Source organism: Thunnus thynnus, chromosome 10 (assembly GCF_963924715.1).
Source record: "Thunnus thynnus chromosome 10, fThuThy2.1, whole genome shotgun sequence".
NCBI classification, from domain to species: Eukaryota; Metazoa; Chordata; class Actinopteri; order Scombriformes; family Scombridae; genus Thunnus; species Thunnus thynnus.
In genome coordinates, this window is record NC_089526.1 from 10991234 (window position 1) to 11050346 (window position 59113).

Consider the following 59113-nt stretch of genomic DNA (forward strand, 5'->3'; position numbering starts at 1 on the left):
AACAAGTTTTTGCTCACTGTAATCATTCCTCCTGTTCATACTGACCATTAGAAGATCTCCCAAATGCACTTACAAGTGATGGGGGACAAACTCTACAGTCCTCGTTTTGAGCAAAGCTGTATTTAAACATTTATCTGAAGATAATATGAGGCTTCATCCACTTTAGGTAGTCAAATGAAGTGGATATCTTCCACAGTTACAGTGTTTTTAGTAAAAAAAAATTCCCTCTTTGTATCTCAACAGACAGTGTTTTCCTGTTCAGCTGCAGTGGAAGGATATTAACAAAAAGAGGGAATTTGGCATCAGAAAGACAGTTACTTTATTTATATAACACTTTTCAAAAACAAGTTTACAAAGTGCTTCACAGACATAAAAATAGAAAATACACATTGCAATAATAAATTTGAATATTTCAATACAATCGAGAAATAGAAACATAGATCAAAGACAAAGAGTAAAAATCTTACAAATAAATAAATTAATAAAAGCAGAGCCCTTACGGCAAATGCCCTACCACCCAAGTCTCAAGTCTTGACCTGGGGACCGAGAGCAACAGCTGGACTGCAGATCGGAGAGTACGTGCAGGGGTGTAAGGGGTGAGAAGGTCGATAATGTAATATGGGACAAAGCCGTTCAGTGATTTAAAAACAAGCAATAAAATTTTAAAGTCAGTTCTGAACACCACGGGTAACCAGTGCAATGAAGCGAGAAAAGGGGAAATGTGCTCATATTTTCGAGTTCTTTTAAGAACCTTAGCTGTGGTAGTTTGTATAAGTTGGAGGCTGTTGATGGATTTCTGGGGCAGTTCGGCAAATAATGAGTTACAGTAATCTAGATGGCTGGAGACAAAAGCATGACAGAGAGTTTGTGCATCGCTGAATGAAAGAAATGATCTAATCTTGGCAATACTCCTGATTTGACCGATAGCCGATTTGGTGATATTGCTAAAATGTTTAGAGAAGTTCAGGTCCGAATCAAAGATTATTCCCAGATTTCTGGCCTCATGGGTGCACTGCAAACCCTGGGAAACTAAAGTCTGGCTTACACAATCCCTGTGTGCTTTGGGTCCAAATACCATCACTTCAGTTTTGTCATTTTGTTAAGAAGTTACTGGACATCCAGGACTTTATGTCTGCAAGACAGGCTGTGAGTTAGATAACTGGGGTGAGGTCTGACGGGTTTATGGACAAATAGATTTGTGTATCGTCAGCATAAAAATGGAAAGAAATATTGGAGTTGTGGATAACTTGACCCAGTGGTAACATATAGAACATATAGTAAAGGGCCAAGAATAGACCCTTGAGGAAGGCTGCAAGTGATATTAGTGTAGCTAGAGGAGACATTCCCAACTGATACAGAGAGGGCTCTGTCATTCAGGTATGACTTAGGGGTGTCAGTCACACCTACCCAGTTTTCTTGTCAATCAATATTCCATGATAAACTGTAACAAAAGAAGCAGGGAGGTCGAGCAACACCAAAACAGTATAATAGCCGGCATCTGAATTCATCCTGTCATTTAAAGCTTTTAGAAGTGCAGTTTCTGTGCTATGATGAATTTGAAAAACGGACTGAAACTTTTCAAAGAGTGAGTGGTCATTCATAAAAGATGTGACCTGAGAATATATCACTTTCTCCAGTACTTTGGCAAGAAAAGGTATTTTAGATATGGGTCTAAAATTATTAAGATTGTCGGTGTCAAGGTTTGATTTTTTTCAGTTGCCGAATTAAAAATTTGAGGAGTAACCCCTGAAAATAAAGACTTGTTAAATATTGTTAAATATCTAAAGATAAAAAGGCAGAAACCTCTTTTAAAAACCTTGTAGGTAAAACATCTCAAGGACAGGAGGAAGATTTCGTGCCATTAATCATCCTTGGGAAATCTGATTGGGAAACTAGATAAAATGAATTAAAAGTCTGACACATCTCATTGTGTGGTAGAATAAACTGAAATGGCATAATTTGGGCTGTAATACTGGAAACTTAAGCAACAAAAAAGGACAGAAATGTCTCACATCTCTCAGTAGAAGAGACTTCATTGGAATCGGGAGGGCGATAGGGAAAGTTAATGGTCCTAAATAGCAACTCGGGTTTGTGAGGATTTGCAGCAATAAGACGGGAGAAGTATTTTCAGCTTTCTTCATTTACAGTGTTGTTAAACTCTTTTAAAAGCTCTTTCATGGCATTAAAATATTACCTTAATTTGGAAGCTTTCCATTTCAGCATGTCTACACGCCCTCCTAATGCTCCAGACACGGTCATTAACCCACCGTGGTGGTTTTGTTAAAGCAGGACAGGCTTTAGACATTTTATGGCCAGTATGAACAGGAGGAATTCAAAACCTATTGGATTAACTGAAGTTGGATTGTCAAAAAGTTTATAAAACATGACTATTTTTCTTAGCTCGTGAAAAGTTTTGGATATACATGGTTTTCACTGGACAGCAACAATATTATGTCTCCATAATATAATAAAAATGATGAAATAAAAAGATTCTCTGGGTAAGCATATACATACACCTCATGCAAGTTCTGTATTCTGCTCACATTGCCACATGTTTTTGCTTGTGAAAAAAAAATGTCTAGAAATGTCATTGTTGTTATAAGTCACTGTTATTTATTGCTGTGATAGGTAGTTTGCTTTAAGACATACTGTAGGTAAACCTAAAAGTTGTAAATGATGGGAGGCACTGGATTGTTCTTCCCACAGTCTGTGAGCATATTTATAGGTGTTTGACATACATTTGACACTCACAGGAAAAGGAAAGATTGGAATTTTGATAGAAAAATATTCAACAAATCATTTTTGACAATATTTGCAAGACAGCAATAAAAGACTACACATGGTCAGCAGGTGTAAAAGGCATTTTTTGTTTTATGGGACTTTTAGACAAGGTGTAACATCAAGACTGTATATTAAAATACAACCAGTGGAGAAAGGAAACGAGGTATGCATGTTCCACAGATTCTCCAGTTCCACATTCCTGCAGTGCAAGGAGGTGTAGTTCACACATCCTATCTGCTCGCTCAATTTAAATATTTTGCTGTGTTTTAAGTGCTTCTTAATTTTTCATGGTCTCCAGCCTTTCCAGCTGATCCCTTCCAGATGTGGTTCAAATGGGAGGTGAGAGAGGAAGCAGGGACAAAGAAACCCCGCCCCATACACACATATACACATATGTACATGTTTTCTTTACCTAAACAACATCCTTCTTCTGTCTTTCTCTTACCTGTTGTCTCTAGATGCGCTCAAAGAAAAACATCTGTCTGCCTGCTCTTTTTATCTCTCACCACTTCAGGCCAGAAAGACAAATTTTTACACACACAGGGATACACACACCTCAGGTAACAGCCCCGAGGAGCTCAAATAAACATCAGACAATAATGTGTATGGCTTTGGTAAAAGATTCATGTCCATTGTTTTCCTCAGATTCTGTGGGAATCACAGATAGACTTGTTTAAAAAATGAAAAATAAATGGAAGAGAGAAAATGATCCCTGCAGCAATTGACTGACCACAAACTATGCCGCTGGGCCAATCACTGTCACATCGAATGCAGACATGCCATATCTTGATCAATTACGGAAAATCTCCAGGCACATTCGCAGCGGGGCTCAAAAACATTTTGTTTCAAAAGGTCCTGGAACGAAGTGATGGGGATGATCGACTCCAAAATGTTGTAGAGGAGCCACATTGTCAGAAACACAGGCAAATGTCCTTGCTTGCAAAAATATGCTGTTTTTTTGTTTAGATTTACTCTCAATCACAATGAGATTAGGCAACAATTGTTGTGACTAACAATCATTTTCATTATTGATTAATCTGTCAATTATTTTTTTGACTAATCAATTAGTTGTTTGTTCCACAAAATGTCAGAAAATGATGAAAAATTTCAACCACTGTTTCCCAAAGCCCAAGAGGATGTCCTTGAATGTCTTCTTTTACCCCAACCAGTCCACAACCCAAAGATATTCAGTTTACTAGATAGAAGACTAAATAAACCAGAAAATATTCACATTTGAGAAGCTGGAATCAGAGAATTTGGACTTAAATTTGGTCTTAAAAAGTACCTCCAAAAGATGACTTGATTATCAAAATAGGTGGTGATTAATTCAATAGTTGTCAACTAATCGATTAATCGATTAATTGTTGCAGCTCTTATCTAGTTTATTCTAGTATCAATTAGACTGAATGTCATATTTTATGAGACCATATTATTGCATTTACATTTTCAAACTAATTAATTTCCTACCTTCAAGACAGTCACTGGATTTGGTCTATTGCAGTTAAGTATGAAAATCTACAGAGATAGATAATTCATCCCAGTGAACATTTACACAGCTACAGTTTTTGTTAAATTGAACTTATTCTTCATTGCACGGTATGTTTTTTTAATCTTCCATTGTGACTCATTTTAAAACAGCAAAAGATTTATGAATCAGTTGCTGAACATTTATAATGCAAGACTTTCAATGCAATTATGCTTTTCTTAACTTTCATGTTTGCTTACTTTTGTCATCAAAATAAGATTTCCCAGCATCATAGATCACAACAGATCCTGCTTCCACATGTATTATCATGCGAGGAAGACTTTCACAAAAACATTTAAGTGACAATATTTTCACTGTGGTTTATTCCCAATATCAAGCAACTCTCTTGGTTTTCATATTGTATTGACTGTACTGAATTAAAACCAGAGCCTGCCTGGAAGGTAGGTAATCAATCAAATAATGTACAAAAACAAAGTGAGAGATGGTCGGCATGAGTCTAAAGTGTTTGTGAGTTGTAGGAATGGGCTGAAGCAAACCAGCAAAATGGTCATTTAAATCCCGTTAAATGCTGTAATCATAATTTTAAAAACTCCAAACTTCCAGAACCAGTAATCAACTCCATAATTATAACATCACAGCAATTGTCCTCAAGTTATAGAATTTCCTTATGTTAAAAGATTATAAAATGTTAAGCAGAATGAATTAATTTCATAAATTAGTTTCATATGCACATGAGGGTCTGATACTGGATAATACGGGGCTTCGGTGTTTATCTCTGCATATCAAAAAGAGGCCGGCACAAATTTGTTTGTTTACTGTTCAAAACAAAAGGCTAAATAACATAAGGATAAGTCTATCACAAGACAAGACAGACCTAAGCAAATGCATGAAGAATTGCATTTCATTTTCACCACTACATGACAATGTATAGGGTTGTAAAGCCTCTTTGGAGATTAAAGATATAATGGCACAGAATGTGATATTTATATAAACAGGCTTTTTTTTTTTTAACTATATCCTCCCTCCCTGCCAAAAACGTTATCGTTGTCCTGGTATACCCCCACCATGTGTTGTAGATGCAGTAGATAGACCACTAAATTGAGCACATGTTGTCATAAACGTCCTCATTACAGTTATTGTTGATCGTATGTTTGCCTGTACTCTATAACCGCAAAGAAGAAATGCAGTCACAAACGTGTCAAAATTGCATCCAAGATTGTGGAGACTGGAAAGAGTGATCTAAGGAATCTCACATCCATCTACACCAAACTTAATGGTGCACAAATGATGGAATGTTTTTGAAAGTAGGTGAGGCATGAAAGAGCCCATAAATAGGCTACCAGGCCCAGGATTTGGGAGAGTTTCAATGCAACATTACCCCAGTGCAAAACAACACAGGAGCTAGCTGAGTGTCTTCATCTCTCCTCATCCTCCAGACAGACAGAGTGAGAGGAAAGGCAGATCGACCTCAGTAACACCAAAACTCAGCGCAAAATTTATGGGGCCCTGCACAGCGAGACAGTCAGGGTGGTGCCAAATCCGCCGTTTTTGCCGTTTTGGGGCAGCTTGTCTAATTTACAGGTCCTCAGGCCCACCATGGAGAGTGTTGTGGTTGGCTGGGTATGCCTCAGCGCCAAAACCGCAGCCAATGGCGAATTGTTCCCTTCTCTTCAGGTCAGGTCAAACTGAAGCCATTAGAGAGGAAGTGCAAGGCAGTAAAAGAACTGAGGTCAAAAGTGTTTCTTAAGTGTTCTCATGAACACTGCCATGAAAATATGGCACTACCCAGCATCTGCAGGCCAATGTCATGGAAAGAGATTTTTTTTTTTACATTTTACCGACACATCAAACCACCAGTACAGATGCTGAGTCATGCAGTTAATGGACATGAATCTTTAAGGAGCAAAACCTAATTTTCTCAGCTCAGTGGACCCAGGGAGTAGAGTCAGGCACAAAGACGAGTGTGGAGAAGTAAAAGGGGGGTTTGGGGGGGCGTAAGGACTACATGGGAACTAATAATCCCTTCACAATAGCCTGTTCGTCTGGGTTCTGATCTGCACCACAGAAACTCTCTATGGTCTGGAACATTCCTTCAGACTCAGGTTTAGTTCCTCCTGGAGACAGACGCAGGTTGGCTCTTTATCCCAACTCCCCTTTTGAAGCCAATATTTCAGATCTCATATAGCTCATGGTAGGGGGGCGACAGACTAACTGCTTATCATTTTCAGAACATTTTTAGACAGCTCTTATAAGGATTTAAAGTGACTAAAGAAGTCACTTAAAATTCAAGCAAAGTTTTCTCTATAAGTAAGGCATAAATCAATCTACCCCTGAGGACTTTCTCTTAAAAGACGGTCTTGCTAATCTGTCTGGGTGCCAAAAAGTTCTTTCTGGACTCAGGTCCGGGGACCTTGGCTGTATAAATCATTGTTTTGCATATTTGTGGACAATACTCTGAGCTCCAGCCAAGCATGCCAAGAAATTGTTTATGATGTTTTAGATTGCATGTCAGTCATGACTTAGTTGTGGCCTCTGAAGACTGGACCAAATACAAGAAAAAAAAATACAAGCCCTGCAGCTCTTGTGCCACTTAGCATTCATACATACAAATTCCACTGTGGCAAAGAGTAAATTTCATTTACAACAATGATTCTTTTAACTGCATTCATTCCTGTTGGATTCACAAAGCACTACACTCACTAAACTCCTTGTCAGCATTTCCTCTTTCAGCATGCAATGCCATGCATTCTTGTTACTACTAAAAAATAAACTAATGTATCTTTTTTTACAGTACCATCCTGAGTGTATGCACAGATTACACTGCTTATTGACAGGCCTCAGTGTCAGTATCTTTTAGACTTTTTTATTCTGTCCAAATTTGGTTTTATACTGGTATGGTCTAGTCTCCCATACAGTGGTACACACTCAACATTGCAGATGTGGAAGAGTCAATGAAAGAAGGGTCACTTTAGTAGAATCACTGAAAAGCACTTTTCATAAAGTCTATGCAGCTTGGGGATCTTGTTTTTCATTATCACCTTTGCTAGGTTCATTAATTGAAGAACTGCACCCTGGTTTGCTGGACCATGATAGTACCATAGTGACACTGCTATTTGCCAAGGACACATTGTTGTGAAACAGCTTCATCTTAGCAACAACATAGGACACAGATCATTTAAGACCTGAGGTGGTGGAAACAAACATCCCCATGTCTTTTTCCACTGGTAATTCATGAGGATATTGGGTTCAGTAACACAAACACTAGTAACACTAGTTTGCTATCTACCACAGTGCCATGGATGGGTGCAATGGAAACAGAAACAAACAAAGCCATTAGTTCTGAGTAATCTCATGTTTTATCAAGAGTTGATATAGACTGACTTTTCTGGATTCAAGTGACTTAACATTTATAGAATAATGAACTTGCTACTACACTTTGATTGCCTTTGCTAAGAAGAAGTTCAGCACAATTGTCCTGCATTCATAACAACAGACCAAAAAAAGCAACAAACCACAATAAGATGCAATCAATGTGTTGTTAAACCGTTTTGTATGGCCTTAATAAAGCACACAAAATGGATTTTTCATGGTCATGTAAAGACTCTGTACACCACTGCCATGTGTTCAAAATATTGCCTGTATGCATGCAATATTAGTTTGCATGTAGACATATTTTCAGACCACTGGGAACACATTACTTTTTTCCCCAACATGCATCTTGTATGTAAAGAGTTGAACCCTTTTGCCATTTATACAGACCCACCCTGCAACTCAGCACATTTGGGTATGTTTGTCATAGGGCAGAAAGAGGGTTAATGTCTCCGCCAAACCACACTACTGGCCCATAGATAGGAATTTAGGAGCTAAATGGTCCAACATTTTACTTGCTCTTGTTACGTCCCTCTGTGATTTGCAGAATTTTTCCATATTTCTTCCCTTTCACAGGATTTAATACACTTAGGTGAAATTGCTTCATGTTGCAGAGAAATTGAAAATGCAATTATTCTTGAAAATGTGATTAGAAATTGAATGTACATTTTTGAATGTAAATGTTGTTGTCATCTGTGTAATGACCATGTATTAATATTGGCATTGCCTAATGTGGAAAATACTAAAAAATGAATGAAATATGAGTATGAAGCGTGAAATATAATTTAATATTTTACAATATATTTGGATTATTACATTAGCTATTTGTAAGCTTTGAGACTTAAGTTGGATATGTGGGTGCAATTTGTCACACTTTCTGATGCCCCTTTCTGTGCCAGGTCCTAACTAATTTATCTAGCTTTCATGGGGGTCCATGAAGACCCACCAGGATGCTAAGGCCAAAGAGACCAATTGCTTAAGTATGGCAGCCCATCCCATTTAGCCTGAGTCTGCTGAGATTGTGCCAGAGTAAGACTATGGATCAGTGAAGCCAAGCTTTCCATGCTGAGTTCTCTGAACTGTAGCCTCTTCCCAATCACTCATCTTCATATGTATTCGAATGTGACACTGAATGCTTAGAAAAATCACATTGGATGCAAAGGAGCTTCTTCAATCAAAGAGCCTGTGTTCTCACGAAGATCAGGATGAGAATGAGAGGCACAGTGCTTCTGCGCCTTTTCCCAGAGCCTCTCATCCCTCTACAGGCCATGTTTACTGCCAAGAGAAGTTCCAGGTGGTCTCCAGGCTGCCTTTGATCCTCACCAACCAGGGTCCCTTGGAAAGATCAGTCAGTGTAATCACTTCTGTTTCAGAGTGCTCAGGGGAAACAGTAGTGCTCCATTTCCCTTTCAAGGCATGACCTCAGCAATGGCAACCATAGCCTTGAGGTGACACAGACCTCTGTCCAAATAGGCTTCTCTGTTGTCCCTATCTAATTGAAAGGGCAGCAGATAAACACTAGAGACAAGCTGCCTTGGTGAGCCACAGAAAAACAAGCAGATAGAGGAGAGAGGGGTGGTGGTGCCCACCTCCGGTGAACACTATTTCAATTCAAATGGAGAAAATTGTTGGCAAGAAACACCATGGCACACAGCCCACCTGAAACTTGCCATGCAACGCTTATTTTTAGCTGACCCTTCAAGTTTATATCATGACTGAACCACAGTCCAATTACTGACACTCAAAGTATAGTAGAGGTCCAGACCGTGTTTGCACGAACACGCTGCGTTGGCAAGGTCAAGCTGGTGCTGCGGACCAGATGCACAGACATGGTGCAAAGAAGGGTCTGAACTCCATGACAGCTCATCTTTGGACTTTGGAGTGAGAGGAGTGTGTTTGTCTTGGATGAACTAGAGACAGACGTGCTGCCAGCTTCTTTGAGCAAGTGCTCAGGCAGCAACCAAACGGGTTTGGTACATCAAGATTGCGGGTGGGGGAGCATTCTTGCATTTCACTTAAGATTAGTATTAGGTTTCTGAGAAACTCTTGACACACATATTTTTCTTATCAGTAGGTAATTATTTTATTGTTCCATTAAACACCATGGGATAACTTGCATTCTTGCCTTTCGTGGTGCATTTTATTTGACATTTCAGGCCACAAGAAACAGACAAGATTGTTTTAGGCACAGGAAAATAGACAGGCTTCAACTTTTCCTTTTTCTCTCGTGAGTGTGTGAGAACTCTTCGTTGATGCCTGGTTGCCATGGAAACTGTAAGACACAAGCCTGTCTCTGTTAGGTCAGTCATGCGCTGTGGTTTACCGTTATAGAAGCCTGTAACGTACTTCCATTAAAATCCCTTCAAATCGTGGTTATTTAGACCTTTTAGGCCTATTTTCCTGTAATGGTTCCCACATGTTTCTGAAGAGATATCAATCTTATCAGGCAAAATAGTAACCAAAAGTGAAAAAACTGTTTCAGGTAACCAAACAACTTCTTGTAAAACCCCATATTTCTATAAACCACAATCATTTATTACCTTCACCTGGAGGATTGGCTGAGGGATTGCCAAGGCAAAATGTTTTCTTTTTACTAACATCAGAAGTGGTTTAGAGTTGCGTGTCAATATTTTGAAGGAAGAAACTGAGTGCTTAAAGGGATGTACTGTAAGTGATTATCCACAAAGTTCGATGAAGTTAGAAACGTATAATGTGAATGTTTTCTAACTCATTTTTATGTTAAGGTTCTCGTGACGTCAGAAAATAGTAGATATTATGGCTTCACACTTATACTACAACTCAAACTGAGGGTCGCTGATTACACAACTGCAAAGTGACCTTTAAGCCAAGTTCAGTGAGTGTACAGCCTGCACTGAACACACAGAAATACATTTTCACCTTATTGTGGCTTATCTCAACCAAAAACGGTGGTTTACATGCCACAGATTAGCACTCATAAACACCATTCATTAGAGGGCTCTGAGAACGCCTCCCAAAGGTCCTTGCCAACAGATTATGCTATGATTTATGTGGTGTGAAAATTGTGGCCGCGACAAGCTGTGAACAAAATAAGTGGAAGATTTAGGTTTGCTGAAAATAAACATAGAACATATTACGCATTCGTGAAACACATTCACTTGAAAAGCAACATATTCCATCACTTCATCTCCAGCTGGGTTTTTCCAACTTTGGTTTTTCATTTGTTTCATGATTCATGGTTCGCGTTTCTCATTATCCCCTCTTTTGCCTCTATGAAATTTCAAATCTGTCTAATCCCCTCTTGAAATTGGCAATAGTATGTCTATATATAAATGAGGTGCGGGTGCTATCTGAAGACAGGAGCTCCTGGCTACACTGGACTTTGTTCTCTTCAGAGCTTTGAAACGGGAGAAAATGCTGTCATGGACACAAGAGTCCAACAACGATCTTAAGAACTCCAAATGTCAGAAGCTAAAATTAGAGTTATGCATTAAATGTCAAGGAAATAACACTTGGATGCTGGAACATGGAGGGCTTTTAAGTCAACAAAAAGATTTATAAAGTATTCCATAGATACCGTTTGCCAGGATTTTGTTTTGTCCATATGTTTCTGCGGTAACACACCCTTATTGCAGTATGACCCTTGTATAAATACAACAAAACTTGGCTCATAACACGGCATGTGACCCCCACCACTTCAGTAGCACTCCAGTTAAGCCATGAAGTATTCTCAACAGAAATGTCGGCTTTTTTATTGCCAACACCCTCAACACTGAGGCTATAAGGAGGATCGACCTTCAGGCTTCCATCAATTTGTCTCTTTTTGTTTAGTCAGGCCTGCCAGAGGCTGTCCCCGTCATCTAGCTGGTGTTCCAATTTTGACTCAAAGCAGAGACTCGGCAAGTGAGCCAGGCTGAAATATTATCCACAAATGCACACATTCACATGCACAGTTATGGGGGGCTTCAATGCACTGCCACTGAGTTGTGAAGCAGCATCTGTCACACTAACCCCATTTTACTTACCCCCTGTCTCACTGTGTATTGTAGGCTAATTTTTTTTAAAAACTCGAGTACCTTTACCCACTGAAATCCTCTGCATCTGGTATTTCTCACCAAGTGGATGGGGGACGTTCAAAGCAAATGTTTATAATTCCTGCCACAGCGTATTATAGCCGCGCCGAGCAACAGCGAGGAAGTAATAGTTTAATTGTATTGTTTATGAAATTGTGTACTTTTGGGCTGCTGTGGTTTTACAACCCGCTGTAAATTTGTTACTGCTGTAGGCTTGTTAGATTTTCACTGTTTTCCATTAAGAGATTCCCTTTTAAACACAGTTTATTGTTTTTTGCATTTTATTCTCTTCTCATAATTCGTATGGAACATTTGCAAGAATTTCTTTATTTCAACTAAACAGAACAGGATCAAGGCAACAGGTATGATTAACACTTGTGTTTGTAGCGAGATCATTCAATAAATCTGAAATGTTCAAGGAGGTGTTGCGTGGGTCTATTGCCTGTGACAAAGTTAAAACATCTCCTTTCCTTTTGATGCTTTTTAAGGATCACTTCAAAAGAATGCGTCAGTTTTTCGACCAGCGGACATATCATCAGTTATTTCATTTTGGAATGAACCTATTTAGTTGAATACCTAAAATCTGTAAGACACATGCTAGGACTAAGGTATGAATCTGTGCAGGTTTCTGTCATAACTTTATTAAACACAGGTGCTCTAGTGCTAACTGCTGACGTCCTATTCCCTTCAACTCCAGAGTTGTCAGTCACATGTGGAGACTGAATATCTGCCTTAGAGATGGATGCTGTGACTTGAGTGGTTGGCTCCCCATGCACAGTAGTTAGACAGAAATAAACAAGCTCTACCTGCCATGCCCCACAGTTAGGAGACCAAAGAGTGGAGGCAATGGGGGAAATTTTCACATCATCTGTCAAATGTTCTCACTTCTGCACCTTGATGGGAGGCCAAAGACCAAGCTCCTCTGTTTCCAAGCTTTTTCCTGTTATATGGGTCTATAAAATATAGCATATAACAAAATTGTGAGTTGTAATATAAAATTGTTCCCTAAATCTGCTATTTATTGTAGCGGTTTAATTTAGACTTTTTTTATGCATTTTTGTGTCAGTATAAGAAAAGAGAGTAGCTGACTGATGCACTATGAATAAACCTACTTGAGTGTTACAGAGGCAATATTGTTCAAGTGGGGGATATAAAGCAGCTAAAATTACTTTTCCACTTTCTGACTAACAAATTTTTAAGTTTTTTTGTGTAGACTGCACATGTAGTCTCTCATGAGTTTTCCTTGTTTAAAAAAAGCTTACAAGCCTTGCAAGTCTGGTGTTTTTCCCATTTCTGAGACATAAATCATTAGTTAGTGCTTGTCCTGATGAACTCCTGCATGGAAATTATGTTTAATTCTTGTCCAATTAGTTTTCTCAGTTATACCAGCACCTTGCCTAACTACACGCAAGTAAAGGTCACATGAAGTTCAGCCACACTGTTGGTTCAGCAGCTGTAAAATGCACAACCACTGAATTCTGAGGTGAAGACAGACAAAATATACCCTGCATTCAATCTGATGACAGAATGACTGAGCCTACATATTGTAAACTGTGTTTAGAGCCTGCGCTAATTGAAGAGGTTAACTTGTGGTGGCTTTTTAAGAGGGACACTAAATTTCCTCAGGGCAACAAAAAATCCTCTTCATTTCAGTCTTTTGCTACAGATTGATTCAAACGGTGCAGAGAATAATGGTTTAAAACAGGCTCTCAATCATTATGAGTGAGTTTTGAAATAATAACATGCAAGGTAACAATGTATTAATTGCTAAAGAAATTGAACATGGTACATCAGGATCAAAAATTTGATACTGAAAGGCAACTACTCTGTGCAATTTACATTTTGAGCCGATGTTCTTCAAGGCACAGCAAGTGACCCTACCACTTTAGTGCTGAGATTGAAGGCTGCATATAGGCATGACACTCAAGATGGTTGGGGCAAGGCACGAGGTTGGTGTTAGAAACCGGAAGGGACCTCCATCTCTGCCCATAACTACAATGGGATCCATAACTGTGATGTTGACCCTTGGTTTACCCATTTCGGATGTTATCAGCCCATTAAATGGCTGTTATCAGTTGTCATTAGGCCCTATTCTACCTCCTAGTCGGCTCAGCAGGCCGTTATCATGTATCGTAAGCTTGAGGTCACCTCTGAGTTACAGATCCCATCTAGTGGCCGTAGTAATTATGACCTGAGCTCAGGCGGGTTGAGTGGATAGCTAGATAGTTAGTTAGATGGCAAAAAGTTGCAAAAGCAGCAGGAGACAACTGTTCGAGACCATGTTATGAATTTGTTGTTCACTGCATGAGAAAATGGACGTATGGCGTGAGAGCGTGTGAAAAGTGTCAATTGTGTATGTCTCATGGCCAATGCATGAGAGTTTGCAGCACTGTTAATAGCCATGCTACACTTAAGAGCTGACTGATTCGACTCCTTCACAAACACTCCATCTCTACAGCCTAATCATGTCTGATCAGTGAGCTAATGTTAGGTGGACACTGGCAAAGTTAGCTAACGTTGACTCACCAGTCGGTTTGGCATTTCAGTGACAGTACAATCCTATTTTAAGCTAATTTAAAGTTTGGCTGGAGTCAGTGGGCCAAGCAGGTTCATTCAACATAAGCTAGCCTATCTTTTTCTATGTTCTATTTTCAGTCAATTATTGCGGTTAAGCTAAATTGCATGTTTCTCACCTTTGTAAACAGTTAGAGTCCTGTGTTTATTGACAGACTGTGATTGACAGCAAAAGCATGCTGTGGCAAACGAGTTCGACCGGACAAACTCAAGGGGTGGTCCAAAAATGTGTTTTTTTCTAGTACTTGTTTTTGTCAATAGCTGAAAATAGTAAAACGATCATTGATATAGACTGCTTAATGATAGTCATGTGATTGTGGGGACTGTATGATGATAAGTTTATTTTTAAAAAGACAAAAAGTGGGGTAGCAAAACCATAACTTTCCTTCCCCAACTGAATAATGGGGACACATTTGCTCTACTTGCTCCATTGCTAAGGCGCCTATAACTGCATTCATAACCGATGGTTGCCACGTTTAACCATGTTTAAACCGTGACGTGGTGTTTACTGTAGCCGAAGGTTGCCATGTTTAACCATGGTTAAACCGTGACGTGGTGTATACTATTGTCGACAGTTGCCACATTTAACCACATTTCAAGTTATCATTTTAACCCAAACCATTATCTTTTCCTAACCCTAACCAGACCTTAACCACAGCATTGTTACACAATAAAACATTACACTCTACTTTACAACTTTTAACTGTTTCCAAGAGGGCTTAAAATTTAAAAAAAGGATTAGACAATGTTTGTTTCTCTCCTGTGTGCATAAATATGCTTTCTAAGAAGGATGTTTATAACATAAATGTATATTTAAAAATGGAGGAAAAGTTTAGATTGAAATTAAATGGCTTCTTCTTGTTTCTTCTGCTTTGATTTTAGCTTAAAGAAGGGGAAAAAATGCCACTTTTTGATCTTAAAAAATCATTTAATGCAGTGGATTGCCGATGCAGTCAGTTCCAATTTCATCTGTATGAAAATGAACAGAGAACATTCCTCAGTCTCCCTGCTGTATAAACTGAATACTGGATGGCGCCTCTCCAGACCGGAGTCTCTACGAACTAGCCTACCTTGGCACTGAGCCACACTTGTGTAACATACCATACACACTGGGAAGGCAGCATCATCACAATCAGACAAAGTTTTATTGCAAATATGCCTGCTAAAGGCCTGCATCAGTACAGCATTTATATGAATCACGGACCTGGGTAAGAAAATACAGTATTGTCCTGGGAGTATTAGGCCTATTCTCTTTTTCTTTTGCAAATCACTTTCCAGCCGAGGTAAAATATCTCCAAGTTCCTTTCAAATGGATACGGAGCAACTACATGAAACTACCTGTACCTTGACTTGTGTAACATACCATACACACTGGGAAGGCAGTATCCTCAGTGTCCTAAATAGACTAGCTACTATTTAGGACACTGAGGTCGTGTCCTCGGCATTTGCTTCGGAATTTTGGGGCTTTAACAACCTGTTTGTGTGGTGGGAGAGTTTAGTACATTCTGCAAAATAAATAAAAGCCTGGTGGATATTTTATAGGCTGATTCCAGTATTTTTTGACTCAGTAGTTAAAAAAAAACTTCTTTTATGACAACAAAAAGGAAGATACTGCATTTCCCTACCAAAGTTTTATTCATGGAAATGTGGAGAAGGCTTTTATATATAAATGAACAACTGCTCAAATAAAATGTGAAAAAGCCAAATAATTAAAAACTTAAAAATGTTTTCATTCATTTTTGGTGAATTGGTAAAATCAGTGCCTGAGTATTTCTAAATTCTTGGTCATGGCTCTGTTTATAAGTTGTTTTTCTAGCATTAAACTGCATTACATCCACAACCAAAGAATATTTAGACTATATCTCTTTTATCACGCAAAACACGTGTTCCTTTCAATTCCTATTCCCCATATGCATTTACTCTGCACTTCAAGTTATAGACAGCAGCCGCTCGGGTAATGAAGAGCTGAAGTCAGCATCACAGACCATGGATATTCAGCAGGGCATGTTGGCATGTCATATATGTTAATAGAAACGGTGTTGCGCCCTCTTCTGGGATAAAAAAAAAGAGAAAAGCAATAAGTGAAGCATTTACTTTAAAAGCAATAATGGAGCTTTAGATTCAGTTGCATTATTATTTTTTTGCTCCAACACAGACACTTTGTCTGTATTTCAGTTTGACAGCTGCTTAACTTGATACTTGATACATTTTTATGAAACTACTTTTACACAACTACAGTGAACGTACACGGCTGTAGATTGAGTCATTTTAGAGTATATACTAAAATTACTCACTTAAAGCCATTTTTGCATTAAATCATCACTCTTAACATGTTTATGCAAGACCCCGTATATATTTTATAGAACTACAATTTTTACGACACACCAGCAGCCTCGGTGATTGGTTCTTGTCGTTGTCGTTCTTTCGATGACGTCCTTCCTGTTTCACCGTACTAACACGTGTGTTGTACAGTGTCGAGCTGAAGGGAGTAACAGCAACTAAACTTCAGCTTTCGGGCACCTTCGTGTGATCTCTATTTTTTTCCTTATCCGTTGAAGGCTTTGCCAGCTAAGCAGTCAACATGGTGAAGCCTCGGTTTAAGGGGAAAAGCTCGATAAACCCCTCGTCGTCCAGCTCCAACCCTGGTGAGCTAACCCCCCATTAGCCGTGCAGTTTGTTTACAGCTAATGCTAATTGTTGCTAGCCGGGTGAAGGGGAAGATATTTCTGGGCTAGTGCCCTCTCATATTTAATGAACCATTGTCAATACATTAATAATGTGTCATAACGAAACATATAACTCGTAGTGACCATACAGAAATTTAACTATGGCGACTGTTATAAAAACAGAAGCGTCAGGCCTTTTAAATCTGACGTTTTCAACTCTGAGGAAGTGTTTAGATTTCTTATCCTAAAGTCTGGCAACAGCTGCTTTTATTTATTTGGCTCTGTTAATTAATAATACGATGTTTGTTTAAGCAGCTTTGCTTCTCTGTGAATGTATTTTGTTAACAGGTGTGTGTGCTTTTGAACAGATGAATCGTAAAAGTAACTGTACATGTATTTGACAGATCGAGCCAAAGGTGCCGGTGGGAACAACATGAGGGACCGATCCACCATCAAGCGTCTGAATATGTACAGACAAAAGCAGAGATGGTAATTGATGATATAGATTTGCATTATTCTTGAGTAACAACCACTGAAATATAACAATTAAGTGTTGTGTCCATACCTTTGTTCCCAGCAATGACAGAGGAAAAGTCATCAAACCTTTACAGTTCCAGTCCACAGTGGCTCCAGGGACAGTAGCCAGAGTTGAACCCAACATCAAATGGTTTGGTGAGCACATCTACATAATACTACTGCATATAGCAGTCTGCAGTGGCAGTTGTCAGTATATATTGTTTGCTTAGGGCCTGTAAATCCCTGAATGTCTCACATTTTAATCATGCTTTTACCTACTTCTAAGAACATGAAAACAACAGTGAATGGGTGGTGCTGTTGGTGATAATGAACAGGTTTTACTAATATCATTAATGATGTTTATTTCGCCAGCATGCACAACACTAGGACCTAGTAACTGAACCAGCAAAACATAATTCCGTCACTTTTAATTTTGTTGACACCTGTGCCTTTCTGTGATTGTGACATGTCAAAATTTCTTCCATGAAAAAGGCATATTGTGCAATAATATGCCTCTCGTGGAACATACTTGTCTGTGTTTGGTGATTTAAAAAAATACGACCCTGAACCCATGCAGTTTTCCTGCATAGAGAACTTAAAGGTGTCTGTCTTGCTTTAACTATGAGCTGCCTTCACCAAAAATTGACCATCCTGGAAATATTCACACCAGTATCGAGAGCATTGCCTTAAATGCATCACTGCCAGTTGCACACCAGATAATAAATAATGAATTATGAATGATAATGAATTTTCACATTCTCTCAGTTGTATCATTATTATGATTATGCATAGCTGTGGCATATTGTAAGATATTTAAATCAGTATTAAATATCCCCATGATTATAACTCACAAGCTCTGGGATATGAATCTGCAGTATTTAGCTTTTCAATGGGTGAGAGAGGAAGCTGGTACCCTGCCGTACTTTGTTACTACTAAGTTCAAACTTTGAACTAAATCCTCTGTATTCCAGCAAATACACGGGTGATCAAGCAGTCCTCTCTCCAGAAGTTTCAAGAGGAGATGGGTGCAGTACAGAAGGATCCATATCGTGTAGTGATGAGACAAAGTAAACTCCCCATGTCCCTGTTGCATGACAGAGTCAAAGCCCATGTGAGTATAAAACAAGATACTAACCTTTTTTATTTTCCTTTTAGAAGACTGATTTCTTTTTCCAGTCCCGTGCTGCCTGTGTGATAGTCCTGATGTACACTGTGTGTGTGTGTGTGTGAATTAACACCTTTTGTACATTTTATTATGGGTATACTGGCACATAAAGGTATTGACGTTTTTACCTGGCTAATATCAAGCAATGTAGATTAAATTGATGCCTATTTTTTCCTCAGTAGCTTGTTTTTTTGGGATTTTATAAGGTGGGATGAACATGAGGCCTCACTTTAATCCTCATTCAATTCTCACTCTGGTCCACAGTGACCCTGAGTGCACTGGCACTGTGCTTGGCATGTAAGAGCTGCTCTCTGCCAGGCTTAACTTTTCCACCCCATAACCAACACGATTCCAAATAACATCCAGTTCTTCCTGTTCTCTTCCAACATATTGTTGCCAACAATTGGGTGTGTTTCAGTCAGTTTTTCCATTTTTTTTCTATATACTGTTGTCTTTCATCCAATTCAACTTGAAGCAGCTCAAGATATTTTTTTTACTTTTTAATTTAATTATTAATTAATAAGTTGCTCAAAAAGCGCGTGTTGTTTAATATTGTATACATGATATTTTCATTCATTTGCGTTTTCAATTTGTGTTCTTTACAGTAATGTTAAGAATATTTGCAGCAGTTGTGTCGGATTAGCACTCATGCACATTTCCCCTCTTAGTGAAGACATCCTGATTTTTTTTTTTTCGATGATGATGATTACTATGTTTAAAATATATTACACTGATTATTTCCAATAGTACAATGATGTTGATCTTTATACAGATGATTATTAATTTTATTTTTATTGCTAATAGACATGTTACTAAGATGATGAAGATGACGGTGATGTTGGTATTTTCTTTTCGGTTCTTTTTGTGTTTTTGTTTTGTTTGAAATTATTATTAATGATTAATATAAATCTGATAAGAATAATTTTACCACCAGACAACACACAAAACAACAACACAGACATCTTCATTCTCAGGTTGTTGTTTTTTTAATTTGGTATTTGGTAACAGGATGAATTTCAGTCTCTTAAGTTCAGATCAGTAACTGAACTTACTTAACTATTTTCATTATTACCTTTTCACAAGTACGACAATACACAGGCCTCTTCATGTTCAGGACATACACAGACAATACAATTAATAATTATACTGAACCTCCTCACTCAACAACCCTATTCACCTACTTCTTTTTCCTTTCTATTCTCACTCTTTTTTATCATTATTAATTTATTTTATTAATTCTTTTGCATATTCATTTATCTTTTGTTATATTTAATTCTGTTATGTACTATTCATCCCTTCATCCCAATCATATCTGAATGATGGGACCACCTCGGACTGGGTTCTGGTGACTGGGGAGGGGGGGGGGACTTGTTGGACTGGACTGGTTTTGGACAGCTTGGAGTCAGAGGACCTGATCTCCACTAAGCCCTTCTCCAAATAGAAAGCTGCTCCTCAGACCCAGTTGAACAGACCCTTCCTGTACGGGTGGAGGCTGCTCTAAAGGGCATCTGACCTCCAACAACCTAAAGCAGGCAAGAGCAAAGAAAGCAAGGAAGAGGAGAAGGGTAAAAGGGCTAAAAAATAAAAAAAAGGATAAAACAAGCAAACAAACAAAAATTACAAGGAAGGGAAAACAACAATAAATACATAAAATTCAGCCCTGACCCAGTTGTCCTTACCTGACCTGCTCCGGATCCACCCAGGTGCCTCTTTGTCCTTGGAGCCCAACCAGAGATGCCCTCCAAGAGCATTGTAGCTATGTTATTTTTATTTATTTATTTATTTTCTTTCTTTCTCGTTCTTCCTTTGGTTAATACTGTCTTCCCCTTATGCTTTATGCTCTCTCTCTCTAACTCTATATCTTTCAAATAAAAAACCCACCCATGCAAACACACACTTACCTAAACACATGCGTGCTAAAATAACAAAATCTAAGCCAAACAATATGCCTTTTTTTTTGTTTATTTGTTTTCTCTTTCATCATTCTTGTTGTTATTGTTATTGTTATTGCTATTTTGCCTTTTTCCTCTCTTTTTGTTTAGCTTTGTTTGGGTCTAGTTTCCCCTGTTTGTCATATGTTGCTCTTTTTTCATATTGGTCACTTGTATTGCACTATAAACAAATTTTTAAAAAAAAGAAAATAAGAAAACATCCTGATCTACTAACTGGGTCAAAGCCAACTGGATCGTTACATGTGATGTGTATTCATACATATTTTCTTTACTATTATCTGTGACATAGTGTTTATTTATTGCATAAATGTGTAATGAGCCGGAGGTAGCTGTGAAAAAGTGTGTGATTGAGGTCTGAGTATACGATTGTTTGACCCTGAGGAAGACTAATGTGCAGTCAATAGGCGTTGGTCTTGTTTTTACCATGTAGCCACTATAATAAAGGATTGTTTTGTTTACTTTTGTGCCTTGACGAAGGAATGCGCCTTGACTTTTGCGGAATTCATTCCCCTTTTTTATGGACATTGATTGCCTACCCGTGCATAAGGAGCACCTGTTTTCTGTTACATCGCTGTCAGATCCGTGAATCGCTTCCTTGTTTGTTTTCTTCTGAATGACCTTCGATGGTTTTGATAAAACACTTATCGAGTAAGTGAAAAACAATGCTCATCAATCAGATTGTCTGACTGTTGATTGACTAGTGGAATGATCTTGCACCAAAAAGGGCAGAAGAATTAAACCAGAGTTTGTGATTAGGTCGGGGGAAATGTGTTTTCAAAGAACCAGGGATCTCTGTAGAAGATCTTGGCAGTTAATCAAGGCAACCTGAAACAGCACTGTTTCTGACAAAAGCCAAAAACTGTATGTCATCCCACCCCTTATGGCAGTGTTGCATTAGAGGTATGGCTTGTGTTTTAAGATAATTGGAACACTTAATCAGTACTGGCACAGGCTTGGCTGTTTCATTGGCTGAGTTTTTGCATTTTTGAGGGTTCTGTTTACTGTATGCGTTTGTTCTCTGATTCTATCTGAAACCCTTAAAAGGACTGTATCACTTTGACTGTATCAAAAACTGGTTGTAACACCAATGAAAACCTTTCCTCCTGTTGCCCACCTGTTTCAATGCAATATTACTGAACTGTGTATAACTACAATAACTCCAATGAGACATCCCTAGAAATTACTGCCTTAAACAATCTGAACTGCTCTCCCGGTTTACTGTTGACTCTCAATCTTTTTCTACACCTGCAGAACTCCAAGGTGCACATTCTAGACACAGAGGGTTTTGAGACCACATTTGGGCCCAAGTCTCAGAGAAAGAAGCCCAACCTCATGGTAGGGGATGTGAAGGACCTCTTAGAGCAAGCTGAGGCTTCAGCCCTGAGTTACAACGCAGATAAAGACACAGACCTGGTGACTGAGGACACAGGCGTCCGGTAAGAAAGATGCTCTAATCAGTATCCAACACATCTTACTGGTCAAAAGCATAGTTGCTGAATTTTCACGGTCAATGAAAGACGTAAATTGATGTCTTAATTCACATTTTGCGACAGGGACGAAGCACGTGAGGAAATCTTCAAAAAGGGTCAATCCAAGAGGATCTGGGGAGAGCTTTACAAGGTATCGTTTCCATCCTCTGTCAGTACTGTGCATTATGTAAATCCTTACCGTAGACCTTGTACACTGATAAGAGTGTGTGTTCAGGATTAATTCTACAGCTGACTGTTTAATTGCTACAGGTGATTGACTCTTCTGATGTCATCATCCAAGTGCTGGATGCCCGTGATCCCATGGGAACACGCTCCAAGAGCATAGAGGCCTATCTAAAGAAGGAGAAACCCTGGAAACATTTGATCTTTGTTTTAAACAAGTGTGATCTGATCCCCACCTGGGTCACGGTAAGATATTCAGAACAACGCATTTACGTTTGTCTCCCCCATTAGATTCGAAGGAACTTTGTTGTGTCTGTTCTCCTCTTAGTAACCGTCTCTAACGATTTGTTTTTTAACCAGAAACGGTGGGTAGCGGTTTTGTCCCAGGAGTACCCAACTCTGGCTTTCCATGCAAGCCTCACCAACTCATTTGGTAAGGGCTCCCTCATCCAGCTGCTCAGACAGTTTGGCAAGGTAAGCACATGGCTGAAATATCCTCAAATATTCCTCAAAATATGTTAAATTCATTATGAGCTTAAACCATTTACTGCTGCAATAACAAACAAGCACGAGTACTGCATGTTTAGCTGTTATGGTTTGGTCTGCGGCGTCATTAAATCTGCAACAGAGCTCATTGTTTTGCTTTTTAGTTGAAGGCCTTGGATATTCAAATTACACCACATTTGATTTCCTGTTGTTTCTGATGTTTTTAATTGCCCTAATACTCTTATAAAAGATTTACGTATTTACTTATGAAAAACAAAAGTGCCTGAGTTTCAGCCTTCTTCTGTCCTCATTTTTTTTTTTGCCCATCACTGAAGTAAGTCTGTTCCAAAACAGCCTTCAGAGTTTACCTTCTGGGACAAACATAGGATATAAAATATAGTTATATCTCTTGTTTTGAAAGGTTTCAGAGTTTCGTGATTGTTTTGTTTACATAAAAATCCTTTTTAAAAGATCCTTTGGTATGAGTTTTGAACAAACTACATTGCAGTTCTGGAGTGATGACAAGTTCACTTCTTTTATTGCTAATGGCAACAGAGCCCAATCTAAAATTACCTCCATGAACTGAAGACAGACTGAGACTGTTGTTTAGGAAACACGACACTCTGACTTTATTTTTTGCCTCCCTACAGCTCCACACAGACAAGAAACAGATAAGTGTGGGTTTCATTGGCTACCCGAATGTGGGAAAGAGCTCAGTCATCAACACACTGCGGTCTAAGAAGGTCTGCAATGTGGCACCCCTTGCCGGAGAAACAAAGGTAGGATCTGGGTGTCATCTCAACCATGCAAACTAAATTTACACTTGCGATGACAGTCCTGTGAAAAGGACTACAAGAAAAACTACGTATTCTTGACTTCCTGAAAGAGCATATATGTGAACGTATTTTGTGGTCTATACTTAGATTGTAATTTCTATTTACACCAAAGAAATTTGGCAGTAGATTCAGTTTCCTAAGACATTACCATTTATCACAACATAATGGAAATCTGTCTCTGACAAGAGAAGATCAAAGCAATAGTACATAAGCAGTGCTAATAAAATCAATGAAATTAGAAATAAAGGAAATGGGAAGGGTGATGTTTTAGAAAAATGTAAAGAGCGTAGAGGTGAAAGGAGCTTCATGTTCCTTTTCTTAGCTCGGTAATTGTTGATAGCTGCAACAACAGAAGTACTCCGCTTCGTGTCTTTAACTATATAACTGAAAATCTAACTGGATGTCGGGCCAAGAGAAAGAACAACAACCGTTTTTATCCTTAATTTCCTCTCTCTGGGGCTGCTTATCCTGTTTGGAAACGAACAACGTCTTGAAATCCCCAGTGTCCAAAGCAGGGTCAAGGCGAAAGAAGGGGAAAATATCTTAGCTTGTCTATGCTTACCAAAGCTGTGAACTTGGACCGCAACAGAAGGGAGATTTTTCTATACACCTATCCAATGAATCTGATGGGCCTTTAGCCAGCACTTCTTTATTTCCCACTTTCTTTGGTTCTCACCTCAGAACTAACCCTGGAGATGACAGCCAAACAAGTGAATGATCTGCAGCACTGATTTGACAGCCATTCCTCCTTTTTTTTTTTTTTTTTTTTTTTTTTTGTCTTTAAGTGAACGGTTACATTAAAATCCCTCCAGCTGATGAAGCAATCATAGAAGGGAGAAGTTATTTGCTGCTTGAGGAGAGAGAATAAGCAAACCTGTTATTACTGTTTTGATCAGGGTTAAAACAGTCTTTGCATCGCCGTTCCAAAGATAAACAGTTTCATATATTGCCGCCCCACCCATCACATCGGTCTTATCTTTTCATATCAGTAAACACCAACATGGAAAATATCACACAGGAGTTCACATCTTGTTTGAAACTGAAATGATTTGACAGTACTAAAAAAAATGAATCTCCTTTCTTTTTAGGTGTGGCAGTACATCACTTTGATGAGGCGCATCTTTCTCATAGACTGCCCTGGTGTTGTCTACCCTTCAGAAGACAGTGAATCTGATATTGTTCTGAAAGGAGTGGTAAGTTTGTTTTATGATATCCGCCTTGTATACAGTATCCTGAAAAACGGTAGCATTAGTAAAACTTAACAGTAATGTCCCACTTAGGACAATCCTAATCCACCAACTGTTAATGTGACATTTACGACAGCTTGAGTGCATTGAACAGGATCAGAAAAGGTTTCAGCTTTATATTGGTAATACCCAGTCATTTGGAAAAAAAAAAGCCTCGATCAGCTCAGATTCTGATCCTCCAGATCCTTTTTCCGCATCAAAGGTTTAACGTGTATGCCATGCAGTCCCCGTAACTGAAAGGTTTCAGGTTCATATCATAAGTTGAATGCCTTTTTTCCTCTCTTTCTGTAAGGTTCAAGTGGAGAAGATCAGGAACCCAGAGGAGCACATTGGGGCAGTACTGGAGCGGGCCAAGCCAGAATATATTCAGAAGACCTACCGCATCCCCACTTGGAACTCGGCTGAAGACTTCCTTGAGAAGCTGGCATTTCGCACTGGGAAACTTTTGAAGGTCTGAATTTACCTCTTATATTTTAGTGCTAACAGGACTTTAACAGGTCATAATCGAAAACTGCTGTGCCTTCAGTTTTTGTTTTATTTTACTATTTTATTTCATAAAAATCTGCCATAACTTCTAACAAGCAGAGAATGCGGTTACCAAACAAAACTTCATTATCAGTATGAGTAGTTATTTCAGTTTAAGTCGGAACACTCGCACGAGAACATTCATTTGCACACCAGAGGATTTTAATTGTCCCTTTTATGAAGTGCAAGAGCAAATCCATATTTGGTTAATCTGTTCCATTTTCTGCTCACATTAGTTGCCAAACTGTAAAGGCTTCCAGTTAAATAGCAAAGCGTATGTGAACCACTTGTTTTAAATTTTAAGCTTGAACAGTTTATTCTTGGTGTTGTGCAGGGGGGTGAACCAGATCTCTCAACAGTCTCCAAAATGGTGTTGAATGATTGGCAAAGGGGACGTATCCCCTTCTTTGTGAAACCACCAGGACCTGAGGGGGATCAAGAGGTAAAGTTTACTGAATTTTCCACTTTTTAACTGAGGTGTGTTTGTTCAGTAAATGAATTTTTTTTCTACACCAACCTGTGCCCTGTATGTCAACCTGTCTTTTGTTACTCTAATTTTTCTAGGACAAGGAGCATCTGGCAGTTGAAGGACCCTCAGAGGTAGTTGAGAATGTGCAGGAGGAACAGCCAGACAAGTCAGAACCCCTGTCAGCAGAACACGAAGAACAGCAGCACCAACAGCAGAGAAAGAAAGAGGAGGTCCAGAAGATTCTGTCTAATGTGCGACAGAACTTTGGCAAGATCAATGTGGCACCTGAGTTCAGCGAGGAAGACTTGGTTCCCGTGGAGATGCCAGACCTGGACATCTCTGACTTCTCTGGCTCTGATGGTGAGGAAGACAGCGAAGAAGAAGAGGAGGATGAAGGAGGAGACGGGACCGTTGTTGAGCCAGCTGATGGAGAGACTGAGCTCTCCGAGCCAACAACCGCTCGGACTGGCAAGGCAAACTACAACAAGAGTTCACGCGAGGTGATCCGAGAGCTGGATGAGAAAATCGCTAAGTACAAGCAGTTCCTGGACCGGGCCAAATCCAAGCGCTTCTCTGCAATCCGGTCTGTCTGCTCTCACCCAAACCTCACTTACATATTTTCTTTGTTTTGTATATTGTCCTCATTTCTTTTATCGTGTCAAATAACATGATGTCCGGCAGAGAGATGCCATGCATTTTAGGTGGTCTATGCTACCCAGTCTGTAAGCCTCTGGGGACTGGCAGTCATCAGTTTCACTGTTTGTCTCATCAGTGGCCTGTTCCATAACTTTAGCATTGTGCTCTTTAATCTGCATCTCATTTCAAATTATAATTGTATTGTTACTCTGAGCCTAATTTGATTACTGTTGATTTTAGCCAATTCCAACAAGACTAAACTGTTTGCTTTGTTGGGTAGAAAATAATGTTTGACTCTTTGTTTCTCCCTGGACAGTATACCTAAGGCGCTTTCTGACAAAGTGTTCACAGACATCAAGACTAAACAAGCGGCAGCAGCACAGAAGAAAGGTAGTTAATCAAAATGTTTGTCATGGCTTTTTATGGTGTTGCATGTAGAAATTGTTTTGGAAAACTTATCCCATAGGATTTGGTAAGCATTCAAAAAATCTTCCTCAGAACAAATAACAGAACAGAAAAGCACACATGCCACTGGTATGATTTATTTTCTTAAGTTTGACACAAAAATACATAAACTGATTGATACAGTATTTACCTGTAACCACACAAAATAAACGTGTATGGTTAGTTCAGGTTGACATTGAGATCTGAGATCTGACATGCAGCATGTCATTATTCACCTTTGTTAATATTGCTTGAATTCAGCTGCAGTCCAGAAGGGCAAGAAGAGGAAAGCTGAGGAGGGCAAGGAGTCCGCCCAGCTGCCCAGACTGTCATCTAAAGAGGTATGCAGTGTTCTCACTGACATCAAACAGGCCAATCTCTCTGACTAGTCACATTTGATGAATGTGTATTCCTCTTACTTGATGTAAGAGGAATGAAAATGAAAAGCTCTGTTCTTTTTTTTTTCATCATTTTTTTTTCTCCCCCTCTGTTCCTCTTTGTCCATCTCTACAGAGAAGAGCGATGGACCGTGCTAAGAAGTCGAAGAAAGTCGGTGTACGCTATTACGAAACACACAATGTGAAAAACAAAAACAAGAACAGAAAGGCCCCAGAATCAGCCACAGAAGGCCAAAAGGCCAAGAGATCAAAGCACTAGACTGGAGTTATAAAACACAACATATGTAATAATTCTTTATTTAAATTAGCCAAAAGGCTAAGTTTTTATCGAAAATGTGAGTTGATAAAAAAGGTGGAATGCTAACTGAGTGTGAAATGGTTTTTATCAAGTTGGCCACTAGATGCCTTATCTTGACCTTGTCTGACCCTCAGGGAAATGACTGTATCTTGCCTTTCAACTCTCTTTTCCCTTCAACCCACACTGTTTTTGAATGACAATTCATTCATCATTTCATCTTCATCTGTGTAATGCTCTCTTGATGTTCAAGAGAAATGTACAGTAATTGTTTCAACTGTACTTATCATGTCATGCTGTTTGAGAGAAATAAAAGATTTGCTTATTAGACAGTTAAGTTTACATTAATTGATATAATTAAAAGAACAAGCAAAAAGACAAATTTAGTGATGTTCTGCACTGGGAAATGGCAACTCAGTTCTTGCTTGTCGAAGTTACTTCTTTGGTGTAATGATCCCTTCCAGTTGGGTCTAAATAGGAAGACAGATTGAAATTTTAAAACAGGCAACGCAGCTACTATTGGTGCTTAATCTAAACAAGACATTCATTTCTTTTGTATGCAATTATGAAAATCACCTTGAGCTGCTGGTTGGTTCTCTTCAGGAACTGAATCTCCTCTGTGTGCTTCTTTTCTTCCACCTGACGCTTTTCGCTTTCCCTCTTTTCAACTGCATCACATTTAGCTTTTTGTTCGTTCAGTTGCTTCCTTAGGTCTTGTTTCTCATTCTCCAGCTCAGAAATCTAGGTATGTAGTAAGACGCACTCTTAGTTCCAGATGCAGGACTGATTATGCAAAGAGTACTGCCACCATCCTTGTGTTACAGTAACACTTAAAGAGAAATGGTGCTCTCTGCTGGATGTGTAACTGAAATACAGCCATTAAGTTATTTTCCTATATCTTCCCATAGGTACCACATTAAATCTCATAACATGAATAACTCGACATCCTTACTCTTTTCTCCATGTCAGTCTTGCCCTGCTCAGCCTGCAGTGCCTTCCTCATGCCAAAAGCCACGCTGCTCTCATACAGTGTCTGGTAGGCAGCAATGGTCATTAGAATTTCATCTCTAACCCGCAGCAGCAGCAGACCCCTCTCAGCACAATTGATGGTTACCTGTCTGATCAGCTCATCTAAAAGAATTACAAAATTAGGTGTATAATTGGAATTTCAGTGTATGGTCACAACGAAAGCCTTAAAAATGTAAACATAGGGATCAAAAACTAGTAAGAATACCTGTCCTTGAGCTACATGTTCGTATGTCTGGTGCAGCTTATACTTTAACCAATATTAAAGTCCATCCATCATTATAAGCACAATGACATGAGTGGTCACTGGCATCTCAGCCTCCTTCTTACCAAAGCACTGGGAATATAGCTCCCTGCGGACGGGGCAGATGCCTGTTTCTCTGGCTTGCCTTTGCTGCATCTTCATGTCCAGTAGTTCCTCGAGGCGCACCACATCTGTCCGTGTACAAGGGGCACTGGACACTTGCTGCACCCACAGCTGGTATCCCTCCGTCCATTCCCTGTAATATCAGAGGTTGAGATAAGTGACAGTGTGGGCTGTACTTGTTGAACAGTATATTGTAGATGGGGGAAAAACTATACCTGGGTGGAAGGATGGCGTTGAGGATCTCCTCATTTTGCTGCTTGGTGGCCTCTGTTGTTGCAGATTTTGGTTTAGGAGGTGGTGGCACAGGGGAAGAGTCAGCAGGCTGCTGAGGGCTCACTCTCAAAGGGCGTCCCTGTAGTGAAATGTATTTTATGTTCATAATTTTCTATCCTAATTTTGAAAATTTTTAGTAACTTTAACTTAAATCAGAAATTCACAAGAGAGGCTGAAATTTCAACGCTCACACTGCCTGCAGCAACAGAGCCTCACAGCTGTAGGTTTTCTTATTTTAAAGCTGCCATTTTTCTTTGTGTATGTATTTTTGTGGTTTTACATTTAATACTTGTGTAACCACTGTATTTGCTAAAATAAATAAAAAATAATAAAAACAATGTCATTATGTCACATTGTCCTCCATAATCAAATAGAAAAAACACTGAGCTGTTGCATGACTGGATTAACCTGCTAGGGGAGAACCAGGGCAAAAAAGGGTACGGGGCCCCTACTAATCCCAGTTCCTTCCTGTTTTCTGTGCCATGTGTACAGTTTTTTTATAGTACAATACTACTTGACCCCAGGTTTTCTGTGTGGTAATTTGATTTTATTTATTAATTAACTAAGGAATGTGCAACATTTCACAAAACTTGAATAATAATGGTCACAACAGGATATTTGGATACAAAGCCTCTCAACAAGATTGTGTAATAAAGCAAGACCCTCACTGTGCCAGGTGATATTGTACTTCAGTGGTGCATATCCACAAACACGTTTTCAATTAAAATTACCTGTTGGTAATCCAGCCATAAAACACCAAAAATTGATTTATTCTTTTATATCTATGACACAGCTAATGTTTAGTTTTTGTGCACTTATTATTCAGGCAAATGAGCCTAATAAGCACTTGTCCAGAAGTTTAGACGGATATGTGACACGTGAAGTAGTTCTTGACACTGATATTCATCAAAAAATATTTTCCAGATTTAAAAAAAAGGCTTTGGAGATTTAATGTTTAAATATTCAAATCTTGAACACTGTCACGCAAAAGCAAGACAAAATAATGCAGTGATATGTTTAACATTCTTTGCCTGCAGGTAGCAAATATCAGCACGTCTATGTCCATGGTCTAACTATACAACTGGATCTCTAAAAGCTCATTTATAAATAATTTGTAAATAATATATTCTCCAGCTTTAGTTTTGTAGGCTATTTATCTCATCCCTTCCTGGCACCTCCTCAATCTTCCGTCCAACGTTACTTGTGCCAGGTAACGTTAGTTAATTAAATTCGGTAAACTCACCTTTGGTGATTTTTTATCTGTGCTTTTGCTGACCAAAACTGGGTTATCGTATTTCAGGAGAGACTCGGCCGGTGGAATCATTGTGTCTTACTACGAAAATGATAAAGCTACAAACTAAAACCACCAACTTCTTCGTTTCGGCTTCTCCTTCAGAAATATCGGTGCTGTTGATGACAGAAAGTTTATGCTCACTGTTTGCGTTGTTATGGCAACAGCGTCCCGGCGTTTCATTTTAGTTTGTCCGAGTTGAATCAGCAGTTTGGTTCACGAATGTAGGCCGAAGATGCTATATAGGCTATGGCTACAGTCCCTTGTCATAAATATATTTTAACCAGCACAACAGAAGACAGCTGAAGCGCAAATAGGTTTTCTCTGGGTTTTCCCTGGTGTTATTTTTTATTTTACATTTTACAATTACCTTTGCAATCTGTGTTCCTTAGATGTTTCGTGAATAAATCTGTTCTGTACAGCTAAAGATGAGAAAACTCGACGTACACAAAGAGCACTCGTCATTTTTAAAACATCATTATTGCTAGAGCAATGAAACAAAAAGTGAGCCGTAGCCAGCGACATGCCGAGCCATATTTTCCGCGTACCACCGGAAACGGAAATTCGTTGCTTGAGCGTAACAGTTGAAGTTTGTAATCGCCACCCTTTTGAGTTTTTCTTTGTTATTACGGGCTTTTGTGCGGACAGTGGTGTATGTTTGTGTCACAAAACGGTCGGATTAGTGTAATTCTTGTAAAATGACCAAAGAAAAGCGACACAGGAGGAGGGAATCTCCTGAGCGGGAGTCCAAAGTTAAGATTAAGCAGGAGAGAGTGAGCCCTGTTAGGCCACAGAGATCACGCCGCTCGAGGTCGAGATCCAGCGGCAACTCCAGTCCACCGAGGCGGAGAACAAGCAGGTACAGTCGGTAATCATATTTCACCTCGCTGTTGCCACATATTTTGTGTTTATTAGCTCAACACGCGGCACAATAAGGCTGACCAGTGGGTCTTTATTAGCGAGAAGTAGTTGTTTTATCCGCCAAGTTAGCTTTTAACATACACAGCTACAACCCACGTTAGGTGTGTTTTACCGAAAGTCCTGTGTTAGTGTGTCACACAGGCTCATGTAAGGCAACTTTATAGCCTATTTTGTTTTAGGGCTGGGTAATATATCGATATTATGCTGATATTGTGATATGAGACTCGATATAGTCTTAGATTTTGGATATCGTATTATCGTTATATGACATAAGTGTTGTTTTTCCTGGTTTAAAGGCTGCATAACAATAAAGTGATGTAATTTTCTTAACTTAGCAAACTGTTCTAGCTGTTAGATTGTTTGCCATTACCCACGTAATCATCATATCCACATTACTGATGATGATTATTTATCAAAAATCTTATTGTGTAAATATTTTGTGAAAACACTAATCGCCATCCATCCCCACAATATTGTTGCAATATCGAGGTATTTGCTCAAAAATTGGTCATTGTGATATTTGATTTTGTCTATAACGCCGAGCAATATTTTGTGTTCTTTGTGTAGGTCACCTGCCAGGACGAGGGACCGTTCACCAGGTAGAAGAGAGACATCTCCCGCCAGACGGAGCAGCGGATCTCCCAGAAATAGGAGAAGCCGCAGTCCTCATCGCGGTGCTGATGTCAAAATAAAGCGGGTAATTAGGTTTCAGATTATTAGGAATTTAGATCAAAAAAGGTGCCATTGGTAACCCAATATTTCAGCGGCATAATGTTATGCCAGATTTTACATCCTACAGGCATATTGATTCTGTCACAGGCATATGGCATTACTGATTATTGGTATCCTATATTGCTTCTGCTGTTGCGAAATTGTAACAACATGTGACTTGTGTTCCACTGACAGATACATTTTCTTACTGGCATATACTACTGTGGTTGCTGGTGTTTCAATGGCTAATAGCATCTGATGCTCAAACCATTGACTGTATATAAATATGGACCCAAAAATGAGGCCAAATATCTTGACATGAGCCAACCTAAAAAAAAATCAAAGTACTGATCAAATAAATTTTCCCCAAAAATGATTTATGTCATTTAGGAAGTTCTTATCACATTGATGCTTTTACATGATTGACAGCTGTGACCGCTGCTCTCAAACCTCAGTCAGTGGTTGCTGAGGGGACGTGTCCCACGGGCCGTCATCCCGCCACTCGACTCTATTGAGCAGACTTTGGTGCCAAATGACGTCCCACAAACAAGATGGCAGCTCCTGGAAAGGAGATATTTTGGCTTCACTTTTGCATAGTGGCAGGAAGTGGAGACGTGTCATCGATATTTATATACAATCTATGGCTCAAACCTACAGCATGCTGTCAATTAAAATCTGTAGGTATCATAGTGTGACAATTACCAGCCTCGTAAAAATAAATAAATACACACAAACGGGACAATATGAAGAATGGGAAGCAAAAGAGAAAAAAGAGATGGAGAAGAAAAGAAAGAAGCATGCTGTTACGGTGACAACATGGGGAGCAGTGATATGTAACAAAGTGGACATGTCATGTAGTTAAGTGGGTGCAGATAGACACTTCCTGGCAAACCAAACACTGGCCCTAGAGAGGGCGTTTCGCAGCCACTGTAGGTTCTCCTACACGCTTGTAAGGGGAGGGTGAGGGGAGAAGTTTTCAGCATTCAGTATTCAGCATACCACTAAATCCTATGCACTGGTCCGTTAAAATGTTGTGTTATTGGTCTGGGTCCAACAGGCAATGCTTGCGATGCACAGGGGGCAATATTTGGCAGCAGTTGGCCCGGTTAGCAACAGGTATACCACAAAAGTATTAGCACATGACAGTCTACGAGTGGTAATTATCTGAAAGTATAACAGACTCATGCCAGTGAAACAACAGTGGTATGGGTAGCATATGCCATTAAGAAAAAGTCTGAAATAATGTGGTGTAATGATCTTCAATCTTGTCACAGTCTGACTGAATTTAATAGGGTATAATCTCTGTTAAGATAATTGTATAGTACTGTAACTGTGCTAGTTTATCCTCGGCTAATAATAACCTTTGTTTTTAACTGTCTTTATACTAAATATCTCACAGGAACGGGAGGAGCATCGGGCTAGTGGTGATGAGCGGAGAAGAAGAAATGACCAGCCAGAGGAGAGGCGGAGCAGGTGGGAGTCAGACAGACCTCAAGAAAGAGAGCACGGTGGTGAGAGACACCGGGAACGAGGCGCGTTTGCCTCTCAGCAAGCTGAGAGACGGCAGCACGATGAGCGGCGCAGGGAAAACCATCAGAGGCGCAGAGAAAACCAAGAGCATGATTTTGGAGAGCCTGAAGGAGGGAGTGAGGACGCAAACGATCCTCCTGCCGATAAAGAGAAGCCCAACTTCGAACTGTCAGGCGCACTCACAGAAGATACAAACACATTCCGCGGAGTGGTGATCAAGTACAACGAGCCACCCGAGGCTCGCATTCCCAAGCGAAGATGGCGACTGTACCCTTTCAAGAACGATGAACCTCTTCCGGTCATGTACATTCACAGACAGAGTGCTTATTTGTTGGGGCGGCAGAGAAAAATCGCAGATATCCCCATTGACCACCCATCCTGCTCTAAGCAGCATGCAGTATTCCAGTACAGGTAAGAATAGTTGTCATTGGCTAAGGTGCTTGACTTTGGTATGTTTTAGAAATATTAATAACTTTAATCAACTCTAACTCTACTTGATCTATAGTAATTCTGTTGACTAATATGTTGCATTACACTTACTCTGCTGTGTTAGTAAAACATGTCTACCTATCTGTTTATATTCCTTCCAGATTGATGGAGTTTACACGTTCAGATGGCACCCCTGGCCGCAGAGTAAGGCCTTACATCATTGACCTGGGTTCCGGCAACGGTACCTACCTGAACAACCAGCGTATCGACCCCCAACGCTATTATGAGCTCAAAGAAAAAGACGTTCTTAAGTTTGGCTTCAGCAGCCGCGAGTACGTCCTCTTGCACGAGTTCTCAGACACGAGCGAGGTGGACGCCAAACTGGAAGAGGAAGACGAGGGACTAGACGAATAAATTGTTCCTATAAACACTGCATTGCTAAATTTGTTCAGGTTAGATTACATTATCATCATCAATGTTCAACGAATAGCTGTTTCTGCAGGGAATGGAACAATTTAATCAAACTGGTGAACAAATAGTGGAGCAAGGCTGGTTTGTATATTTTGTAATTACTTAACTATTGCTTAAACCTGCCTCAACTGTCTCAAAGAAGACTTCCTATTCTCAGGTTGTTTGTGTAATGTCTTTGTGATGCATGACTGATCTCACATCTGACAGTGCTCACCATAAAAAAATAAAAAAAAACGTTCTTGGTGCCAGATAAAGATATCTTGCTAATACAATAGCTAATTATATATTTTTGGATCATAGCACCGAGTGCAAAATATAGCTGAAGACTAATCTGTGTCTGTCCAAGCTGTATATGTAAGTGTTCATGATATACTGAATGTGAACTCTAGTTTCATGTGTAATAAGCGTTGCTTATTGTCAGAGTAAACATACAACTTGTAATGACATTTTTTGCTTTGTAGTGCAAGGGAAATAGTTGATGCTTTGTGTGTTTTTCTTGCACCATGCATTGTGTATTTAAAGAGATCCCCCCCTTTATTTTGTCTGTTTTGAGGCCCACAGCATTCATAGTAAATTTCCATTTTTGTACTGTAAATAAAGACAGTGAACATTTTGATGGTCCCAAGAGTTTTATTGAAACCACTTTTGAGCTCTGGAAAACATTCTGCTCAATTACAAGTTAGCAGACATTAAGAAGAATTTGTGTACTGAAAGAATTTATTACACACAACGTATGCACAATTACTTTATTTGTATTCATTTATTTATCAGGCTCATAATTCTACACGAGAGACCAGGAAGAGAATAAACGAAGTTCCTTTTATGAGTGAGACGCTCAGACGTCATCCTCACTTGGTTCCCTGTTACCGCCACATCAGTTTTCTTCAGAAACTTAAGCTAGTCGAATAATAGTTTTTCACAGCAGAGGTCATGCGAGAGTCGAGACAGTCTTTCAAAATGTCAGCGAGTGGAGCAGAGGGCGGGTCCAGAGGAAAGGAGTACCGGGAATGTCAGCGGAACGGAGGCGGCGACGCTCCACGCAACCAGCTGTTGCATTTATATGGAAGTATTCCCGACGAAGGACATGCGTTGAGTTGCTATTGCGGAATAACAAGGCAGAAAATGTACACGACAGAGCGCAGGCGGATGAGCCTGCACGAGCCGAGGAGGAAAGATCCAGTTTGGGTCTCAGCTGGAAGTTTGTGGCAGGACCCTTTGACGATGGAATTGAGCGCCAGCGGCTCGGGTAAACAGATCGTCTCTCCACGGAGTCGTACCAGAGCAGTATCTGTGGCATACATTGTTAATGAGGACGCATCAGTGCCGCAGACGGAGGAGAACTTGTCACTGAAATGTCTGAAGGAAGCTTGCGCGGACGCACACGCCGTGTTCAAAACCATCCCGTTTGAGAGAATATCCCTGGGGACTACAGATATCCTGGATAGTTTCTACAATGCAGGCAAGTGCAGGCATGCTGAGCGGAGGCCAATGGATGACACATTGACACGCAGTACTCTGCCAATTACGCAAACTGACCAGCCTTTTTTAAATTTCCCCCACAGATGTAGCAGTGGTTGAGATGAGTGACACTTTCTGCCAGCCTTCCCTTTTCTATCACCTTGGAGTGAGAGAAAGTTTCAGTATGAACAATAACACAATTCTCTACTGTTACAAGCAAGATAGTGATCTACAGGCTGTCAAGGTAACTTACATAAAAGCCTTGGCAATCCCTTGTTTATTATTGAAAATCAATGATTGAACAAGGGCTGCACTTAGCCCAGTTGGAGCTCTCCCAAAAAGCCAGGAGCACTGTGTAGTTTTTAATTATTGTAGTAATTGCTGATTTGTTTCTGAATATGTAGCTCTCAACTGCAATGAAAGGGGCCTTAAGGAGAGTCCTACATTAATAGCTAATCTTGGGGCCTGTTCTGGTATTGGGGCCAAAATCTTGTCATATCAAAATGTAATTTTAAGACTTTTATTATTTAATCTGGCCAGAGTGTCTATCATAGGAGTACTGGTTGTTTTCTGGGGCTCTATGCAAAATATCAATATGTCATGTGTATTCTACTGTGTGCACTGTGCTTAATGGGAGTTGGAGGAAATGGGGATACAGGGGGTGCACTGTCCCAGGCCCACTTACTGTAGTAGGTTAATATGGCCATGCCTGCAACCAAAAAATATTTTAATTTTGATTTTTTTTCTACTGACTAATTTCTTGACTGACAGATTAATGGTTTGTTATGGAAAAATGTAAAAAAAAAAATGCCCATTGCAATTTCCTGGAACCCAAATCCAAAAATATTCAATTTACAATTCTATTTAAAAAAAATAAGAAAAGCAGCAAACCTTCACAGTTGAGAAGTTGAAGTATCTATTAATCTGAGAGTGTGCCTGAAATAGAAAACAAAGTATTTAAAACAAAAACACCTCAGCCACATTGACACCACACAGATACCCTGCTGTGACTTTGTCTCTGTATGATACATGCATTGTCTTCTTCAGGAGCAGTGCGGAAGTTACACATTCATCCCTTACGTAGTGTCACCTCAGGGAAAAGTGTTCGCCTGCGATGCCACAATGATGACTGGTATCAAAGACTTGATCCAGCCCAGTTTCCAGCTGGAGCCCCTGCTTACCCCGCTGGTGGAGAGGCTGGTGCATCTGCTCAACAATGTACATGTTCAGTCCAGGTCAGGCACGAACCGGAGGGCTCTGCTCATCATCACACGCTTTTCCAAAACATTGCCATCTCAGATTACACATGCATTTGCGCATGCTGTAACTTACTGCTTCCTCAGTGTTTAACCTCTCTCAGTTGATTCTCTGAATATCATAAAAGTGTGGAACGTTACGACCCTTCTGCTCTTTACACTGACAGTGAGTACTTCCGGGAGTCGATCAGGCATGAGATTCGTATGGCACGGGAGCGGTTCAGTGGTCAAGCCCTGAGTAAGGAGTTGAGCCGCATCCAGAAACGCCTAGACAGCGTAGAGCTGCTCACCCCTGATATAGTCATGAACCTGCTGTTGTCCTACAGGGACATTCAGGTGTGTTTATGTGTGTGTTTTTTGCATCTATTTGCTTGTGAGTGCATAATAGGTGTACGGCTGCAACTATTGATTATTTACTTTATCAATTAATTGGACTATTTTTCACTCAACCAATCAATTGTTTAAAATGTTTGAAAATGAGGACAAAAATGCCCATTGCAAGCTCACTGTACCTGAGGAGTCATTCTATAACTGTCTATAACCTGTTTAGTAATAAATAGGTCCAGTTTTTAGTGATATGAGATGGAAAAATGCAAATACACATATTGGGAAATCTGGAAACTAGAAACTTATAACATATAATTATTGACAATTAAAACATCTTTAGATCTTTCAGCACTTAATAGGTGCCTATTTTGTCTGAAACATGAAAAAGCCTGTGTTTTGTTATTAAAGCATTACTGAGCAAAAGCAGGCACGTGTGGGAGCCTGCAAGAGTCACGATGAACCAAAAGCCAGGATCAGATTGTATGTCAGGTGTCCCATATGGGTATTGCTAGTTTTAAAAAAGTCATCAGATTTGAGTATGGTAAATAATATATTGTAATTCTGCACCCTCTTTTCTCAGGACTACGATGGCATAATCAAACTGGTGGAGACTCTAAACAACCTGCCGATGTGTCTGGTGGCAGGACATCAGAATATCAAGTTTCACTACATATTTGCTCTAAACAGGTACTCAGATGGATCCTATTGCATTCATATTTTGTTTTATAAGTAAACATAATTAAACGATGGTAATCTCTTCTTTTCTGGTTTCAGCTTAATGTTTTTAATGCCATTCTCAGCCTGAAGCCTGAATTTGCTTTGTATGTATACAAGATATAAAGGGCTTTGTTAAAGAAGCATAATTGTTGATATTATCAAATCCTCCCATCTTAGGAGGAATCACCCAGGAGATCGTGCTAAGGCTTTGGATGTGATTCTGCCCATCGTGGAGTCAGGGGGCAAGGTGGCGTCAGATGTCTACTGCCTCTGTGGACGCATCTACAAAGACATGTTCATAAGCTCTGGGTTCACTGACCACAGCAGCAGAGACCAAGCCTGCTATTGGTACATCCAGTTTGTGCACCTTTACGCATCAAATGTGGCATTTGTTTGTTTTTTGCACTTGGACTACAGTTTGTCACTACAGACCCTGTTTTATAGTTACCTTTTTTCTGATTGTTGTTTGAAGTTCATTTTATGCAATTTTTCTGAAGCACTTTATTCACTCTATCTGTATGTGTTCTAGTGTTTTCCACCAAAAATGTCTTTATATGAATTTTCAGGTATGGAAAAGCTTTTGAGACAGAGCCAACTCTTCACTCGGGCATCAACAATGTTGTCCTTCTGATGGCAGCTGGCCATGAATTTGATACATCCATTGAGTTGCGAAAAATAGGTGCGTTATGCTTTCTCTGTCTAACAGGATGTTGATAAAAGCCTGTTTTGATAATCTAGAGATAATACAATATAATACGTCGGCAGACTCATCATGTCAATACTCACACATCACAATCTTATCTTGTAGGGGTGTAAACCTCCTTCAGTAAGCTTTGTCATGATGCAACCTGCAAAAATTTGTTAGGCCACAATTTTACATTGTACATACAATACATTGTACATACAATTGTGGTGATATTGCAGATATTCTACAGATATGATGCAATATCTAGTAAATTTTACATTTTTATTATAATTAACCATAAACTCCATCATAAAAGGGGTAATGCTAAGCATTTTGTAGGTGGCTGAGATAAGATGAGATGCATTTCACAATACACATGATATATACTTTTAATTGATTCAGTTACATTATAGTCTTTACAATTGACTTATCAAGAAGTGTTACTTCCCTATTGGCTAACTGAATGTCTGTATTGCACATATTTTGTTCATTGCGATTTAGGTGTGACCCTGAGCTCCCTGCTTGGTAGGAAGGGCAGCTTGGAGAAGATGAAGGACTACTGGGATGTAGGCTTCTACCTGGGAGCTAACATCCTCGCTAACGAACACAGGAAAGTCATAGAGGCCTCTGAGAAACTCTACAGGCTCAAGGCCCCGATCTGGTGAGGCTTAAGCATCACATCTTGATTAGTCATAAATACACAGATACACAAGGTGTTTAATCATTATCTGGATTCAGATAATAGGGCATTTTAGTTTAATTTTATTTTTTTGATTCAAAAAATCCAAAACACCATTTGGATTAGAAAGCATTTAGAAGGAAACCGGATTTCTTTATCTCACCAGAATCTTCCTACATTAATTTAATGTGGATTAATGAGTTCAGTGTGTTTTATTTCAGGTATGTGGCATCCATTATGGAGACATACATCCTGTACCGTCAATTTTCCAAACCACCTGAAGTGAGATCCCCTAAACAGGACACTATGGACTTGTGGATGGAGCTGCTTTTGCAGGCCTGTAAACCCACCGTCTCCACTGACCGCTGCCCAGTAAGAGACCACAATTACCTTAACAGTAACTAACTTAAATAACTTGAATCTTGTTTGTATGTATTTTTTCATTCCCCATTAGAAATGAACAAAAGTTTCTTGAATTTACTGTGTTCTTTCTGACTAGAGTTTGCATTATCACTAAAGCAGCTATATTGATAATAGAATTTGAAGTTTGAATTCCTGTTTTTCAGGTGCTCGTCCTGGAGCCCAGCAAAGTCCTTCAGCCAGCTATAGTGTGTGTGAGTGAGGAGGATGAAAGTCGCACTGTCCAGTTGAAACACGTCACACCCTTAAAGGTATGTAGACACAATCTGATTCCCCCACCCCCGCACCCACTCCCTAATCTGAATACAGCTGTCATAAACACAGAATGCTGAATAGATTGCATGATAAAAGAAAGAAACAATTTTTCTTGCACTTGTTTGATCGTCACTGTGTGTGAAAAAAATGACCTTATCCCTCGGGGCTGTTTTGCTTTCTGTCTCTTGAATGTGTATGCACCATAATTTTCTCTTTGAATCAACAGAAAGGCTTACACCAGTGGACTTTCCCAGCCTCTGCAATTCGAGGAGTGAGGTATAGTGAAGTACAGCATGTGCTAACATCTTTCAAATATCTGCTGTCAGTTCTGGGTGTGTTCAAGCCTTCACAGCCAGAGGACCCAAAACATAAGGGTTGTCTGGGAAACCTTGGCTGTCAGTCAGATTTTTTGTTCTGTCAATATGGCTGTTAATTCTTTGTTGCTTGTAGGGTTTTTATTGGTTCCACTCTGGCTATTGATCATTGTTACTGTGTACTTTAGCCTGCTGATTTGCCACATGGGTAATTTTCTGTAGTGATTTTAAGGGAAGATGAGAAATACCTTTTTTCACTGGAGCAGGGCCTTGCTCTTCATTAGCATTTACTGAATGTAGCAGTTTACTTCCTGGTGTTTATCCAAAGCTGATACTGAAATGCAAACATTAGCTGTTGTTTCCCTAGAACAGAAAAGGGGTTGACAGATATAGACTGTGTTTTACTCTGAGGAGAATTCTTTTGCATAGGTTTTTTGACACTTTGCAATGCACTTTCTAAACAAATAAATTAGGGATCATTTTAGGGACTATTTGAAAAATGTAAAATCTTAATTTTTGCTTTAACTTTCCCTCTAAAGTGCTTCAAAGATTGATGAGCGGAGCTGCTTCCTGTATGTCCACTACAACTCAGATGACTTCCAGCTGTGCTTTCCCTCTGAGCTTCATTGTCATGGGTGAGTGACTACTAGGTTGGCACTGAGATACTGTGGGGTTTTGTGAGAAAGGTAGTGCACATGATCTGCTCACAGACTATCTGCCGGATTGATTCATAAATAGATGGGCTGAGACTCGTGCATTACAGGATGCAGGCAGATAATCAGAAGCTAGACAAGCTATCTTTGCAGGCTAATCTCGAAGTGGAGTCAGTGCAGTGAAATTAGTGAGAAGTAATTACAACATATGAGTCATATTTCCTTTATTTCTAGAAAGCTCACTTTCACGTAAAAAGAGCCAGTTGACCCAAATCACCAAAAAAAAAAAAATCCTTCCAACATCTACTGCTGCCACCCTAATATAATAGACGTTAGGTAGAGTCAGTGAGTCTGGAGAAAGATTGTTGATATTTGAACTAAACACCCAAATAAATACACCTCTCCCTTCATGCTCATTCAGCATTAGTCGTTGCATTACCAAAGGCAACGGCTACAAGAGAAATATGACGAAATCAAGAGAGATGCGTCAGAGTCAGAGTCACTTCTGTTTCTCTCACACATTATCACGTGTGGGGAAAAAATTTCGTCGAATGTGAACACAATATTCCATCCACGCTCTCCGCCTCTCTGCGGTCTCCCCATTTCTCACTCGACCTGCATTCAGCGTCTCTGTCCACAGAAGCATCTGCAGCTCCTGCAGAGCTGAGAGGACAGCGACCAGACAAACTGCCTTCAACAGGCTGACTGACAGCAGAACTTTACTGAACCAAAACAGTTTGCATGTCGGGAAGAAATCAACAGTGTTTGTATTTATTGATTCATTGATATGGTTAATACGTTCACATATGTGCACATATACAGCGGGATATTTGTGTGATTTAAACAGCTGCCTGCTCAGATTACGCTTCACTTAACTAGACAGAAACAGATCCAGAATGTAAAAAAACGCAGCGGGGTCTCTGTGAGACTGTCTGGGATTTAGTGTGGATTGATACATTTTAATAAAATCCAAGCGTATCTGTTCCGTGAGAAAATACTTATGTGAATTGGCCACAACCTCTCTCTCACCAGCCCTCCACCATGTCCTCACACAGACAGCTGCTCTGATGACTCTTGATGGCTGGAATAGTTTCGTGTGGCTTACTCAGTCGCTTTCTTCGTTTCCCATTTATGGAGCCAGTGCTGTGTATGAACCCCAGATTTTTTTTTCAGCACGCATACAAAATGGACAACTAGCGGACCGTGAGGAGATATTTGCTGAATTTGACAAAAAGTGTATTGAACAATCTTTCTCCAGAATCACTCACTTGCCTTTAAGTCAGTTTTCTTTGTGATGCTCATATCAACGACTGTAGACAAATTTTACTGGAACTATATCCTACCAAAGAATTAGAAATAAATCTGAAACTATATGCATGACTACATACCGCCAAGGGTTAGTAGGATAATATTGTAAATGTTGTCTCTTGAAATTTGGGTTAACTGGCTCAATTTAAGTCAACTCAGTTGTTTACATACTGGACGTTGGCCTTTTACGGGTAAATTATTTGGATCAAAGTCTACAAGCATGTTATCTGTGTTGTTGTTACTTTTACTGGTATTAATTCAGCCTTTATTTAACCAGCATATTCTCATCTACATTCATATCTTTGCACACTGCTCTCTCACCAGTTTCTGTGAGCTGGTGAACTCTCTGCTTCAGCAGGCTGAAGCTCCTGCTCAGGACCTAGACCATCTAACCGAGGGAATACTAGAGGTGAGTTATACCCCTTCACCCCTCTGACACAGAGTGTGCTCTATTTTAGTCTCACTTGCCTCAACAAGTAGAAAAACAAACTCAAATGGCGGGGTCAAAATTCCCAAGAAGAACTATTCCCATAGCATGGTTATATATTTTCCACATAATTTTACAATCCAATCCATCAATCCATCCATACATTATATCATTTTGTCGTCAAATTCACATTCAGATAAGCTTTATTGGCATGACAGATCAGAAATCTATATTGCCAAAGCAGTACAGAAAATTATTAACATTGACAGATGATTAGCAATAAATATACAATAATATTCAAATATCAACAATCATATCAAATACAGTATAATTGAAGACATTTTCTTACAGATGCAATCACTCAGAAACGTTTAAAACAGAGCTTGTCTGTCTTAGACTATGACAACATTTAACATATTTTGCAGCTATTACTGCACACTCACTTTTCTCCCCACATAGAAAGGGCAGTTTCTGAGGATCGGGGAGATGGATAAACTCAGGATATACAGTACTGTGCAAAAGTTTTAGGCACTTTAGATGTTAAGATTCTTATCCATAATGCAATACCATCAGGGAGGCATCTGATAGGTCCCAAACTTATTCTGCAGCATGACAATGTCCCCAAATATACAGCCAGAGTCATAAAGAACTATTTTTAGCGACAACAAGAAAAACAAGTCCTGCAACAGATAGCTTGGCACTGATCTGATCCGATCTCATCTCAATATAATGGAGTCAGTCTTGGATTACATCAAGAGACAGAAGCAGGTGAGATGCCTAAATCCTCAGAAGAACTGTGGCGACTTCTCCAAGATGCAGGAACAACCGACCTGCCGAGTACCTGAAAAACTGTGTGCAGTTTTACCGAGGAGAACTGCTGCTTATTTCATTTAGGTTTCTGCTGTTTACTCAACTTTGTAAGAAGTTAATTGATAAATTAAAACAATTTATAGCAATATTTTTGTAAGCATTCTCACTTTACCTCTAGAGCCTAAGACTTTTGCACAGTACTGTGTATTATTTATTTTTATAAAAACCTCTCTCAAATCCTTATATTTCTCGCAGTATCATAGGAAGTGAGATACGGTCTCAACTTCTCTTTTATGACAAAGTGAACACAGTCTGGCCTCCCTGAGTAGCCTGTTCTGCTTGTGACGGCCTCTTTTCTATGGCCAAGCTGTGTCCACTCAGTCTGTACATTGTCAGTGTTTTCCTATGTTTTCTATCAGTCACGGTGGTCAGGTACTCTGCCACCATGTACTCTCTGTTTAGAGTCAAATAGAATTCTAATATACTTGGTGATTCGGTGGTTTTGTTCCAATAGTCGATATCATTTTCTTTTTGTTTTGATATGGTTTGGTTGGGCCAGACTGTTTGGTGTGTGTGGGCAGAGCTTCAGGGAACTCTTATCTTAATTCAGTTCTTGGCATTGAAGGGCTTTGTACTGATAGGAGTGAGGGCTGCTACATTGGAGGTGTTTATAAAATTTGATGGTTTGCTTTTGAATTTTTTATTATTGAAGGGTACCGGCCAAGTTCTGCCCTGCATGTATTATTGGCTGTGTGTCTGTGAACTCTAAGTATGTTTACACACAGTTCTACATGCAGGGCTTCCAGCAGATGTTTTCCCTATTTTGGGAGGTCTTGGCTGGTTAATGGAGCCCACATTTCACTACCATATAATGTTATTGGGTCTATTACCGAATTTAGAATTTTAGCCAGGTCCTAATTAGAACGTCAATCAGAATTTTTCTTTTGATGGAGTCAAAAGCCCTTCTTGCCTTTTCTTTCAGTTCACAGCCATGCCAAAATGTCCAGTGGAATTGATATTCAAGCCTAAATATGTATAATGTTTTGTATGCTCAGTCTCTATATTTCCTAATGTGAATTTATTTTTCAGAGAATTGGATCATTTTTTAAAAGGTCAACATTTTGGTCTTTTTCACATTTACAGTTAGTGCCCATGTTTGACTGAACTTGTGGAGGATGTCCAGGCTCTGCTGTAAGCCCTCTCTGGAGGGAGACAGGAGAATCATGTCATCAGCAAACATTTGACCTCTGTGTCCTGCAGAGTCACACCAGGGGATGTAGATTTTTGCAGTTGTTCTGCAAATGTATTTGTATATATATGTGTGTTGAAAAGGATTGGCCTCAAATTGTAGCCCTGTTTCACCTCATGGTACTGTTTGAAATAATTGGTTCTTTTGTTTCCAATTTTCATTGCACATTTATTATTCAAATACATTGATTTAATTAAATCATAAGTTTTACCCCCTGTGCCACTTTCTAATGATCGATAAAAGAGTCCTTCATGCCAAATACAGTCAAAGGGCTTTTTGTAATCTACAAAACGGTGAGGGTAAAGATATGGTCAGATGTGTGATGGTTAGGCATTGAGGAATTTAGCTATACAGGAGTTGATGATGCTGCAGACCACCTCGCTCATACAGCTGGTGACACATATCCCTCTGTAATTCTGAGGGTCAAATTTGTAACCACTTTTAAATGTAGGTGAAATAAGGCCATTACTCCAACTTTCAGGAAAATATCCCACACTCAGAAATGGATTGAATTATTTTAGAATAGCTAATTGGAATTTTTTCCGGGCTGTATTTCAGCATTTCATTTAGTATTACATCAGGCCCACGTGCTTTTTTGCTTTTGAGGGTCTTCAATTTCGTTTTCAAATCATTCATAGTACTCAGGAAATCTAGGGAGTTTTGGTTGTCTTTCATTATCAATTCCATATTTTGTAGTTTTTCAAGTATTTGTTTGGTTTCTAAGTCAGTTCCTGGTGATGTTGGCCCAAATAAGGTCTGAAAATGTTCGGTCCATATGTGTCCATCCTGGAAGACCAGCTCCTCAGGCTCACACTGACAGACAGAGATCCACTGGTCCCAGAAAGAGTTAGATTCTATACTCTTTTGTGTGTGTGATATTGTTGTACTTGAGGAAGAGCGTGATTTGGTTGTGGTCTGATAAAGGGGTTTGATACTTCACTGTGAATACATCAAAAGAGAAGCGGTCTATGTGATCGTATAATCTACACTGCTGTTGCCACAAGTTGAACAATAAGTGAACCTTCCCAAAGAGTCCCCTCTGACTTCAGGTTGTGCACCAGTTCGGGCATTAAAATCACCACAGATTATTGTATTTTTGTGCCCCTGGTGATGGCATATCTCTGACTCAAGCCAGGGAAATATGTCATCACAGAAGATCTCTTTTTATTTTCATCCAAATTTTTTTTTTTCAAATTTGAGAATTTATACTGATTTGTGTAAATTTGACTTGTACCATATAATGAGTCCTCCTGAGTCTATCTCTGCCTTGACTAACGGTAGATAATTTCTGGGAATAACAATAACCTCTCTGTAGTTTGGAGGGCAGTTGGTGGGTACATCAGCTCTACACCATGTTTTTAATAGGATTATGATGTCATTACTATTTATACTACGTAAGAAATCAGAGGTTTTACTCTGAGGAGTAAAGACCTTGAACCTTGGACCTCAACAGTTTATTTTAAATGAACTCATTGAAATTCTCAACAGAAGATGAAATAAAATAAAACTAACACATGAACAATTTTTACACAGGTGACCTTGAGAACCTAATATTTTCTTATCAGATTGGGTTTTGCTTCATTTGAAAGATGCTGAGATGTGTTGGGTTGCAGGCTGAGGAGCTGGTCTGGCCAGAACAGTAGTGTAGGTCATCTGCTGTTGACAGGAGGGGCTCTGTGGATGTGGAGTCCAGGAGGCTGTGAGTGGGGACGGTGAGGTGGAGCTCTCTGTTTTCACTTCAGTAGTCTGTGAATGAAACATCTGTTCTCTTACTCTGATGTGTCTCTTCCGCTACTTGCTGTTGCTTGTGAAATTCCTCACAATTCCTCAGACACTTGTACTTTCAGTCTTCCCACACTCATTCATGCCATCTTCTTCTCATGCTGCAGTACATCTATGAGACCAATGAGAATGGCGACAAGGTGATTCTGGGTAAAGGGACGTACGGCGTGGTGTACGCTGGGAGGGACCTGAGCAACCAAGTACGCATCGCCATCAAGGAGATCCCTGAGAAAGACAGCACGTATGGGAAACAAACACTCACACTGGTTTTCATTCAGAGTCTTCTTTCACGGGAATACACTAAGCCACAGTGTTTCTCACATGGATGTTCTCACCATAATAACCATAATGGGAAACAATTTGGCAGAGATTACACTCACTGGCATGCGCTGGATTCCCAGTGCTCTTTAGAAATCTTGGGGGAGTTTGGGGGAGTGTTTAGACTTTTCATTCCTTGCTTATCACTCTATAAAGAGCTTAAACTTGTAGTGTTATGTGAGAATAATGAATCTCATCGAAGAAAATGTGTAGTTTTTATTTGTGTGTGTGTGTCACTGTTTTAAAATAATCAACTTTCATATTAGATATTGTGTACATGACCTTGAAACATTCAGAAAACCTCATATTGTTGTTTTTTTGTGTCTTCCAGGTATTCCCAGCCCCTCCACGAGGAGATAGCTTTGCACAAGAGGCTGAAGCACAGGAATATCGTCCAGTACCTGGGCTCTCTCAGTCAGGAAGGTTTCATCAAGATCTTCATGGAAGAAGTACCAGGAGGTATTGATCCCTAAGATTTAAACAATCTCTCTCAGTTCTCCTTTATTTTTTATGCATCAACATCTGCTTATGCAATTATTGATGCCTTTTCTCTTGTATTTGGCACATAGATGTGGGCTAATACTGTACATTTTATGAAATCTACAAACTAATAATTATATACAGGCATATTAATATTAGGTCACCAGATAAAATAATGGTCTTTGAAACTTTCACTGGAATGATTAACAGACTGGGGTGTTGGGGTTCTGCAAAGACTTAGTGGTTCCTTGGAAGTGTCAACTTAAGGAAGCCCTGCCCCTGCTTTCAAGTCTGTATTTCCCCAGTTACAGTGTGGCTTTAATACAACATGATGCCTCTATTAGGCTGTCAAGGAAGTCCATGTCTGTCTTCACAACCATCTGTGTTCAGAATTGTATGTGCATGTGTGATTGTGTAATGTACTGGAAGTCAGTTTTAAGGAAGTGGGTGTTTCCAAAGACATCCTGCTGATTGGTGGAAAAATCTCTTCAGACAATGACATAATAAAGCATGTCGAGAAATAGCTGGGTTTATATTGCCAGATGTAGCTGAGAAATGCCTGGGAAATAACCTTGTTTTCCAACTAAACCAGAGAATTGTGTAATCCTTTAATGAAACACTAATAGTAGGAATGATGTTTCGTTCATTTCTGCCTGCAGGAAGTTTGTCATCTCTCCTGCGCTCCAAATGGGGTCCTCTGAAAGACAATGAGGCCACTATCATCTTTTACACAAAACAGATCCTTGAGGGGCTCAAATACCTTCATGACAACCAGATAGTTCACCGAGACATAAAGGTGAGCAGAGTAACCATGGCAAATGTTTTCTACTATAATTTCATCCTAGCTTTATGGGATGGGAGTGTTTGTGACACATCTTTATGTGGATAAATATATCTTTGCTGCAGGGTGACAATGTGTTGATCAACACTTATAGTGGAGTATTAAAGATCTCTGACTTTGGAACCTCCAAACGGTTAGCAGGGATCAACCCCTGCACTGAGACATTTGCTGGTAAGATGCTGCATATTTGAAAACACATATAACCTCGATTGTGATTCCTATTTACAGATTTAACTACATCATAAGGATATACTCTATTTTTCAGCAGTTGCATTTTAGTCACTATTATGATGGTTTTCCAATAGGAACTCTCCAGTACATGGCCCCAGAGATTATAGACCAGGGGCCTCGAGGTTATGGGAAGCCGGCTGATATCTGGTCCCTCGGGTGCACTATTATAGAAATGGCAACAGGCAAAACACCCTTCCATGAGCTGGGAAGTCCTCAGGCAGCCATGTTCAAGGTAAAGATGGGAAATTAGTAGCTGGAGTTGATGTAGATTTTAATACATGCATATATCGCTATTTTCACAATTCTCTTAAAGGGATAGTCCTGAATGAAATGTTCTCACGATTTGTTTCACACAATACTATGAGGTAGTCAAACTTTGTTGGTAACGTTTAAACGATCCCTCCAAGGTGGGCATGTTCAAGATCCACCCCAAGGTTCCCGAGTGCATGTCAGGCGAGGCGAAGGGCTTCATCATGAACTGTTTCGTGCCCAACCCAGACGACAGAGCCACAGCCACAGAGCTGCTGGTGGACACGTTCCTCAGGTCATCTCCCAGAAAGAGGGCCAAGGCTCTGCAGGAATCAGAAGCTATCGACCTTTCTGCTAGTGAGGCTTCAGTGCACTTCAAATTCCCATAACTACTCCTATTTCTAATATGATTTATCAGTTTTAATCAGTGCATGTATCTAAATTGCTTTCCATATCCGTTACAAAATGTAGTCATCTTCCTCTTTTGAATCATCACATTTCTTTTTATCACATTTCTATTTCTTCCTTATCTAATTTCTTGTAAACATACTCACTAACTATTGTTTTTGCACATATGTAGTATTAGTTTTATTATGAAATCTGGTTTCTCTTATAGATTTTTTTAACGCTAACATACAGTATCTAACCGTAATCTCACTGGGTTTTGCAGCTAACTATCAACGCAGCTTGTCTGTACCAATCTCTGTCCTTGTGGAGGACACTGATTCATACTCGGATTCAATTGACCTGTCCTGTTCCCTGGACCTAAGGTGGCCCCAGTCCACCCTCATAGCAGATGACATCTCAGAAAGCCCACCTAGCACCAGCAGCTTCCTGCCGTGAGTTAGATTATTGCTCAACAAAAGATTATAGCCTTACAATCTTTGCATCGCCTGTGGTTCTACAGGATCTTACATCAGTGGCAAACCGCATTGAAGTTGCAGTCATATAGGCCGGGGAGTCTACATCCTGTGTAGGGCATGAAAAGGGTTTAGTGACACTGTATTAAATGCCATAGTCTACAGTTAAAAAGGTATTACTTATGAAATTACCTGTAAATCACATATACATTATTGAACTGTGGCTTTTCACAGCTCCATGTTGTCATTTCTTTTTCCTGTAATTTTCATCTCTGTAGATACATAACTTTTTTATCTTAATCTGCTGATCTAGTGTGATTGATCCCTTTATTGCCCCCTGCTCTCCAGACTACCTGAGGACTCTCTATCAGACATGAGCAGTCCAGCCTCCACAGAGGAGAATATTGGTCTTTTCATGCTGAGGAAGGACAGTGAGAGGAGAGCCACCCTGCATCGAGTGCTCACTGACTACATCAGTCATGTTGTCTCTAATATACAGGAATCTGTGCCTCAGGTGGGTAAAAAAAAAAAAAAAATCCAACAAGTCAGTCAGTCAGTATTGGGAAAGTCTTAGCTCATACAATAAGTAAAGTCGTGATGTGTGAAGGACAGTTTATGAGCCCAATATTTCTGGATCCCCTTCTAGTTTGAAATTTCAAGACTTGTGCGAACGTGTTGTCGCACTGTTTGTGCTGTCAAAAGATAAGAGATCAAAGAGATTAAAGATCAAGATTACATGAACAGCAGCCATATGGCCTAACTAACAGTCAGTTTGCTGTGAGTGCAGACAAAAAGTTTTAAAAAACGCGTGTGAATGTGGTTCTTTTTCTGTCTGCGTTTTTTTTAAATTTTAGAGGCAACAACTCTATTTTCCTAAACCTAAAATACCATACTCATTGGAGGAAACATTAGAAAACATTGTTTTTGTGCGTTTATTTCTGTGTGTTATGTGCAATATTTAATTCATAATCAAATTCATGAATATAAACTGATATCACTGCAATACTACATGACTTCAAAGGCCTAATATAAAGGAACTAAAGAATGTGAACATGCAGTATATTAATGATATTGGTGATTGGAAAAAGTCATTTCCAAATAATCATATTCCATCATACATAGAAATCCTTTATCAGTCAATAACTGCCAAATAAACTGGAAAAACAACCCTCTACTGTATTACTGTCCAAATGAACAGCACTATTGAGAGATTAAAAGAAAGTCTTTAAGTACCTCTAGAACTTACTGTATCCTCATTTTTTAAAATCTTTATTTTCTCTCAAAAGCATGGCGTGGGACCATCACTCACTGCAGACCACATTACCAAACTCATTAGCTGCCTGCGAGACAACATCCGCTCCCCTGACAGGAAGCAGCTGACCAGTAGCCTGCTGGACCTTCGAGCGGCGCTGCTTGCTACTGCAGTTCCTCTGAGTAGCCTGCAGGCGGTGCTGTTCAGCTTCCAAGATGCGGTAGGTTTACTTTGGACTCAATACATAGTTTTCCTGGTAATTATACTGCCATCAGCTTTAGGCTTGGCTAAGAGTTTTGAGAGATTTTTGGGTGGAATATCACCTCAAAAGTGTTCTCGGGAATCTCTCTCCTTTAGTTCATGTTAAACTGTCTGTCTTTATTTGTAGGTGAAAAAGGTGTTGAAGCAACAGCAGGTGAAACCTCATTGGATGTTTGCTCTAGACAATCTGCTGAGGCAGGCAGTACAAGATGCCATCACAGTGCTTCTCCCAGGTAGAGCTGGCATACATTTTTCTGTATAAGTTCAATAGTTTGGCTTAAATTGTTTTTAGAAAAAGGTTGACATTAAAGTGTGTCTGTGTAAGAAACATTGTCATCCAGCTCTCGTTTTATATTTTCTCTACTTGTATTCACTGCCCAGATTGTCATTCATATATGTGATTGCGTGATTGTTTACATTTTGATATACAATTTCCATTATTCATCTCGTTTCAAGTTTTTTTTCTAGTTGTTTATTTATTCCTTGTGTGCCTCCTCCCTTCTTCTCTCCCCAACCCCTTCTCTGTCTCTCAGAACTGAAACTCCAGCTGCAGTCCTCATTTGAGATTGAGGACAGCATTCCCGAGGAGTCTGCTGACCCAGACACTCCTGTAATTATTGTCCCCGACCAGCTGATGGAGCTAGCAGACACACAGCATCCAGGGTTCATGAATGAGATCCTGGCCACAGCCAGCCCTAGCCCCCCCACAGATTTAGTCCACAACACCAACTGTCCACTCAGTGAGAAACTGAAAGACCTTCGACTAGAAACCAGAAGGTAGCATTTGGTTGTCTGTTATGTTTTGCTACACCTCTTCTTAATGACTGTCAAGAAAGAATCCCATTTTCTGGTATTTTCTTCCTTTGATGTATGTAGTTTTCAATTGAAATTTACAATTTTTACTGTGAAAATATAATTAATCCTAACACTGGATTCTCAATTTGGCAGCACACAGTGATTGATAAGAATTTTGAGTTGCACTGCTTTCTGCTGAATGATGATGGCTGTTTATGTTCCAGACTGCTGAGTCAGCTGAGCGAGAAGGAGAGAGAGTACCAGGAGCTACTGAGGAAATCTGTCCAGAGGAAACAGGAACAAATTGATGCACTGAGAAACACAGCAGACACTGAAGGTAAAGTCAGATAGCACTATATCTATGGTGCTAGTACAAAGTGAGTTGGATAGTGGGTCTAAACATGCTTTTATTTGTTTTTGGAGCACAAGTTGTGCTGATTCATTCAGATCATTATCATTAGATCATCTTAGATAGATATTAGATATTCTTTTCAAATAGCTTTGCTTTAGTTTGTCAAAATCTACCTTTCCAGTACTCTAAGCATGTTAAGACAAACATTCAGGATTATTTGCATATTGTATTTGATCTGGATCAGGTGTCATTATCAAGCCTCTAAATCCAGGTATAGTAAGTCTTTTTGTGATATGATTCTCTCCTGCTCGTAATATTTGGTAAAGCAAAAATGGCACATTAAAATGGAAGATATACATACAAGTTGATAAATCATATTTTATATTTATCTAAAGATGTTTTTCATTTGAGGAGCAAAACATTATCTAAGACTTTGTAAGATGTCAGCCCATAGTCCTTTGATTAACCACACAAGTTGCAGCATGACCAGTATAACATCAAGCGACCAAACCCTCTTTAGTTTATCAATACAATCAGTGACTCTCATACAGTTTCTTAACACTTGTACCAGTCAAGCCCTACCACACCTCAGCTTTAGGCCCTGGATTTCTGCCTGACTGGTTTCTGTCAAAGGCGTAGACCATTGGATCATCGGCTAATGTGCTCAAACTTGACTTTTCAGTTTGGATAATGATTATTCTGTCAGGCTGCGGAAACTGGACGAGTTTGTTTTTGTTGTATGTAACATCAACACCATGAGATACTGTATACCTATAATGTGCACCATTTGGCTGTGTGATCTCTGTACAACATAGATGGTGGGCTGGATTCACAGAAAAGCTCTAATCCAGATGTGAAGGTTATGGTGCACTGGCTCGAGGCTATCCCTGTAGACCAAGATACAATCAATAAGGTAAAATTAACTATAGCTTGACCTTATTTTCACTCCTGAGGATGGTTAATGTTACTCATTCACTTTCTATTAATCCACACCTGTGTGATCCTGTTTTCTAGTTGCTCTGTCATGACTTCACCTTGGACTGCCTCCTCTACATAGCCTGCAGGGATGACTTGATGTACTGTGGATTAAGGTGAACTGCCTCCACACATCACTCTCACACAATCTGTCCATGTAGAAACATAGGAAGGGATAACCCTCAGAGGTGGTTGTGGAAAAAAAGATACAGTGCATCCACTGTGCCTTGCTAGTTTAAAAGAAGAGTTTGACATTTTTGGAAATATGCTTATTCATGTACCTGCTTAGAGTTAGATGAGCAAATTGATACCACTCTCATGTCTGTATAGTAAGTATGTAGCTCGAGCCAGCGGCCATTTAGCTTAGCATAAAGACTGGAAACAGGGGGAAACAGCAAAAAGCCTGGCTCTTTCCAAAGGTAACAAAATCTGCCTATTTCCTAATAGCACCTCTATTTCTCCAAATGTCGAACTATTCCGTTACATTACACCGAAAAGCCCCTGTGGTGTTTGTGATAACTGTATTTAAATCTGTCCGTTATTGCTGTTTCAGAGGAGGTATGCTGTGTCGAATCTGGGCAGCTATCACAGCTCACAGGAAGACCCAGTTCAGCAAGCACACTGAGGACAGCGAGGACACTCTTCTTTAATGGCTGCTGATGTTGTACATCAAAGGACAGATTTATTGACAGGCTGGTCCTGTATCATCTGGAGGATGAGCGGTAGTGGTGAACATAACTGACTTTGCAGGGGACTGATGTAAAGCAGGATAGATAGCTACTTTCTTGAACTGTGAATGTATTTTTTTTTTAAAAAGATACTGACCATTTCTTCCAGTTTCTGAGCATGTAAAGTAGAATGCAATAATTTTCACTTTGAGGCTAGGTCTTGTCAGCATTCTTTTTTTTTTACATCTTCTCAGGGCTTTGGCAAGTGGGACTATAATTATTGCCTAGTTGAATATTGATTTGTCTGCAAACAAGAAAGTGTGTTCTGATGATGCTGTTTTGAGCAGGACCTAATTTATTAAGAGTATACCTTATTTAAGATGAATGTCTCTGCATTCTAGGGAGGAAAATGTGGATTATTTGTACTGTATATATTGTTCTTATTCAAATAATAAACAAACATTGAATCCCTCACACTGGTTTGTTATCTGCATACAGCTATTTGTAACAGGCAGAGAGGACTGTTTTGAGGGTGTGACGTAGGCTGGAAGAAGTGATGAAGTGGTGAACAGTCTTAAAATTCCACATGTGTTTCCTCATCTGTTTTCACAATGTTGACATCTCCTTAGAAACAGCATCATGGGCTTTGTGTGTATGTGTCTACTGTATGTGTGTGTGTTTTAGTGTTAAGCTACTCTTTTGAATAAGTCTACTGTTGCAAGGATTTGTTTCTGAGAAGCAATTTTACCTGGTTCTCACATCTTCAAGGTGGAAGTTGAGTTTTAATATTTGGGTTTTAGGTTTAAACCTAGATGTTGGTTTTGAGTAAGTCTGGATCAGAAACTTAGGGAATAAATGTAATAGTTGTAAACTCAACACAAGTGTAAGAAGACATTTGTGTACATGTATCTGATGATATTTTTCCACCGTGTCATTACTGTTTGGTAATCTCAGTGCTCATGTGTGAGATCAGAGGATGTTAGTTATTTTGATAAGCTGCACAGATCTGTGTTAAATGCAATACTACCGTCAGCTTCAGTGCTTGGCCACTGGGAACATGACTTCATTGAGAGCCTGGGCTTGGTCCTTAATATCTATAGCGTTCGCTAATATGAGTAATGTCTTGTTCAGAATTTTTGTTTTGAACAATTGTCTGCAGCTGTGTAATGTTAAAGAATGCATCATAATGCTTTTACAAGACCTTATGTGACCCAATGTCATTATTTGAGTGTGATTATACTCCAATCCGATGTAAGATATTGCAAAAACTAAACCATAATTTAAAGTTTTCTTTATGTATGTTATATGTTTTATAACACCTCACGTTACACGCTGTCATCCATGTAATTAAAATCAGCTGCAGTGTGTTGCTTGTGCACAAAGCCTACTATAATTTAAAACTGGCATTTGCCTTTTCCTATGTCCATAGATTTATGGCATCCTTTATTCATTCATCATTGTGCGGTCCAAAGAACTCTCCATCCCCTTTGGCCAAAATACTGATTAAGCCTCTCAAGGTGAAGATGACAATCTTTGATTTACTTCTGCAATAATCCAGAATGAAAAAAAAATCAGAAGATAGAGGGCCAATAAATCAAGCCAAGCATCTTCCCCAGGAGTCCTTGGATGGTGGAACAACAAAAATGAATTCTTAGATTCAGATTCTATCAGCCAAATTCAATTTGGCATCATCCTGTCTTCTCACTCCACCTCCCTGCTTCCCTATAAATAGATTTATGATAACACACACAGAGAAACACTTCTATTCAGTGCATGTTTGAACTAGTGTTCAAAAGTTGAGGTTTGTCTCAATGTAAGGTTTCTATATGCTAATGATGAGCATTGTGTATAATATATGCAGTCTAATGTACTACTATTATTACTGACTGAATCATTTGAAAACCTCATTTAAAACCTTTGAATGAAAAGAAAGTGAAAGAATGTGCCATCAAACCAGGTGCCACTTAGAGCTACATGTTTTTAGCCTGTTAGTCATTTATTAGTTCTAATTTAAACAGTAAAATCAGCTGTAATACTATCTGGCTGCAATGAAAACCTGTATCCACACTGCTTTATATTGCACATGGTTGGAGCTTGCAGATGTACATTTTGGACATAATGTTTTCAAATTGCATCTCCATCAATAAATAAACAGGCGTCCTCTTCTTGACAGTTTTATGTCTGTCAAGAAGAGATTACTTCAATATAAATTCACATAAAGTGGCTGTTGTAATGTTTGACACATCTATGCCAACGTGCTACGTTTACTGTGAATCAGAGTTATAGCAGCTACAACGCAGACAACAGCTGTCACCTCAAACTTACTTCTTGTTACTGATAATTGAATGTAATGTGAGTGCAACCCCCTGAGTCTCCCTTATTCTAATACGCTTTATAACACAATAGCATTAGGCTTGTCTGGCTAATAGGATGCAAACTGTTAGCTTTGATCAGACATAACGGTGCACACAGTCAGTGTCAATTGGCTCATGTCGGAGAATTGATCTATTCACAATGGTGAGAGCACACAGTCAAGGTTACAGTCATTGTGCGCACTGACAATGTAGCTTGTCTTAAAAGCTTACTTTTATCTTCTTTTTCCTCATCATGAAACATTTTTCATTTCTTATCACATTCTCTAGTTTGAAGTATGTCAAGGGAACTAAGGGAAATCATGTTTGTATTGTCTTCTGCTTTCCTCTTTTCATCCCCATTTCCCTCTGTTCTTCCTTCTCTACTCTAAATCCCTTCATCTCTGCTTTGTCTAGAGGTGGAGCTAAGCCACTGATAGGCAAATAATGAGGACTGCTGTCAAGGGGATTTTGGCAGGGTCTTGGGGGGATTGAGGACACCACACTGGGAGGCCCAGAACCTCAGGGATTACTGAGCTCACCCTCTTCCCTGCCAGCTACCATAGGACAGGTCACCCCACTGTCCTGGTGTTAGCCTGTGCCAACATGCATGGGGAAAGCTGGATTTGACCATTTCTTGCAGCATTTGATTAAAAATGCTATATGAGTCACACCTTAGCTTCCACTCTGCGTGCACCACCACTTCAAGAGCTTGTTAATTACCAATTCATAGCTCATTTTATAACATATCATTAACTACAGAGCTCATTAACAAGCTGGCTGCTGTGCCTCTGTTAGTGAGCTCTGCATTAAGTGTGCTCTCACATGCTTGCATGCCTGCAGGTACTCACATGCTCATTTACTACATGCACACGCAGACCAGGTCAGGGCCATCCTACTCATTATTTCCTTCCTAAATTGGTACATGACTCTCCACCATGCAGTTTTTACAATGTGTGCAGTGGAGCTGTACAACATGATTACATGATAGTAGATTATGAGCACATTCTTTGGATTGCTGTCACTCCCCTGAGTGATGATAACACTTCACTGTGTTGGAATATTGACCTGTATGTAAATTGTACAATTTAGTCTTTGATTATCTCACAGGAGCAACAAGAGTTGTCAGAATCTGTTTACATACATGAATTGTTATTTACAGATTTGATGTAGTTTTTTTCCACCACACACACTACCTCAGGAGCATTTAGTGGAAGATTTGTTATCTTTATGACCGTCAGGAGCAGGAAGGACTAATCTTACAGCAATAGAAGACAATAGTGTCACATGACCTCTTATGCTCGACAGCTATGACAGTTAAACCTATACCCTCACCAGTTCTGAAGCATATAGAATTAATCCTGGCTGTAATCCAGAGAGTTGAATTAAAACCACTAATCTTTGTGTGTGTGTGTGTGTGTGTGTGTGTGTGTGTGTGTGTGTGTGTGTGTGTGTGTGTGTGTGTGTGTGTGTGTGTGTGTATTTGTGTGTGTGTGTGTGTGTGACAAAGCTTCAGTGTGGTTTGACCTCAAGACCTTTCACCCTTTGTTTATCTCCGTTGTTTTTGTGTCACCTTGAAGGCCATCCATCCATATGACGTCGAATCAATGATTTCTATCACTTAAGGCTGACCTTGTGACCTTTTAGTAATAATGAGACTTTTACAAAGGTGGAAAAGAAAATGAATGAATTGGCATCTGTGTTTTGAATGTAATAAGTACTTTATACATCCATGCATGCATAGGAAATAAAATATGAAATTTGTAATATTTTGGACCATAAAATACATTCTATACCATGACTCAGCTCTTGCAAATTAAGCCAAGTCAGTGCTTATCTTTAAAAAGCAATTTAAACCTCCTTTGTTTTTGTTATTTTTTTATTTTATATTATTTTAGAACTTTTTATAACTAACTATATATTCTTTGTAAACCTGGTCTCCTTGCTTTTGGGATCCACCACTTTGGTCAAAATTACATTATCTCAATAATTGTTGAATTGATTCCCATGAAATTTTGTGTAGACATTCATGGTCGGGAACCTTGACCATCAAATGCCTTCATCGTGCCAAAAATTTAATTGGTTTATATCTTTTATCATAACCAAATGCTTGAAAAACTAATGACATTCCCATGAGCCCCAGCTGTGCTTGTGTGTTTAGTGCTAATGAGCAAATGTTATCTTGCTAAAACACTAAACTAAGATGGTGACAATGATAAACATTATACCTGTTAAATATCAGTATGTTAGCATTGTTATTGTGAGCATGTTAGCATGTTGACATTATCATTTAGCACAAAGCACAGCTGTGCCTAAGTACAGCTCCACAGAGTGTGGTTGTAGACTTGTTCTGTTTTGTCGTCTCTGCCTCTTTTATTCTCTCTTTCTCCTTTCTTTCTTCTGTAAAGCTCTTTGTTACTCATTTTGAAAAGTACTTTGAAAATTAATTTTGCTTCCTTGCTACTCAGGTGTCAGTTCTTTTGTCTTTCACGCACACCTTGCATGATGCCTGAGCAGTGCTGATGCTGCTGCTGCTGTTGCTCTCTTGATTGGTCAGTTTAACCTCACTGAA

General features: G+C 39.4%; 4 protein-coding genes across 4 annotated transcripts; 3 read left to right on the forward strand and 1 right to left on the reverse strand.

The window, feature by feature from the left end:
* Positions 1 to 16685: 16685 nt before the first annotated feature.
* On the forward strand, positions 16686 to 27881 carry gnl2 (G protein nucleolar 2). Its single transcript, XM_067600911.1, has 16 exons — positions 16686 to 16907; positions 17333 to 17417; positions 17506 to 17600; positions 18416 to 18555; positions 21813 to 21997; positions 22115 to 22181; positions 22301 to 22459; positions 22574 to 22687; positions 23350 to 23478; positions 24624 to 24728; positions 25075 to 25233; positions 25642 to 25749; positions 25872 to 26359; positions 26729 to 26802; positions 27118 to 27197; positions 27370 to 27881. The coding sequence occupies exons 1-16, from the start codon at positions 16844 to 16846 to the stop codon at positions 27511 to 27513; spliced, it is 2196 nt and encodes a 731-aa protein (XP_067457012.1). The 5' UTR covers positions 16686 to 16843; the 3' UTR covers positions 27514 to 27881.
* A 6-nt stretch (positions 27882 to 27887) lies between these two features.
* On the reverse strand, positions 27888 to 30773 carry dnali1 (dynein, axonemal, light intermediate chain 1). Its single transcript, XM_067600914.1, has 6 exons — positions 30459 to 30773; positions 29158 to 29294; positions 28906 to 29075; positions 28502 to 28680; positions 28126 to 28290; positions 27888 to 28019 (listed from the first exon to the last, which is right to left on the reverse strand). Exons 1-6 carry the CDS (start codon positions 30537 to 30539, stop codon positions 27984 to 27986), a joined length of 768 nt encoding a protein of 255 aa, XP_067457015.1. The 5' UTR covers positions 30540 to 30773; the 3' UTR covers positions 27888 to 27983.
* A 279-nt stretch (positions 30774 to 31052) lies between these two features.
* snip1 (Smad nuclear interacting protein) lies at positions 31053 to 35181 on the forward strand. Its single transcript, XM_067600913.1, has 4 exons — positions 31053 to 31365; positions 31995 to 32124; positions 33538 to 34079; positions 34259 to 35181. Exons 1-4 carry the CDS (start codon positions 31205 to 31207, stop codon positions 34509 to 34511), a joined length of 1086 nt encoding a protein of 361 aa, XP_067457014.1. The 5' UTR covers positions 31053 to 31204; the 3' UTR covers positions 34512 to 35181.
* A 361-nt stretch (positions 35182 to 35542) lies between these two features.
* Positions 35543 to 54664, forward strand: si:ch211-1i11.3 (mitogen-activated protein kinase kinase kinase 5). Its single transcript, XM_067600910.1, has 28 exons — positions 35543 to 36027; positions 36131 to 36270; positions 37074 to 37261; positions 37450 to 37618; positions 38190 to 38296; positions 38504 to 38674; positions 38893 to 39005; positions 39513 to 39672; positions 39912 to 40062; positions 40257 to 40361; positions 40592 to 40641; positions 41219 to 41314; positions 42965 to 43049; positions 47016 to 47149; positions 47558 to 47685; positions 48366 to 48502; positions 48613 to 48718; positions 48853 to 49010; positions 49186 to 49384; positions 49698 to 49866; positions 50236 to 50401; positions 51174 to 51359; positions 51528 to 51633; positions 51934 to 52177; positions 52420 to 52532; positions 53363 to 53460; positions 53562 to 53638; positions 54076 to 54664. The coding sequence occupies exons 1-28, from the start codon at positions 35691 to 35693 to the stop codon at positions 54170 to 54172; spliced, it is 3990 nt and encodes a 1329-aa protein (XP_067457011.1). The 5' UTR covers positions 35543 to 35690; the 3' UTR covers positions 54173 to 54664.
* The last annotated feature ends 4449 nt before the right edge of the window (positions 54665 to 59113 follow it).

Excerpts from the sequence above, each read along its gene's own strand:
- gnl2 (XM_067600911.1), top strand. The coding sequence starts at position 16,844 with ATGGTGAAGCCTCGGTTTAAGGGGAAAAGCTCGATAAACCCCTCGTCG. Across the intron at positions 17,418-17,505 it reads TACAGACAAAAGCAGAGATG|CAATGACAGAGGAAAAGTCA; the intron begins GTAATTGATGAT and ends CTTTGTTCCCAG. Across the intron at positions 21,998-22,114 it reads ACTGAGGACACAGGCGTCCG|GGACGAAGCACGTGAGGAAA; the intron begins GTAAGAAAGATG and ends ATTTTGCGACAG.
- dnali1 (XM_067600914.1), bottom strand. The coding sequence starts at position 30,539 with ATGATTCCACCGGCCGAGTCTCTCCTGAAATACGATAACCCAGTTTTG. Across the intron at positions 29,076-29,157 it reads AACGCCATCCTTCCACCCAG|GGAATGGACGGAGGGATACC; the intron begins GTATAGTTTTTC and ends CTGATATTACAG. Across the intron at positions 28,020-28,125 it reads GAACCAACCAGCAGCTCAAG|ACCCAACTGGAAGGGATCAT; the intron begins GTGATTTTCATA and ends CTTCCTATTTAG.
- snip1 (XM_067600913.1), top strand. The coding sequence starts at position 31,205 with ATGACCAAAGAAAAGCGACACAGGAGGAGGGAATCTCCTGAGCGGGAG. Across the intron at positions 32,125-33,537 it reads CTGATGTCAAAATAAAGCGG|GAACGGGAGGAGCATCGGGC; the intron begins GTAATTAGGTTT and ends AATATCTCACAG. Across the intron at positions 34,080-34,258 it reads CATGCAGTATTCCAGTACAG|ATTGATGGAGTTTACACGTT; the intron begins GTAAGAATAGTT and ends TATTCCTTCCAG.
- si:ch211-1i11.3 (XM_067600910.1), top strand. The coding sequence starts at position 35,691 with ATGTACACGACAGAGCGCAGGCGGATGAGCCTGCACGAGCCGAGGAGG. Across the intron at positions 36,028-36,130 it reads GGATAGTTTCTACAATGCAG|ATGTAGCAGTGGTTGAGATG; the intron begins GCAAGTGCAGGC and ends TTTCCCCCACAG. Across the intron at positions 37,262-37,449 it reads AATGTACATGTTCAGTCCAG|TGAGTACTTCCGGGAGTCGA; the intron begins GTCAGGCACGAA and ends TTACACTGACAG.